Source organism: Ochotona princeps, chromosome 1, assembly GCF_030435755.1.
Source record: "Ochotona princeps isolate mOchPri1 chromosome 1, mOchPri1.hap1, whole genome shotgun sequence".
Classification (NCBI taxonomy): Eukaryota; Metazoa; Chordata; class Mammalia; order Lagomorpha; family Ochotonidae; genus Ochotona; species Ochotona princeps.
In genome coordinates this window covers 118198210-118270298 of record NC_080832.1, presented here as the reverse complement: position 1 = coordinate 118270298, position 72089 = coordinate 118198210, and the positions used below count along the sequence as shown (strand labels likewise).

Sequence of the window (72089 nt, the reverse complement as noted above, 5' to 3'; positions counted from 1 at the left end):
CAGTTTTTGTTTTCCTACCATTCCCAAAACTTTAACTCACTACACAAAATGGCACCCAGTGTGTCACAGAAGAAGATTGGGGCTATGAGATCTACCATATTTTTGCACCATCTGCTTGGAGTGTGCTGCTGTTTTTTGCTGCTGTTTGGATAAAAAAAAATCAGCAGGATGGGCGATTCTTTGCCTGGATCCACCCCTGGTGTCCTGTTGAACTTACCTTCCCACTTGGTTGATGGTGGAGCTCTGGATGCTGGTGGAGATCAATTGTGACTGGTTTTCTACCACTGAGGACCACCCTGTTGTCTCCACGGTCTCCTCATGTCCATCAGTCTGCAGGTGCCCCTCTGCTCTGTGATCGTCCTCTCTTATTTCCTAAAATGTGCCCTCTTTGCATCACTCTGGCTATTGCTTCTCCATTTAATTGTGTCATCAACCTATTTAGCCCTCTTAATTTCCTCTTTATCCTTTTTTATTTTTTTAAAGATTTATTTAGTTTTTACTGGAATGGCAGTTATACAGAGAGGAGGAAAGAAAGAGAGGAAGATCTCCCATCTGAGAATTCACTTGCCAAATGGCTGCAATAGCCAGAGCTGAGCTGATCTGAAACCAGAAGCTAGACTGCTTCTTCCTTGCTCTCACATGTATGCAAAGACCCAAGGCTTTGTGTTGTCCTTGATTGTTTTCATGTGCCACAAGGAGGGAACTGGATGGGAAGCAGTGCCTCTGGGACACAGAATGGAGCCCATATGGATTCCAGTGTATGCAAGGCAAGAGCTTTAGCCGTTAGGCTAAAGCCAAGCACTCTCATCATACATTTTTGAAAAGATTTTTAAAAATTTAATTGGCAGTTAAATGAAGTATGACAGAATATAGTCAGAGGGAGAAACAGATCTTCCATTTGCAGGTTCACTCATTCAAATAGCCAAAATGGCCAGAGCTCAACTGGTCTGAAGCCATGAGTCAGTCTTAAAGTTTTCCCATGTGGGTGCAGTGATGCAGGAACTTGAGCCATCCTTTGCTGCTTTCCCAAGCCATAATCAGGGAGCAGAATTGAAAGTGAAGTAGCTGGGACATAAACCATATTGAATACTGGTGAGTAAACCAGAGGATTAGCTTGCTGTACCATCACAGCACTTCCCAGTATACTTGTTAAAAAGATTTATTTATTTATTTTAAATCTAGAGTTGCAGAGAACAGTGAGAGGAAGAGGCAAACAGAAATATCTGTCATTTGCTAGTACATTCCCCAAATGGCCACAGTGGGCAGAGATGAGCTAGTCTGAAGCCAGGAGCCAGGAGCTTCTTCTGCATTTCCCATGTGCATTTAGGAGCCCATGGATTTGAGTCATCCTCTACTGATTTTCCAGATCATAAGCAGCTCTGTCACAGCTCTGCCAGCACCCCTGCCAAAATCATTTTTCAAATTTTACATATGAGAGAGAATATATGTATGTATATATATATATATATTAGAAATTTATTCTCCATTATTATTATTTTTATTATTATTTCTTCATGTTGCATTTCACAGTTGCATAGACTCTGGGATTTCCCTTATCCTCTTCCCAAATCTCTGCTTTCCATATACCGGGATCCCCTATATTTTTACAAGAGTATAGTTCTTCATAAATAGTCATAAGTCCATCACTGCAAGCATGGGTACTGGCAGGATGTCAGATATTCTATTGTCAAGATGTACTTAACAGTTTCATAGGGAGTCTATCTTTGATATGGAAGTAGATCTGCCTACTGAATTCCATCCTTATATCTGCATATGATAATCTACATTGCAGTTACTATACATCCCTTTAAATGAAAAGCTTCAAAACATAATCAACAGCAGGAAGAGAAGGAGAAATTTACAATGCCATGAAGTTAGATAACATGTTACTGAATGACCAATGTGTCGCTGAAGAAATGAAAAAGATTATCAAGAATTCTCCTGAAGAAATGGTGCTACTGTATGACTTATGAGTCAGTGAAGAATTGAATGAGAAAAAAACTGGAAGAACTGAAACCAACAACAATCAAAACCAATGAGATAGCTTTTGCAGATCTTTGTTGGTGAGATATGTATCCTATAGGCAACAAAGAGTTTTTTTTTTATTACTCAGTCTACTAAGCTCTGACATTTGATTGCTGAATTTAAGCCATTTATATTCATGGTTAATAAAACTAGGTGGCAATTTGATCCTAATCACTGTAGCAATGGATTGTTCATTAACTTAATCGTCTGTTATTTTATATGTTTATGGGATGTTCTCATATTTGCCTTTGTTTGGTGTGTGCCATTCCTCTTTGTCAAGAAAACATGTTTAGGTATCCTGTGTAGGTCCACTGTTCTTAACTGTGGACAATTTTTATTTAATTTCAAAGACAAAGGAAAGTTTTGCTGGATATGTTGTCCGGAGCCAAAATTTTTTTATTTTTAAAATCGGGAATATGTCGCTCCATTCTCTTCTGGCCTATAGAATTTCCTGTGAATGTCAGCTGTAAGTCTGATTGCCATTCCTTTATAGGTCAAAAGCTGTTTTTCATTTGTGCTCTTAAGGATCTTTTCCTTATCTTCAGTTTAAGTGAGCTTGATTATCATGTGTTGTAGTGGATATTGCGTTTGGTCAACCCTGTTAGAAGTTCTGTGTCCCTGCTAAATGTTGCTTCCCAAATCCTTCACCAGATTAGATAAATTTTACTTTATTATTTAATTAAATATATTTTTAAATCCAGATTATCTTCCTGCACCTTTTGGAACTCCCATAACTTTTGTATTGGACCTTTTTTTAAAAAAAGATTTATTCATTTTTATAACAAAGTCAGATATACAGAGAGGAGGAGAGATAGAGAGGAAGATCTTCCATCTGATGAATCACTCCCCAAGTGACCGCAACGGGCCGTGCGTGCCGATCCAATGCCGGGAACCAGGAACCTCTTCCGGGTTTCCCACACGCGTGTTGGGTCCCAAATCTTTGGGCCGTCCTCGACTGCTTTCCCAGGCCACAAGCAGGGAGCTGGATGGGAAGTGGAGCTGCCGGGATTAGAACCGGCACCCATATGGTATCCCCGTGAGTTCAAGATGAGGACTTAGGCCACTAGGCGACGGCACCAGGCCCTATTTGGCCTTTTCCTAGTGTCCACTAATTCTTGAATACTTTTCTTAGTTTGACTCATTTCTTCCAGCTTTTTGATCATTTCCCTATTGTGGTAATAAACATCTTACAGTTCTCAGATTCTTTCTTCTGCCTTCTTCATTCTGTTATTGAGATTTGCCAGTGAATTTTTACCTTGTTCTATTGTGCCTTTCATTTCTAGTAATTCCACTTGATTTTGCTTCAGTGTTGCTATTTCTTGTGTGACATGTTTAAAAAATTCCTGTGTGTGCTTCTTGTCTATTAAAGAAACTTTATAGCAAGGTTTTAAAGTTTGTTATCCCCTATTGTCTCAGTGTATTCCTCAGTTAACCCAGATGGGACAAGACTTCTGCCCCTTTGCAGGGGAGTTTTCAATAATATTCACAGTGACTGTCTTTTCTTTTGCTCTTGATTATTGTACTTCTGGTTATCAGGTTCTTTTCGTAGGGCAGGTTTCTTTTTCTTTTTCTTTTTTTTTTTTTTTTAAAGATTTATTTATTTTATTACAAAGTCAGATATACAGAGAGGAGAGACAGAGAGGAAGATCTTCCATCCAATGAGTCACTCCCCAAGTGAGTCACAACGGCTGGTGCGCACTGATCCAAAGCTGGGAACCAGGAACCTCCTCCAGGTCTCCCACACGGGTGCAGGGTCCCAATGCATTGGGCCGTCCTCGACTGCTTTCCCAGGCCACAAGCAGGGAGCTGGATGGGAAGTGGAGCTGCCGGGATTAGAACTGGCGCCCATATGGGATCCCGGGGTGTTGAAGGCGAGGACTTCAGCCGCTAGGCCACGCCGCCAGGTCCAGGGCAGGTTTCTTACCTGTGCCACCCACAGCTCTACACTTCAATTTTACTTATTGCACTTGGTACCCAGCTCTTCTTTTGTAGTCGCTTGTGCCACTCCCCGCAGTGAGCTTCTGCTCTGGAATGTTGCGTTAGGCTTTCCCCACAGTCTCCATAGCCCCCAGATCCTGACTTTTTTACTCTCCACCTCTTATAATCTCTTGCTGTTCCTGCAACATTGTCTACAAACTTTCTCTGACTTCCAGTTCTGGAAGTTCCCAGGATTAGAGATATACCAGGTGTCCTAAATAACAGGGTTGATGTTGGTGTTACTCTTGTTGGGCCCTACTGGCTCTTAGATCTGAGAGCCACTTGGACATATGTTGACCTATAGGATCTCTTCTAATTGAGCGCCATTGGGCTATCTGGTCTTTGCAAATTCACACTCTTGTCTCCACTGTTTTCTCACAACCGTGAATTTCTACATGCCCTTCTGCCCTCGGCCTTTCCTCTGCTATTTTCTGGAGTTTGCCCTCTCTGCTTCACCCTGTCTAATGATTCTCGGTCTGTTTAAACGTGTCCATACCCTTTTCCACCATCTTAATTCTAGGCTACATCATATCATATTAAATTCTTATAGTAGCAGTTCAACTCCAAAAAACTGTGTAATTCATTGATTTGTTTTCAAAAACATGTTTAATGACAAAGTTTTAAGTTTTCAGTGCAAATTCTACACTATTAGAACTTTCAACTTTTTGTAATTTATTTTTATTTGAGAGTGTTATATAATAGGAAGAAGAGAATGAGAGAGAGCTTCTACCTTACTTATTTTAGAAGCAGAGAGACCCAGACACAGAGATAAAAATAGAGAGATAGAGTGAGCCAGCAAGAGACACTCCCATCAACTGAATCACTCTTCAAATGCCTGCAATGTCCCCAGGCTGAGGACAAAGATAGGAGATGGACAGTCAATCCAAGTGTCCCATCTGGGTGTTGTAGTAACCCAACTACTTGTACCATCACTCTCCCTACCAGAGTCTGGGTAAATTTGAAGAGAGAGTCATAGTCAGAGGCAGGAATTGAACCCAAGCACCCTGTTATGGGCTGTAACTGTCTGAATGGGCATCAATGCGGCTAATCCTAAAAAGGTTTTTCCAAAGAAATGATAGCATCTGTATGAATTGAGGATGATAACTACATTATTCTTCAAAAACATACTGGGCTTCATCCTGAGTTTACAGTGAAATTAGGATAATTACTGAGGTACAGGGCAAGTTGAAGAATGAGATAACGTTTCACAGATGACACGCTGTAGTTATGCTGTTGTATGCTGAAAAATTTGAATTCATATCATGTATTTGCCACTTAATGTGTTTTCTGTTTCAGTGTTGGCCAAAAAAAGAAGTATTTTAATGTGCTTTTAAAAATCAGTGATCATTTTGGTGAATATTAACTGATACAATCCTTGCCTAACATGACTACAAGGGAAAAATAAGCATGAACTATTTTGCAAGAAGGACATGTAGCATGAAATTTGATTGTAAATCAAGAATGATTTATTAGAGAAACCTATCCAAAGGTTCTCTATGGGTCAAATAATTTCATTTGATGTTTAAGAAGCATGACTTGGAACTGAAAATACTTCTCATTAGGTGTCCTGATGCTTCTTTTACATCCTTGTTCCTCAGGGTGTAGATGAAGGGATTTAGCGTTGGAGTCACTACTCCATAGAAGAGAGCCATGAACTTGGGCTGGTCCCTTGAGATGGTGGAAGGTGGTTGAATGTACATGCTAATGCCTGGTCCATAAAATAAGACAACAACAATGAGATGAGAGGAGCATGTCCCAAAGGCTTTTTTTCGTCCTTCAGACTTAATCTTAAATATAGCACGTCCAATGTGAGCATAGGAAACAATGATGAAGCATATAGGAATAGCTGCCATAAAACTGCACGCCACAGTGAGTATCAGCTCATTAGCCCTCTTGTCACCACAGGCTGTTTTTATCAGAAATGGGATCTCACACAGCAAGTGATCTAGTGTATTGACACCACACAGGGGCAACTGTAGTGTGAGAGTGGCCTCTGAGACTGCATAGGTGATTCCACTGAGCCACACAATGGACGCTAACAGGATGCACATACGCCGATTCATGATGAGGGTGTAGTGCAGAGGTCTACAGATGGCCACGTAGCGATCAAAGGACATAAGAGCCAAGAGCAGACACTCAGTGCCTCCCATTAGGCTGAAGATGTAAAGCTGACTCGCACAGCCCACATAGCTGATTGTCTTCTTAGAGGTTCCCAGGTTGAACAGCATCTGAGGGACAATGCTGGTGGTGTAACACATGTCCAAGAAGGAGAGGTTGGTGAGGAAGAAATACATGGGGCTGTGGAGCCGGGGGTCTAACCTGGACGCCAGGATGATGGCGATGTTTCCCAGCAAGGCCATGGGGTATGTGATGAGCAGAACAATGAAGATTAGGAGCTGGAGCCAAGGTTGGTCAGCAAAGCCGAGTAGAATGAACTCTTCAGGGTGGCTTTCATTCATTAGTGCCATTGTGTTCAATTTTTCTCCCTATGGAACATAGTGGTAAAATGATGGAGTAATGAGGAGTAATAAAACAGTCATTGGTTGGTCATTAACAATGTTATTGAGTAATTTTGTTAAGTAATGTGAAGGAGCTGGTATCAGATGGTTATGGTTTCCTTGATAGAACTACAAATTAAAGCCTATTGACTTTAGCAATTATTTCTGAGTCTGAATTTCCTATTCAAAAGAATAAACCTGATGATAAGTATCTGCCTGTCCTAGTGATTATTAAATAAAAAGTAGATGTGATTGCATCTTCAAAACTGTAACATTAAACTGAGTTTAATGTCTGTTAACCTTCATCCTGTATTGAAGTGTGCTAAGGAGGCTGCAAGGAGGCTGTTAATGAAAATCTGTTGTTTATTTGTTTGACATCTTTATATACATATTTTATACTTGTTTATTATAATTTACTCAGTTTTTTTTAGTTTTATTTGATGCTCCATGAGTTCTCCCATAACTAATTATATCTAATTCTAAGACAGCAATCTCTCCATTATGTGTTCAGTAATTTTGTTAAATTTATATAATTTGTAATTTTGTTTATATTTTCACCTCCTTGGGTCTAGCTTTGTTTGTGAATGTAGATCACCACAAAGTCTCTTATTTCTTTGGATTTTCTGTTGGAGAATTAATCCATGTGATTCAGTCTAAATGATTTACCCTTGAAATGCATTTAATCTATTAAATTTAATCTATCAGATTGCTCATCCTTTCCCTGTAATTTTCATATTTCTATTTTTTTGTGGTTCTTGGAGTCCCTCTGTCTTTTGGATCTTCTCCTTTCTGTATTTTTCCATCACTCTTTCACTGCAAAGGGAGCTATTTACACGCAAAATTTTAAACTCACTTTGATAGTGTGCAACATTTTATTCCTGTTGATCTCTGCTTTGTAGCTACACTTTCTCATTCTAGCTCATCTTATCCTCACTTCACTTTATTCATACACAGTCTTTAGTTACTTTGTAAGTACGTCCTTTTTAGAGTTAGCAATAATAAAAGAACAAAAACTGAAAGATTATTTTTATCTGATACCAAGCTTCTTGGAAGAAAACATATGAAGGATTGAATCTGTGCAATTTTGACTATATGCTATGAAATAATTCATGTGATATATTCCATGATTTGATGAAAATTTCACATGTAGCTCTAATTTTTGTTGGATATTGTTTTAATTAAAATTTAAGTTTTTGAAATTTTGGTGTAAGCGAATGAGAAAAAGATTAATTGCAATGAGAAACCAAGTTGTTTGTTGAACAATTGAATTAGATGTTTTGACAGATTTGAAAGGTTACTTGAAATGACATTTCCTGCTTTTCATATGCGTAACAGCTAGTAAGATCTAAAAATTTTATGTTGCAGATGACATATGAAATAAGTATAAGATTTGATTAAAAATGTATTCTGCAAGGCTTCCATGTACTCATATTCAAACAATTGAATTATTGAAATTCTATTGTTTATTTGTTTGCATCTTTAGGTTAAGACTTATGACAAGTCTTTCCTGAGAATATCAAATCTTGAAACACAAACATCTTTTTGCTCACCTTATTTTGACCAATATCCTTCAACAGAAAGGAATCCTGATGAAATATGACTGAATCCTTCAAACATTCAGAGAAGAAAAGTGCAACCGCATTACAGAGATGAGTGTAGTATTCATGAATTAGCATCAGAATTCTTAGTTTTTCATTTTACATGGAGTGGACAGTTTCAGGATTCCAAAGCAAAAATCAACCCACAGAGCAGGAAAACAGCAATAGAAATGTAAAAGAGATGTCACATATATTTGTATGCTGCTGTTAGAAAAAAAATCCCTTGGGCATTGTTTTCAAATAAGTCATTAATTCTTATCCTAGAGAAATTTCCTTGGGGGCATACATAACTCTCTATGGAAATGCTTCCAATGTGTAATCAGTTACCTACTAAAATGAATGTGGAGCAATACTCTTGGTGTGCTCAATATAAACTCATTTAAATTCCCAATATGGGCCCGGCGGCATGGCCTAGCGGCTAAAGTCCTCGCCTTGAAAGCCCTGGGATCCCATATGGGCGCTGGTTCTAATCCCGGCAGCTCCACTTCACATCCAGCTCCCTGCTTGTGGCCTGGGAAAGCAGTTGAGGATGGCCCAACGTATTGGGACACTGCGCCTGCGTGGGAGACCCAGAGGAAGTTCCTGGTTCCCGGCTTCGGATCGACACGCACTGGCCATTGCGTCTCACTTGGGGAGTGAATCATCGGACAGAGGATCTTCCTCTCTGCCTCTCCTCCTCTCTGTATATCTGGCTGTAATAAAATGAATAAATTTAAAAAAAAAATAAATTCCCAATACATTAAACAGTAATTTTTTTTGTAGATATTACACATTATGTTTGTTGGGTGGTTATAGTAACTAGAATATATTTTATGAAGAAAAGGGAGTTCTAAGCTTCCAATTATAAAGTAATGTTAAAGGAAAGCCAATCTTGATTATCGAGGTTTAGTCAGTGCACATCAATATATGTATTGAAAGTAATACTACAACTCCTAAATATGTACAATTATTAATTGAAGATTTAAAAATGTTAAAGTCACATATAATTTAGCCTATTTATGACAAGTTGAGATGTTACAATTCATCATGTAATGTCATACTAGGATAAAAATATGTGTCTCTTTTTTCATAAGAATTAATATTTTAATAGCATAGTATCATTCTGAATCATAACTTGAGCAGCCAGCTTTAAACATCATTTTCTTTTTAGACAGTCTGATTTATTTATATGTACAATTCAACAAACTTTGAATATTTACATGGGATCCTATGGGAATGGAGAGATAGTAAATGTTTACTGGCTACAAAAGCCAAATCAATTCACACAGCTATGTATGCAAGCATACACCATTTGAACCAAGGATGTGTTTCCAGATACTATTAAGATGCCTGTATACAGAGGCCACTACATTTTAATAAAGATAAACCATTATATGATACCAAGATTTTCAAATCTATTTGAATATAATTGCACTAACTCAAATTCTGAATTTCCATTGCCGATATGTGATTATTAAAAAAACCAAAAATTCTAATGCTTAAAATCTTAGCCTACAGAATAAAAAAATTACTATAATGCTATCAGTATTTTTCTTTTATCTCATAGAGCAAGTATTTCAGTACGTGTGTGTGTGTGTGTGTGTGTGTGTGTGTGTGTGTGTGTGTTGTAGGATGTTAAGATGGTGTTGTTTTTCTTGTGGGACCAGTGCAACGAATGCCAGAAATGAGCTTGCTTCTAGCTGAGTGCACGCACAGTTAACTTCTGTCCCTCCAGGTCCACAGCCTTTACCTCAGCACACAAAATGGTGCCAGATGTAGCACTGGTGGGGGTGTAAGCTATGAACTCCACCCTGTTCCTGCACCCACCTGATTGGAATCTGCCACTCTGCCTCTGTTCATGGTCAAGTCAAGCATATCAACATGATGGGCAATTGTACACCTGGGTTCACCTCCTGAGGTCCCTGTGAGCTCCCCTTCCCATCTGGACACTACTTGAGCTCCAATTGTCAATTGCTGACCACAGTTGGAGTATCTGGTCACTGCCACACTACTCTATTGTCTTTGCTGCTTCCCCATGTCCATTTGTCTCCAGCTGTCTCTCTTCCATTGGCCTATCCTCTCCCATTTCCTGAGATTGTGCCCTCTCTGCTTTACCCTCAAAACTTATTATTATTATCATGCTCACTGTAATAAGCCAATCCCAAAAGGACAAATATCATATATCCTCTCTGATATAAGGCAACTGTCATGCAAAATACAAGATCAACAGATATATAGGTAAACATGCATATACATATCTGCACCAAGAGAACTTTATAATTGGACAAGCATACCAAGAAGTGAAGATACAGTGCAATATGCACCTCTAGTCCTGAATAAAAGATGGACTCCCAATGAAACTGTTAAGTATACCTTGACAATGGGTTGTTACACTTTCTACCATTGTTTTTATCTACAATGTCATGATACACTTAAATAGCAGAATGATGGACTTGTGACTGTTGCTGAAGGAGTATACTATTGTAATAATATAGGGGAATACATTGGAGGAATGAGAAGGATGAAAGGGGAAATCTTTGAGCCTATGGAACTGTATTATGAAAAATAAAAATTAAAAAAGGAAGCTACTGGATAGAAAGTGTGGAACTAGAAGTGGGTGTAGCTGTTAGAGTGTAGCATCAATGATCCTGCTTGTGATGGGAATGTTCTTCACTGCATTAAGTTGAATATTGTGATAGTCTGCTTTTGTACTGGAACAAAGTTTTGACAAATGTTACTATTGGAGGAAGTGAGATTAAAAAGGACATAAAGAACTTGCCTCCTTTAATATTTAACATTTCTTTGTGGGGCAAACATTCTAATTCATCTCTTCTAGTTTATTTTTATTATTTAACTTTTATTTTATTAAAAATTTTGATTAAAAAGGGAGATTTACAGAGAGAAGGAGAGACAGAAAGATCTTCCGTCTACTGGTTCAGTCTTAAAGTGGCCACATGGGTAGGGTTGAGTCTATCTGAAGCCAGGATCCAGAGGTTCTTCAAAGTCTCCCACATGGGTACAGGGTCCCAAGCCTTTTGGCCATCCTCTACTGATTTCCCAGGCCACAGGCAGGGAGCTGGATTGGAAGTGGGGCATCTCGGACATGAACTGGCTCCCCTATGGGATGCTGCCACATGCAAGGTGAGTATTTTGGCCACTGAGCCATAGCACTGGGCTCATGTTTTATTTTTGATAGTTCACAAAAATGACAAGATTACAGGCCAAGGAGGACCATCAAATAGGATGGGGAGGGTCAAGTATGAGGGAGAGTGGGTGGGCAGATACTTCTGATTTTCCTTTTTCTTCCCTTTTCTCCTGTGTCACCAGCTCCCAGCTACCAAACTACATCATCAAAAACTAGGGATGAGTATGTCCACTTGATGTCACCTTAGAAACCCAAATGTGTAGGAGAATGCTCAGAGAATATTGCTTGAATAGTTTTGAGGGTTCATAAATATTGTTGGTTTTCTTGCTTCAAGGTGAGAATCCTTCCAAGTTCCATTGTGTGAGGATCCACAGTAGTGTTCAACTCATTCACCTGGGCATGAGGTCTACTGCAAAAACATGACAATAGGAAGCCTAGTCCCAAACATAAAAATCCCAAGGCTGGACCACAATTGCTATGATTCTCCCTGTGGCTAGAATTTTCAGTCCAGTGATGCATTTGGAGATTTTCCCAAAAAACCCACCTGCGGCGACCTCAGATCTGAGTGTTGAACGTGCCAGCAAGTACAGAGTCTGGTTCAGTCTGTCACCTGTACTAGCCTACACACATGCTAGTGATTGTAGTTGCCTGGTCAGTTCTGTCCACAGCCCCACATCCCATGCATACTGGGGAGTGTTGCCATCCTGTTCAGCCCAACATGCCACAGATCTGGCCCTTGTGCACACCAGAGAGAACTGAAGCCTAGTTTGGATGACCTCAAATAAACCCCACTAGGCATAGCCCGAGTCATGGTTCCTGCTCATTCACACCAATATGTACTGCAGAAAAGTCCAGTTAGTGCCATCTCTCTATTGGATTCTCATATGCACTCATTTGTGTTTCAGCTTGGCTCAGCTCACTCATCTCAGGAACCAGTCCAAACATATGCCAATGGATGTTGTCAACTTGTTCATCCCAGTCCACCCTCAGCCTTGGCTCTCATGCACTCCAGCAGGAGATACAGCCCAGCAGAAGAGTTCTCATAGTTTTCCTACTAGTCCCGGCCCAGTCGTGGATCTTACTCTTTCCAGAGAGTATTGTGCTTCAGTATGACATGACTTGCACGCTGTATTAGCTCAGGCTAGCAGATGCTATAGCAAAGGCAGATCAGTTGGCAGATATCCTGGCCCTTGCATGTACCAGTAGATTAATGGCCTGGCTGAGCCCAGTCCTCCAAAAAATCCAGCTCAGACTCATGCCAAATGTTGTTGCAACCCTGTCCAGAGTTGTTGCACTCAATCTGCCCCCTGTGCCAGTACTCATGCTCCTCAGTGGGAACAATGCCCCAGCTGGGGAGACTCTGCACCCACTCTCTACAAGATTTTTTCCTGTTCTGAGACCATGCATGTGCTGGTAGATGCTATGGCTTTTACTGGCATGGCCCATCTCACCTGGTTATTCTTGGAGGAGTGTTTCAGCCTGGCCCAGATTGGCCAGCTCCCAGTCCTGACCTTAATGTAAAATTGTGGGTGTTGTTCTAAAGACAGCCTGGCCTGCACATCATCCTGACTTTTGTACTTGTCAGTGGTTGTTCCAGTGTAGCCCAACCTTGGCCACCTCAACACCTTGCTATCACACCGATACCCACACCGATGCTATCAGGTCTTATAGCCCAGCCTGGGATGGACCACCCCAAGCTTTGGTTCTTGCATTCATCTGCTGGGGCTGTATTTTACAAGGAGAGTCTTCCAAACCCCCTGTCAGATGAGCTCCCCATCGTGGATCTTGTGCACATTGGTAGGTAGCTGGCTCAGACTGATTTGGCCCTCTCCACTGTGGACCTTCACCAGTGGGTACTGTGGCCTTGAAAAGCATTCCACACCCATTTTGGTTCTACCTGGTGGGTGTTATAGCTCAGACCCAGTTCCCATGTGGCTGATCAGATGAAGACACCTAGTTCAGCCCATCCTAAAGACACTCTGGCTCTCACAAGTGCCAGTTGGTACTGGAGCCTACCCCCATCTGACACATTCCCAGACCAGCCCACACACATGCTGAGGTAAGTTGTAGCCATGTTCAGCTTGGACTTCCCCCATTCCTGGTTCTTGAGTTCACCAGTTGGAACTGCAGTGCAGCAGGGACATCCTCTTAGCTCTCCTACCATGCCACAGTTCTTGTGCATGCTGGTGGTTGGTGCAACTCAGCTTGGCATGACTTAACCCTCATCTTGGTCCTTGCCATTGGATGTTACAGCATGGACCAGTAAACTGGTCCACAGTTTCAACTTACTGTAGGTTACTACAACTTAATCCTGCCCAGTCTGGTCGAATTTCCAGCTGTCATCCAAACTGGTTTTGTGATATATAGCCTATCATGACCTGTATCCTGTCCTGGCTCCTTTGCATTCCAGTGCTATAGAATGGCCCAGACTTGCATGGACCACAGCCCACAACTGCTACCCCCCACTCCCAGCTCTCAGAAGCCAGTCAACACACCTTTCAACAAGTGGAGCAGCCTTGCCTGGTCTGGCCCACATGCAGCCCTGACTCTTGTGCTCACCAGAGGGAGCTACTGCCCAGAAGGGGAGTTCCCCATGTTCCCTACCAGGCCCACTCTTAGACCAGATCTCACGAATGTCAGTGGGTGCTAGTCCTCTGCCAGGCATTGTCCACCAGCCACTCTCAGCCTTTGTGTTTGCTGTTGGATTTTGTGAGCCAGTCTGCCACACACCCAATTCTTGGGTCCACCTGCAGGTGCCTCAGCCTGGAGTAGCCTGGCCTGATCTCAATGCATGTTCCCACAGGTGTCAATTCCATCGTCATGCCTAGCTCAGCCTGCCACCACCCTCAGCTTTTGAGGAAATCAGTGGATATTGCAGTTTCTCAGGGGTAAGCCCATAGTCGGCTCCACAGAATCTGTCCTCACATCTTTACTCTCACTTGCTGGTTAGTGTCAGCCCCAGCCTAGCAAGGTCCACCCCCTGCCCTGGCACTCCTTGATGGATGCTGTGGTCTAGCCCTGCCTGGCAGGCTGCCTAGCTCTAGTTTATTGTGCATTGGTGGGTAGTGATTAATACCAAATACCCGGCTCAGGTCTCCTACATGGGTGGGTACATTGGTCTTACCCAGAAAGGTGCTCTGGTTTCCTTCCTCCAAGCCACCTTGCCCCAGCCCCTTGGTTATCTGCAAGTGCAGTAACCTGGTTGGTGGAATTCCCCCAGAAGTCATTCCTCACCTGTAACATACTCCCTCAGTGGTCCTCCATCCCACACATCCCCATTTTCCCTTGCCTGAGCAATACACAGCCCCCATGTCTGCAAGTATGCAGGTCTCCAAGCCCGATCATCTGGTTGTGTGGTGTTCAAGCCTGAGGCCCTCCCACCTGTCCAGGACCCATATACACTGTGTGTCTATTTTAAAAGGTGTCTAGTTTATAAAAGATGGAAAGCTGGAAATTACTTATTAGTGCAATAGATAAATAAGCAAACAAAAGTGGCAAATAAAGAAAAGTGTAGGAAATGTAGATGCTTTTGTATGTATGTGTTAGTGTTGTATGGCAGGAATTTTTTAAAGATATATTTATTATTCTTAGTCAACATTATTCTCTGGGATTCCTTCAAGGAATTGGAATTTTGTGTATCACAGTTTAAAAATTGGATATTTGTTAGTCATGAAGGTATTTATAGAATTGCAATCCAGAAATTGAACTATTTAGTTGTCTTTTTCAGAAAAAGATGCACTTTTTAGTATTCAGTTGTTAGAATATACAGGTCTGAGAACACCTCTAGTGTGGACAAAGCCATTGCTGAAACACTGTTTTTTTTTTTTTCTTTAAATTGTCTCTTAAATGTGTATCTAACTTCTTTTCATTTCTTTTAAACTATTTATTATTTTTAATTATTAAATCTTGTGGTTTTCCAATTATTTTTCAGCTATCCCACTCCTAGGAATATACCCAAAAGAAGTGAAATCTGCATGTGAGAAGGGGATCTGTAATCCTATATTTGCAGCAGCACAATCTACAATAGCAAAGACATGGAAACAAACCAGATGTGTGTCCAAGGAAGAGTGGTTAAAGAAACTGTGGCTCATCTACTCCATGGAATATTATTCAGCTATTAAGAAGAATGAAATCATTCCATTTAAAGAATAGGTGGTCCCACCTAGAAACCATTATGCTCAGTGAAATGACTCAATCACAAATGAACAAATACCATATACTCTTTCTCATATAAGGAAGCCAACATGGAAAGTGTAACTCCAATAGTCCAATCCGTACTGGTTTTGATTGGTTGTTTGCTTTTTTGACTGTATCCCATGTGTTTTGATGTTTTTATTTCAGTTTGGTTCCTTCCAAATAATCTCTTTTCTCCAGTCGAATTCATCACGTGCTCATGAATTATATGATGGAATAATTTTTCCCAAAAAGACTTCTGTGTTTCCTTTTTGTCACTCATGTGTTGGCTACTCAGTGGCGCATTATTTTTTTCAAGGTGCTACAATTTGTTTTAGATGTTGATGCTGTTGATGTGGCTGTCCTAACTCATACTGGTTGTTGACCTTGTTTCATAGTCTCTCACTTATGGTAATGTAGAGTGATGGAGTACTAGGGTTTATTATATCCAGACATGGGGATACAATGGAACATACATTCCTGCATCCAAACGAAAGATGAGTGCCTTTCTGTCTAGCCACCCCAGCCCATGTTTTGGTTTTATTGTCCTCCAGTGGAAGTGGTAACCCAAGAAGGAGCAGCCCACTATTTCCCTTCCAGGCCACACCCACTCCCAGATTATGCACTCTCCAGGTGGTTCTGTGGCTTGACTTGACAGAATTAGCCCAGTGCCAGCTTCTGCCAGCTGATGCTGTGGCTAAGCACAAACAACCCTCACTCACTCTAATTTTTGTTTGCACCAGTAGGAACAATCAGCCCAGCCTGGCTTTTCCCTGATCTAGTCCACATGAGGCACACAGGTGCTGTGTTCTTCCCCCATCCCAACTCATGCTCTCCAGTGGGAGTAGCTATGCAGCAGGGGAGAACCTCCATATCCCCCTGCTGGCTCCGCCCCTCCCTTCCTGGTTCTCATGTGTGCTGACTGGGTGCTGCGGTCACACCCGGTACAGGCAACCTCACTTTGGCATTCCGTATTTTGCACTGGTTTTTGTCGCGACTGAACCTGGCTCAACCCACACTCTGTTTTGGTGCTCGGATTTGCCAGTGGATGATGTGAACTGATTCAGCCTGGTCTGCCCCCAACCCTTGCCAAGTGTATGCCAGTGGGTAACTTTCCATGGCCTGTTCTGGGCTGTTTCCTACCATATTTCTTGCGCTTACCTGCTGGGTCTGTGTCTTGCCAGAGGAATTGCCCAGGCTTCTCCATCAGAACCTCTCTCAATGCCAGATTTTGCGCATACCAGTGGGTCCATGAGCCAGCCCAGCCACGGCTCGTCCATACCCACATACAGCTCACACATGGCTCAGTAGGGGCTGAGACCTAGCCTAGTCCATCCCACATCTACCCTGGTCCTCCAGAGCACCAAATGGTGTTGGAGTCTAGTCCAGTTTGGTGTGCCCAGTCCTAGTCCACACTTGTGCTAAGTGAGACTACAACTGTATCCTGATCAGAACACAGCCCCCATTCCAGCCCAAGCACCCCTTGGTGGGAACCTCAACCCAGCCAGGGTCTCCCCCCAACTCCCCAACTGGGCCTGTTCCTAGCCAGTGTTAAGCATACCAGTGGTTGCTCTGGCTCAGCTCGGCACAGCCCCTCACCTGTCCCTGCCACTGCCTTAGACTCTGTGGCTTAGCATCCCTGGCTCACGCAGACCAGTAGGTGCAACAGCCTAGCTCGGCATGACCTGTGCTCCATGCTCGTTTCTAGTTTTGCTTGTGGGCTAAGGTTTGCTCAGTCCTGCCGGGTCTACCCCGTTCCATTACCAATTCACACATTGGCCAGCCATTGGAGCTACTTTGCTCAGCTTGCCCAACCCCCACGCCTAGACCATGTGTTCACCAGCGGGAGCTATGACCCACCAGGGGAGTTTCCCAAGTTTCTCCACTTGATTCACTCCCAGACCCAGTTCTCATACATGCCGTTGGGTTTTAGGCCAGTGGATGGCACAGTCTGGCCTTCCATTTGGCCTTGTATGAACTGGCGAACGTTGCAGCCTGGCCCACCCCACACCCTGTTCAGGATGCGCATTCGGGTGCTGCTTTGACCAGTCCAGACTGTTGCTGGTTCCTTTAATCTGTGATTGATGGCAGGCTCTTTGGTCACACCTAGCTTAATCCATCACCACCCCAACTCTTGACCTAACCAGTGGGGCTAGTATTTCCATGGGGTTTGGCCCACACATCCCCCACAGAATTTACCCCCGGATATGGTTCTTTTGAGTGCTAGTTAATGTCATGGCCCTGCCTAATGTGACCCGTTTGCTGATCCATCATCACGTCAGGTAATAGGATATGATCCTGCTAGACAAGCCACAAGACTTAGGTTTTGCATGGACTGGTGTTTGGTGGTCAGCATTGTTCAGTGATTACAAGTACTGTTCAGGATTTAAAGGAGATTGGTGTATCAGTCTTATCCATCAAGGTCATGTGGTCCCTCTCCTGCCACCTACGAGGTCTCATTACTCTCACTTACCTTCAAAGGAAAAGTTACTCTGTTGCTTGGAGTCTTTAGGATTGATTGACATCCCAGAAGTAGAGTGGGCTTAACATGGAGCTACCTAAGCAACAATTCAAAACCCCAAAACCCCAGAGCTGGCAGGTGGATAGCCAGCAGGTTCAGCCTGGCACAGAATGCTCACTGGCTGCCCAGGGACAGGTCACCACGTGTACACGGTGGCTGGAATTGGGGCTCTGAGCATTGAGACAATCCCGGCTTGGCATCCATCAGCAGCCAACAGGCTGCAAGAAGTTTTTTTCCCCAGGCCCCAAGTTTGCCCCTTCCCCAAGCCCATCCACCACACAATGATCAGCAGCTTTTCTTTCAATGGAACTTCTCAACTTTAGTCAAGATGATGCTCATTTTTTTTTTTAAGATTTATTTTTATTACAAAATCAGATATACAGAGAGGAGGAGAGACAGAGAGGAAGATCTTCCATCCGATGATTCACTCCCCAAGTGAGCCACAATGGGCCAGTGCACGCCGATCTGAAGCCGAGAACCAGGAACCTCTTCCAGGTCTCCCACGCGGGTGCAGGATCCCAAAGCTTTGGGCCGTCCTCGACTGCTTTCCCAGGCCACAAGCAGGGAGCTGGATGTGAAGTGGAGCTGCCGGGATTAGAACCGGCACCCATATGGGATCCCAGGGCTTTCAAGGCGAGGACTTTAGCTGCTAGGCCATGCCGCCGGGCCCGATGCTCATGTTTTTATATCCTCAATGTTCACACCCTAGAAAGGAGACTAGTACACATTTTTATAAGTACTAATAAAACATTTCTGCTCTACTAGTTAGTTTTCTTCCTGTTGGTAATTCTGCATGTAGTTCTCAGGAATTCTGGGTTTCTCACATAGTCTGCCTGCATAATCTTGGTAGACCCAATAGGTAGAATACGCATTACCTAGCTCATGGCAGAGGATCGTCTCAGAAAATAATCAGGACAATTATTGCTAGTCTCCACAGCTACTTCCTGGACAGAAATCCTGCTGTGAAGGATCTCCAAATGTAAATGCATTTCTTATTCAGTATATAAGATTGAGTTAGAAAAATGACACCTTAACTAATAAAAGTGATAACAGACGCTTCCTAACAAGCCAAATTTTTATTTTCTCTGTGTGTGCAAACTTTAAAAACACACTCTGGCAATCTGCCCAGCCTTCAGTCATACATTTGCAGTATTTGAAGATATTTCCTAACTGAATATGCCAAAATGTATGAGCCTCAGGAACTGGAACAGCACTGTTATTATTTCAGGTGGATCTGGGTTGTAATTGTTCAAATTAGCATGCAGATGTCCTCTCAGTGTCTTGGTCAGGTCTTGATCCTAGCCAGAGGACATTTCTTTTGCCTTTTTTCATTTAAAAAAATACTCATTTACTTTTATTTGGGAGACAGATTTCATATAGAGAAGGAGAGATGGAGAGTTCTTTCATTTGCTGGTTCATTCCCTAAATGGCTGCAAATGCTTAGCCAGGACCCAGGACTTCTACTGGGTCTCCTACACAGGGTAGGGTTCTAATAACTTGAACCATTCTCCATTGCCTTTCCAAGTGATTAGCAAAGCATTGCATCTAATGTGGAGCAGCAAGGGCACAAACCAGGTTGCTTGCAGCAGCAGGCACAAGACTGGCCTTCTAGGCCACCACACAGGCTGACTCTTGCCTTTCTTGAAGTGCCTGTTTCTTCACTAATACAGCACTGTGTTTAATTCTCAATGTATGAATTCCACACCAACCAGCAGAGATGTCCTTAGTTGCTACCCATAAATTGACATTTTTATCATAATAGTTTTAGTTTGCTCCTGGTCTGTTTGCGGTACTGGAGCAAAATACCTGAGACTGAGTAATTCATGAACAATAGGAATTTAATTCTGAGAGTTCTAAACTGGGAATTCTAGATCAAGGCATTATGGATGTTTGGTTTCTGGTAATTTCCTGGTCTCAGCTTCCAAGATGGTACTCTACTCTGCATTCTCCAGTGTTTAATGTTGTGCCTTCATGTAAAGGCTCAAGTATAGAAAGGACACATTCTCGAACAGCCACTTTACAATGACCTTCTTGTCATTCACAAGGCATAAAGTTTTATGAGTCGATCAACGTAAGGATTCTAACTAGAATGTAACACTTTTAAGATATTTCCACCGTGTGCTTATGTGGTTTGCTGCCAGAGACCAGCTCCAGCCAAGTTAAGAGCTCAAGGAAGGGTTTGTGGAGTTAGCAAGAAAAGAGAGTGGACAATAGTTACTTGGTACTCAGAATGAACAGCTTAATCATCTGTCTTATTTACACAAAAATCACAAGTTTTGTACAAACATTTGATTGTTCTATTTCTTTTTTTTTTTTTTTACTTCTTGACTAAATGGGCAAGCAGGCACAGACACATGATTATTCTAATTTTTGCTTCATAGTTATGTAGGTGTTTTTAAAGATAATTTGCAAATCATTTTTCTTCAGAGCAAGCCATTAAGCGTTCTTCAGTAGTAACCATTCAATGACAGCCAGGAACTCAAGACCAGGACACACATGCTTTTATCAATCTGTAGTACATTCCTACTACATTTATATTTCTACAAATTATTAACATTTAATGGGAGCAATATGTCAAAATGCAAATCACTTTATTTTTACAATTTATCAGCAACTTAATGAAAAAAACACTAAGAAAAAAAAATAAAGATCCAAAATAAAAGTTTGAAACATTAAATGTCCAAACAACTATATGATTTACAACCCCATAAGCAAATAATCCTTAAAAGCGTGTTTCTATAAATTTAATGCAATCATCCATTATCCCTCAAGCCAGAGTCATAAAAGCGTGTGAAGCAGATACATTATCTATGTTCCAAAGAAATTACAAAGACACACTAGCTCTCAAGTTTACAGTAACTGTATTTATCACCATAGCAGTTTTAGCTTATGCTCCTTTCATTTTCGCCAATCTTTAGGGTGCTTATCAAGCCATTTCCCAGAAGGCATGCTATGTGTCTGGGCCAGGTTATGAGGCAATTGCTAGGTACACAAAAGGAGTCTAGGAATGGCATGGGCTTAATTGTACTCCTGTGTGCATAAATTCTCATAAATTGTTAGAGATCCACCTGCCAAGGTGTTATCAATAAGACTGGTTCCTAAGTCCACATCAGTTGCAGAAATCATCACAGAAGGGCAAATAGCAATGCCTCAATAGATTTCAGAATTCTTTATGGGTTGCTTCAGTCTCCATGCAAAGGAAATGAAACTGCATTGAAGTGGTTGGAGAGGCATCCACCAGGCATTGCCATACAGCTGGAAGCTCCTAGCGGCCTTGCCACAGGGGAACTGTTCTCTTTACACCTTTGTGTCATCCACTCCCAATAGCATGTTCCCCAGTAGATGACTATTAGCTGAATTTATTCCTTTTGTATCTTTTGTGTTTTGTATCTTTTTAAAGGGTGTGAGAAATATGACATATTTTGCAACTGCATGTAATATGCTAATGAGGAACAAGAATAACTTTTAGAGAAATTAGCTTTAATCTACTCTAATTGGTAAAACATTTCACTTGATGTCTACTGTCATTTAGAGTTTAAAATAATCCTCACCAGGTTTCTCAAAGCCCCCTTTACATCCTTATTCCTCAGGGTGTAGATGAAAGGATTGAGTGTTGGAGTCACCACTCCATAGAAGAGAGCCATGAACTTGGGCTGGTCCCTTGAGATGGAAGAAGGGGGCTGAAGGTACATGCTTATTGCTGGACCATAGAACAAGAAAACAACAATGAGATGAGAGGAACATGTTGCAATGGCCTTTTTCCTTCCCTCGGAAGATTTAATCTTAAATATAGCATGTCCAATGTGAGCATAGGATGCAAGAATTAGGCATAGAGGGACAGCTATTAAAAATATGCACACGATAGAGAGTGTGAGTTCATTAGCTGCCTTGTCACCACAGGCTGTCTTGATCAGAACTGGGATCTCACACAGCAAGTGATCTAGTGTATTGACACCACATAGAGGCAGCTGTAGTGTGAGAGTGGCCTCTGAGACTGCATAGGTGATTCCACCCAGCCACACAATGGACACTAACAGGATGCAGATGTGCAGATTCATGATGAGGGTGTAGTGCAGAGGTCTACAGATGGCCACGTAGCGATCAAAAGACATAAGAGCCAAGAGCAGACACTCAGTGCCTCCCATTATGCTGAAAACGTAAAGCTGAATCACACAACCCAAGTAGCTGATTGTCTTCTTAGAGGTTCCCAGGTTGAACAGCAACTGAGGGACGATGCTGGTGGTGTAACACATGTCCAAGAAGGAGAGGTTGGTGAGGAAGAAATACATGGGGCTGTGGAGCCGCGGGTCTAACCTGGACACCAGGATGATGGCGATGTTTCCCAGCAAGGCCATGGGGTATGTGATGAGCAGAACAATGAAGATTGGGAGCTGGAGCCAAGGCTGGTCAGCAAAGCCGAGTAGAATAAACTCTTCAGGGTGGTGGCTTTCATTCATTGGTGCCATGATTCTGAGTTGTTCCACACATACGAGAATAGTGAGTATTAAGGTACTAAGAGCTAATGAGAATTGATAAAACACGATTATGCATTTGCATCCATTCATGGAAAGTATGGTTAAGTAACTTTCAGGGATAATAGTATAAAGAATCTTCACCAGGTGGTAGTATTTCACTTCAAAATAAAATAAAGATCGATATCTTGAACAAATATGGTAAGTATTAGTATATGGTTTCCTTCTGTACATTTACACTTATTTCCTTGAGTTCTGGTGAATGTTAAATTAAAACGAGAAGGTGCTTTACTTGGAAATCCTCAATGAACTGTTTTGATACTCTGAATTGCATAAAAATCAGCTAAGAAGGCTCTTGGAATAGAGTTTGTTGCTTCCTATCTCCAGGTGCATGATACAGTAGGTGTGGCACAGGTCAGAGAAATTGAGTGATTCATGTTCAAAAGTATTGCTACAAGGCTTTGTTTTGAACTTTAAGAACACATAAGATGGTGACGTAGCAAAAGTGTTGGAAAGAAGAGAAATTATGGATCTACGAGGATGGTCAAAATTGCCCTGTCCAGCGCTAATAAACAGTGAAATAATTACTCCTTGTCTCCCTGAGTCATAAGAAGACTTTTTTGGCACTAGTAAATATGTCATAGTTATTTGTCATTAGGAAAGAAATTTTAATGTTTCTAACATAAATCTCTTCATTGTAAAACCGAGAGAGTAGAGGTGCAATGAAATGAATTTCTTAATGTTCAATTTATGTGTATTTTTCTTGCATAATTATTTTGTTTAAACTCTAGGTGTTAGAGTATTCATAATAAACTTTACAGAAGTTTTCCCTTTTTGAGAGAAGTTACTTTCTTTTTGTCTGAATTTGGACAGTTATGCTACCAATGCTCTCATGAAATTTAGGCAAGTGCTACCTAGAGAAATGTAAACATTCTAATTAAGGCCCAAGAATTACTCAAATCCATCAGTTTTGTTGTATTTTCAGGACATATTTCTTTATCTTTCAGCTAAAAGACACATTGAAATGACAAAATCAACTAATTGAATAAGAAGCATTTTGACAAAGTTAAATCAGGTAGTGAGGGTTTTCACTTGTATTGTTATCTTCCTTTAAGTATAAAGTATATATCATGAAAGCTATAGTTTTCTCTAAGATAGAATATATCCAGATGTAAGACAGTTTCTGCTGGTCAGTTAGTGGTTGTAGGTAACAGATTGTTTTGTAGAGTTACAGAGTATAGCTTTCGTATTCTCTGCTATTAAGATTTAAAACCATTCTGCGATATGTCTCACAAAGTACTAAGAGGTAAACTGTGGACATTAACCTTTCATGACATGCTATCCCAGACCAGAAATGTAGTATTCAGATAATAAAATAATAAAATAATAATCTCTACTCATTCTTAGTAATCTCTGTATGCTAAGCACATCAATAGCTTTTTTAAAAACAATGGAATCAGTTACCAAATACTGGAAATTTTAGTAAGTTTTATTTTAGAACATTGTTAATTTTTCATTCCTGTGATCTGCCTATCATTAGAGAATATCTAAGGTCCAACAAGTTACTAATTCCTTAGGTGAGGTATTGAGATTGAATGTATAGTTTCAGTATTGCAAAGATTGTGTCTTTAATGCAGCAATGTTTCTTGAATGTGTGTGGCTTCTTTAATTTTGTTTATGTTTAATGTTGTTCAAGATTTTATATTAGCATATTGAATTTAGAAACAAATCTTAGTGCAACTTCTTTTCTATGTTAAACATAGAAAATGAAATAGACATGATATAAATTAATTGGTAGTTAAAATAAATATTTTAGAAATCAGAACCGTGGTGTAGTAGCATAATACTTGCCAGTGGAGCTGGCATTTTCTTATGGGCATAAATTCATGTCACAGTTTCTTCACTTGTTATCCAGCTGCCTGCTAGTGGTCTGGGAAAGCAGTTGAGAATGACTCAAAACCTTAGAACCCTGTACCCGCGTGGGAGACCCAGAAGAAGCCACTAGTTCTTGGTTTCAGATCTGCTGAGCTCTGGCCATAGCAGACATTTGGGTTGTGAACTTGTGGATGGAAGACCTTTTTTTCTGTCTTTCCTTCTCTCTGTTAGTCTGCCTTTCTTATAAAAATAAGTCTTTAAGAAATAAATATCCTAAAAAGTTTGACCTGCTCACACTATTAAATAATTATACAAACACCTATTGTTCCCTTAACATTGCATCATGTTATGCTTTCTATCAAAGCTTGCATATTATTGAGTTATTTTTTATTTGATCTCAGATGAATTCTTTGATAATTAATCAAGTAAGCCTTCAAGAATTTCATTAAATTTGTATTATTTGTACTTTTGATTATGTTATTCATTTTATTAATTCTGGCTTCTCTCTCATTAGAAGAAGTTCAGCAAGTTTAGTTATTGCCAAATTGATTTTGCGTGCACTTCCTGACCTGCTGAAGCCTAAGTACTGCAGAATGAGAGATCCCACCGGGTAATGGCAAAACAGTGTGGGAGCCGCAGAATAAGGTGGAAACAAAGAAATACAAAAATGGTTGGTTCACATCAGGTTGCTTCTAGCTACTTCTTTAAAGGAGTTAAATATGGGGAATTTCTTGTTGCCCTGACTCTGGAAGCCTGAAATAGCCTGGTTTTAAGAGGCACTGGTGTGTTTTGGAATCTGTTTTCATTTGATCATGAGGCATGAATCCACTTAGTTTGCTGTTCTGCTGGAGCTGAGGACGGTAACTCTGTTCCAACCTCTGGATGTTTCCTTAAAGAAACAAGTTTAGATGTACCTTTTCAATGTGGCTGACTACAACCTGATTAACCTCTGTAATTCTACCAATAGATGTCCCATCTTTTCCATGTCATTCTCATGATGTTTTATTGTTTTAGCTCTTGGGTTCCAAGCCTGTTGTATCTTTCACTTTCAATGATTTTTGATAACTATGAGGATATGAGACTCTATTTATCCATATATGCTTACTTTACTGAATGCCAGCCTTTATTACAATTGCTGTGTCTTCCTTAGCTGCACTCAGTTCTCATTCTGATGTATCTTATTCATACTGAATTTTCATCAAACAGAGCACTCCATATAATTGTACAGCAATTTTTATTTCTCTGTATAGTGAAAGGGAGCTAAATGAAAGCAGAACAGCCTGGATACAAACTGGTGACCATATAGGATATCAGTGGATGCAAGGCAAGGATTTAAACTCTATGTTATCACACCAGGTACTGACATTTAAATGCTTTAAAGTTGTATTTAATCCAAAGATTGAAATAGGATCTGGTCACAAAAGAAATCTAGTTGTTCCTAAAGTCCACAAATGAGATATTTGCAAAGTTTGGAAAAGAGTTCTTAAAGCAGGTATTCTGTGCCTTTCATGCAGATATTATTCACAATGATCTACACAAATTCCAGAACAGTATATTCAGTTAAACAGAATGATGGACTTGTGACAATTGTTGAAAGACTGTACTATTGTAAGACTATAGGAGATAACAGTGAGGGCTGATGGAGGGTAAACCCTGAGTCTGTGGGACTGAATTGTGGAAAGAAAAACGATGTAAACATGTGAGCTCTAAACCACCAAATAAGCAAATGAAAGTGAGAAATATTCCTCCCTGCTACGGAAAAAAGCATATTATCTTCTTACTTACCTTATGTAGAAATGAATTACTAAGGCATACATTTGAATTTTACAAACTTCAGAGAAAAAGTTGTGATTCACAGAGGAGTATAGCTTTAATAAATTATTTTCAAAACTGTTTTTCTGTTGATTTATGCATGTTTCAAAGAAAAAAATTATGTCTTTGAAGACAATACCAAAAATAATTTGTGGGTGAGTTATTTGTAAGCTCTTCCTGTGATCTCCTGGGCAATGTTTCAAACAGGTCATCCATTTATCATTATCCCTGATGAGTTAGGGAAAGTTCCTTGGGACAAAGTTCTTAATGGCAAGGCTTCTTATGTGCAATTAGTTAGTCATTTCAATGTGGCTGAGAGTTAATCTACTGTTAAATTAGTTTCAGTGTTAAGTGTGTCATGATGTCACTCCATTTCCTGGCACACTGAACACTGGATTTCAGTAGATCAAGTAATCTCTTGGTGTTCAGATGGAATTGGTTACAGAACCCATAGTGGAAACCAAAAGTATGTGGATGTCCAAATCCTTTGCATAAAATGCCCTCTAGGGGCTGGTGTTAGGACATAATGGATAAAAGCCATTGCCTGTAATGCTGGCTTCCCTTGTGAACATCAGTTCATGTCTTAGCTGCTCCGTTTCTGAGCCTACTCTTTTTCAAAGGCTTAGGGAAATCAGCAGAGGATGTCCCAAGTGTTTGATCCCTTGCCACCTGAGTGAAACTACTGGTTCCTGGCTTTGGCCTGGTACAACACTGGCTGCTGAGACTTTTGGGGAGTAAATCAACCAATGGGAGATAACTAACTCCCTGTCATTTTGTTTTGAAAGTAAATAAATAAGATATCTTGCTATACACATATAATCATACAAGACTCCTGTATGCTTTTAATCATTATTTAGATTACTTATACGACCTAATATAACCTAAGTGATATGGAAATAGCTGCTTATCATATTCTTTAGGGAATATTAACCAGAAAAAGATGTCTGTGCAGGTTCTCTCAGTTGCAACCAAAATAAGACTCACTACATTAAAAAAGCTTAATTTATTTACTTGAAAATTAGCTTCATTGGGATTCCATCTTTGTCTGGAAGTAGAATGCATACTACATTGTATCCTCACATCTGGATATGATAGTCTTCATTACACAGTTACTATACATCCCTTTAAATGAAAAGCCACAATACAAAATCAACAACAGGAAAAAAAATAGTAGTTTACAAAGCCACGAAGTAAATAACATGCTGCTAGATATGTAGTCTCCATTACACAGCTACTATGCATCCCCTTAAGTGAATAGCCACAAAACATAACCCACAACAGGTAGAAAAAAAAAGAAATTAATAGCACCATGCAGTTAAATAACATTGTACTGAATGACTAATATGTAGCTGAAGAAATGAAAAAGAAAATCAAGAATCTGCTTGAAGAAAATGATGCTGCTCTATGATCTATGAATCAGTGAAGCATTTAATCAGAAGAAAGTATTTTGAAGAGATGAAACTAACAAAAAATATCAAAATCCATGAGATATGGATTCTGCTGATCTTTGTTGCTGAGCTATGTCTCCTGTAGGCAACAAATAGATGGGTTTTGTTTTTTAATCCAGCCTACTAATCTATGACATTTGATCGATGAGTTTAAGGCGTTTATATTCAGGGCTAACACATATAGGTGGTACTTTGGTCCTGTCATTTTAGGAATGGGTTGTTCATTGGTTTAGTCTTCTATTGTTATTTTACTGGGATGTGCTTCACTTTTGCCTTTGGTTTTGGTGGGCGCTATTCCTTCAGCTGCCGGTGGAGTTCAGATCACCATTTACTGAATGCCACTGGGGTTTCAGTCACTGCAACACCACCCCATTGTGCCCGCTGCTTTCCTGTGTCTGTCAGTCTTCAGGTCCTCCTCTCTGTTGTTCTTTCCTCTTTTATTTCCTGGAATATGCCCTCTCTGCTTCACACTGGCTAATATTTCTCCATCTGTTTAAATGTGTCTTTATCCTATTCTCCAAATAAATAAAATTAAAGGAAGGAAGGAAGAAAGAAAGAAAGAAAGAAAGAGAGAAAGAAAGAAAGAATGAACGAACCTGGCACGATAGCGTAGTGGTTAAAGTCCTCTCCTTGAATGCACTGGGATCTCATATGGGCACCAGTTCTAATCTTTACGGCCCGGCTTTCCATCCAGCTCCCTGCTTGTGGCCTGGGAAAGCAGTTGAGGATGGCCCAAAGCCTTGGGATCCTGCACCCGTGTGGTAGACCCAGAAGAAGCTCCTGGCTCCTGGTTTCGGATTGGTTCAGCTCCAGCCATTAGGCTCACTTGGGGAGTGAACCATGACAGAAGATCTTCCTTTCTGTCTCTCCTCCTCTCTGTATAATCACCTTTCTAATAAAAATAAAAACTCTTTAAAAAAAAGAGAAAAAGAAAAAAAATACTAAATTGTATGATGTTTATGGCAGAAAATGCAAAGTAATCTAGGAAATTGAAGCATTTCAAAAAACAAATTTTAACTTTCACTATCATCTGCCCCTTGTTTCTTCAATTTCTCCAATGTTAACTGAATACTGGGATGTACTAAACATAACATTCCAGAAAAAAGACAAGCTACAGCAAAATAAAATATTTCTATGTATTTTCCCTGTCTCTGTTTTTAGAAACTTTTTATTTGTAATTTTTTCTGTATAATTTTTAGGAAATCTTTGTGGAATAAATAATCATACAGGCCTAGTAGGCAACATGTATGAGGAGATGGAAGGAGTTGTAGTTAGGAAGGCAGGTAGGGTTCTGCCCCCTTTTCAGAGAAAGAACAGCCGAGTATGATTCTGTTTCTTTTTTTTTTCTTTTTTCTTTTAATTATTTATTATTTTTACTTCATTAATTACATTGTATTATGTGACACAGTTACATAGGTACTTGGGTTCTCCCCTCCCCTCCCCAAATCCTCCCACCATGGTGGATTCCTCCACCTTGTTGCATAACCACAGCTCAAGTTCAGTTGAGATTCCCCCATTGCAAGCGTATACCAAACATAGAGTCAAGCATCTTATTGTCCAGTGAAGTTCAACGGCTTCTTAGGTATACCCTCTCTGGTCTGAAGACAGAGCCAGCAGAGTATCATCCCAGTCAATTGAAAGCTCCAACATACCATCAGCAAAAATTTACATCATTATGGAATTAATTGACATAGTAATGAGTAACCAATATGTTAAAAGTAAATGCGAGTTCCCAGCCACCTTCTGTGACCACCTCACCTACACTTCAATTTTAGTTTATAAACAACATATAACATTCATAACATAACATGTTATACATAACATCATATCATCTTAAATTAAGGCAAACATGTGGTATTTAACCTTTTGGGATTGGCTCATTTCCCTTAGCATTATGGTTTCCAGTTTGGCCCATTTGGCCACAAAGAACTGCATTTTGTTTTTTTTAATAGCTGAGTAGTATTCCATGGTGTAGACGAACCATAGCTTTCTTATCCAATCCTCTGTTGATGGGCATTTTGGTTGCTTCCATGTTTTTGCAATTACTGATTGTGCTGCTATGAACATAGGAGTGCATGTTGGTTTCTCATAAAACAAGTGTTCTGGATATATTCCTAGGAGTGCTATTGCTGGATCATACAGTATGTTGAATTTGAGTTGTTTGAATATTCTCCATACTGATTTCCATAGAGGCTGTACCAGCCTGCAGCCCCACCAGCAGTGGAGTAGGGATCCCTTTTCCCCGCAACCTCGCCAACCAGTGTTGTTGGTGCTTTTATTCATGTGGGCCAGTCTTACTGGCGTTAGGTGGTACCTCATTGATGTTTTAATTTGGATTTCCCTTATTGCCAGGGAACTTGAGCATTTTTTCATATGTTTATTTGCCATTTGGGTTTGTTCCTTTGTGAAGTGTTTGCCCATTTCCCGTGCTCATTTCTTGAGCTGCTTGTTTGTTTTGACATTTTGGTTGTTTTGTAGCTCTTTGTATATTCTGGAGATCAGCCCTCTATCACCTATGTCATGTGCGAAGATCTTCTCCCATTCTGTGGGTTGCCTTTTTACTTTGTTGATTGTTTCTCTAGCTGTACAGAAGCTTCTAAGTTTGATGAGGTCCCATTTGTTTATTTTGGTCTTGATTTCTACTGCATTTGGAGTCTTTTTTAGGAAGTGAGGGCTTACTCCTAAGTGTTGCAGTGTGTTTCCAACATTTTCTTCCAAAGTTTGAAGGTTTCTGGATGTAGGTGTAGATCTTTTATCCATTTAGATCTGATCTTAGTGTATGGTGAGAGATGTGGATCTATTTTTTTGTTTCTGCAGGCTATTAACCAGTTGTCCCAACAGCATTTATTGAACAGACCTTCCCACTTGCCTGGATAGTCGTTTGTCTTTTTGTCAAAGATTATTTGGCTGTATGTGTGTGGGTTCCCTTCTGGTGTTTCTATTCTGCTCCATTGATCTTCCTCTCTATCTTTGTGCCAGTACCACGCTGTTTTGATAAACACTGCCCTATAGTATGTCCAGAGGTCCGGAACTGTGATTCCCCCTGCTAACTTCCTGTTCTTCAGGATGGTTCTAGCTATCCGTGGTTTTTTGTGTTTCCAGATGAACTTTTGGATCATTGTTTCCATTTCCATGAAGAATGTTTTGGGCAATTTGATTGGGATTGCGTTGAATGTATATATTGCTTTTGGCAGTATAGACATTTTAATGATATTGATTTTACCTATCCAGAAGCAGGGGATGTTACTCCATCTTTTGACGTCTTGTTCAATTTCTTTTTTAAGTAGTTTGTAGTTTTCTTCAAATAAGTCTCCTACATTTTTGGTTAGATTTATTCCCAGATATTTCATACTTTTCTCTGTTATTTTGAATGGTATCTTGCTGGTTAAGTCTTTTTCCATCTTGGGGCTGTTCGCATATACTATGGCTGTTGATTTTTGTTCATTAATTTTGTACCCTGCCACTCTACCAAACTCTCGTACAAGTTCTAGCAGTCTTTGTATTGAGTCTCTTGGCTCTTCTACATAAAGAATCATATCATCTGCATATTGTGAGAGTTTGACTTCTTCGTTTCCCATTTGGATTCCTCTGATTTCTTTTTCTTGTCTTATGGCCTCAGCGAGTACCTCTAGGACTATGTTGAGTAGTAGTGGAGAAAGTGGACATCCCTGTCTTGTTCCAGATCTCAGTGGGAAGGGTTCCAGCTTTTCTCCATTCAGTATGATGCTGGCGTTGGGTTTTTCATATATGGCTTTAATTATGTTGTGGATTTTTCCATCTATGCCTACCTTGGTTAGGGTTTTTAGTAGGAAGTGGTGTTGGATTTTGTCGAAAGCTTTTTCTGCATCTATTGATACTATCATGTGATTCTTATTTTTCAGTTTTTGGATGTGGTGTATCACATTTATGGATTTCTGAATATTGAACCATCCCTGCATTCCAGGGATGAATCCTACTTGATCTGGATGAATGATCTGTCTGATGTGTTTTTGAATTCTGTTGGCTAGGATTTTGTTGAGAATCTTAGCATCAATGTTCATCGAAGAGATAGGTCTGTAGTTTTCCTTCTCTGTTAGTTCTGTGTCTGGTTTTGGGATTAAGGTAATGTTGGCTTCATAGAATGAGTTTGGAAGAGTTGCCTCTTTTTCTATTGTTTTGAAGAGTTTGTAGAGGATTGGGGTCAGTTCTGTTCGGAATGTTTTGTAGAATTCTGGAGTGAAGCCTTCTGGGCCTGGGCTTTTCTTTGTTGGGAGGTCTTTAATCACTGATTCAATCTCTACTTCAGTTATGGGTTTGTTCAGGTCGTTTGTTGCCTCTGGGCTAACTTTTGGCAGGTGGTAGAAGTCTAAGAACTTTTCCATTTCTTGGTGATCTTCTGATTTGTTGGAGTACAGTGCTTTGTAGTAATTTCCAATTATGGCCTTAATGGATGCGGTGTCTGTTGTTATGTTGCCTTTTTCATCTTTGATGCTGTTAATTCTTGCCTTCTCTTGTTTTTTCTCTGTCAGTCGGGCCAGTGGGGTGTCTATCTTGTTTATCTTCTCAAAAAAGCAGCCTTTTGATTCATTGATTTTGTGTATGGTTTTTTTTTTTTATTTCTATCTGGTTGATTTCCTCCCTTGTTTTGATGATTTCTTGTTTCCTATTGTGTGTGGGGCTCTTCTGCTGTTGTTTTTCCAATTCCTGGAGGTGTGTGTTTAGTTCCTGTATTTGGCGCCTCTCTTGGGCCTTGACATGAGCTCCAATTGCGATGAGTCTACCCCGTAGCACTGCTTTGGCAGTGTCCCACAAATTTTGGAATGTTGTGTCAGAGTTTTCATTTGTTTCCATAAATTTTTTGATCTCATCTTTAATTTCTTCTCTGATCCATTGTTCGTTTAATAGCATATTGTTCAGCCTCGAAGAGTTTCTGTATTTCCTGGGGCATTTAGAATTGCTGATTTCCAGCTTCATTCCGTGGTGGTCTGAGAGGGTACATGGTATGATTCCTATCTTTTTGAAGTTATTTAGGTTTGCTTTGTGTCCTATCATGTGGTAGATCCTGGAGAAGGTGCCATGCACTGCTGAAAAAAATGTATAATCTGTGGCCTTAGGGTAAAAAATTCTATAAATGTCAACCAAGTCCAGTTGTTCTATTGTTTGTATGAGCTTTGTTGTTTCTTTGTTGAGTTTTTGTTTTGTTGATCTGTCTATTGTTGTTAGTGGGGTGTTAAGATCACCCACTATTATTGTGTGCATATCTATGTCTCCCCTTAAGTCCATAGGTAATTGCTTCACATAGCTAGGTGTGTTGGAATTAGGTGCATATATGTTCACAATGGTAATTACTTCCTGATGGATCAGTCCCTTCACCAATATATAATGTCCTTCCCTGTCCTTTTTGATGTGTGTCAGATTGAAGTCCACATCATCTGAAATTAAGACAGCTACCCCAGCCTTTTTTTCTTGTCCATTGGCATGAAATATCTGTTTCCAACCTTTCACTTTCAGCTTCTTCGAATCTCTTCTGCTTAGATGTGTCTCTTGTAGGCAACAGATAGTTGGGTGCTGTTTGATAATCCATTCTGTTAATCTATGCCTTTTGATTGGTGAGTTCAGGCCATTTGTGTTAAGAGTTAAAATTGAGAGGTTGTGATTTTGCCCTGCCATACTTGTTTTTGTGGGTGTTGATATCTGTGTAATTGCCCTTCCTTGTGTGGACTTTAGTGGGGAGACCTTCCTGTTTGCCATCTTTGCTTATGATTCACCGGCTTTTTTTCTGGATTTAGTGCATTTCTAAGGAGATTTTGTAGAGCTGGTTTTGTGCTGGCATATTCTTCTAATTTCTCTTTGCTGTGAAAGTATTTGATTTCGTTCTCAAATACGAATGAGATCTTTGCTGGGTACAATATTCTTGGTTGACAGTTGTTCTGATTCAGGATTTGGAAGATCTTTGTCCATTCTCTTCTTGCTTGTAAAGTCTCTTCAGAGAAGTCAGCAGTGATCCTGATTGGTTTTCCCCGGTATGTGATCTTTTCTCTGCTTCGTACTTGTCTTAGGATTCTTTCTTTGTCTTCGTTGGAGTGGAACTTGAGCACCACATGTCTGGGTGAAGATCGCTTTGGGTCATATCTGCTGGGAGTCCTCTGACCGTCCTGGATTTGGGCTGGATTCATGTTCCAAGTGTTTTGAAAGTTTTCCTGTATAATTTCGTCGAGCACCATTTGCATTCCTGACTCTTTTTCCGCTCCTTCAGGAAGGCCAATAATCCTAATATTCGATTTTCTGAGGTTGTCTTTCATTTCTTATATGGTCTTATTGGCTTTGTTCAGACTTGTCTCCAGCTGTTTAATGAACTGGGTATGTTCGTTTTGTGTGTCTTCCGTTTCAGAGATCCTCTCTTCTGCTGTATTTGTTCTGTTGGTTAGGCTCTCAATTTTGTGCTCTAAGTCAAGGATTTTACTTTTCATTTGCTGTATTTCTGAGGCTATGTGGTTCTTGAATTCCTTGAAGTCCTCCCAATTCTTCTCATTGTCTCTGACATATTTTAACATTATTTTTTTGAATTCCTTGTCTGGTAGATCTTCTATGTCTTCATCTCGCATCTCCGAAATAGACATTGGCTTTTGATCCTTTATTGGTAGGGTGTTGGCTCTCTCATCTGGATCATTACCTTTTCTGGTATTTCTTCCCATTGTGTTAGTGTTTCTTTTTTGAGAGACCTAGGCACCAGTGTGCTGAGGGGTCTCCAAGCACTATCCTGTAGAGATCGGAGTCTGCAGGCGTGGAGTAGCAGGGTGTGGGAATTTTCAAGGCACTTTTGGTGCGTCTCCAGAACACTGGACCTCAGGCCGCCACTTCCAGGGCCCAGCGGATTCAAAGCGCACTCTCAGCTCGTCCCCTACAGGTATGCTACCACAGGGTGTGGGGGAGTAAAGGCACTCTCTGTGTGCGCCCCTGTGCGCGGGATCACAGGGCTCGGAGGATTCTAGGTGGTTTCTCGGTGTGTCCCCAGTGCCAGGGACTGCAGGGCGTGGAGGTTCCAGGTGCTCTCTGGGAACGCCTCCTGCACGCAGGTCCGCAGTGCTCTCCTGGTGCGTCTCCCAAGCATGGGACTATAGGTCGTGGGGTGTTCCAGGTGCTCTCTGAAAGCGCCTCCTGCGCAGGCCCGCCCACCCCAGCACTTGCAGGGGACCGACCGCCCCAGAGCTAGCACGGGACTGCCCAGCCCAGAGGCGTGCTTGGGTTCCTGTGGGATAGCACCGCCCAGCTTAGTGCCAGACCGCAAAGGCACAGGGGAGTATTCAGTGTGCCTTTTGCCTTTCTCCTCAGCGCACAGGACCACTGTGCATCACCTCCCAGACACAGTTTTGACAGTTTCAAGGCACTCGCCCTGTGTCCCTAGATGCTGGAGTCTCGGGGGGGAGGGGCGGGGAGATGAGCACCAAGGGTGTTCAGGCTCTGTGCATGCCCCTGGGGGACCAACTCCTGGAGCCTCCAACCCACCACTGTCCCCACCCAATTGACTCAAACCTCAGGTTCTTGCAGTCTGCCTCTTCCTCTGGTGGGAACCCTAGGTGCGGGTGAGTCTCCTGGCTACTGCGTCCATTGCAGGTCCCGGCGGGTGCAGGCGGATGGAACCTGGAGGCTGCGGCTGGTGCAGGTCCCGGCGGGGCTTGGCGACCAGGGTGGGCGGATGCCGGCGGGTCCCGATGACTCCAGGTCCTGATGTCTGCAGCGGGTGCAGGTCCTGGCAGGTCCTGGCGACCAGGGTGAGCAGGCGCCAGCGGGTCCCGATCACCACCACGCCTGAAGGCCACAGCGCCTGCGGGTCGGTCTGTGGGTCGACCGCGGCTTTCAGCGTGCTTTTGTTGCGTTCTAGCCCTCTCTGTCTGTGAGCTCCCTCACAGTCTTCCTCCTATGTCGGCCATCTTGCGAGTCTCTTATGATTCTGTTTCTTACAAAATCCACTAGGTACTCACAGGAGCTCATTTCTCAAAAGTAGGTGGATGCGAGTATAGATAATGAACCAAGCTCAAAAACCCTCAAGTGACAAAGATGGCACTTTGACCAGCAGCAGGCAACTTGTTATTTTTCCCAGTATATCTGGCTGCAGTTAATTCTTGCTTGAGCTCTCACATACTTATCCTTTCCATGATTGCCATAATAATCTATACAGAAGACATCTTGAAATTCTAAGTAACTTCTTACTTCTCTTTATTTTTCAATCATGTCATATCATTTTAAATTCTTATGGGACCAGTTAAACTCCAGAAAAGTATAAAATGTATTAATTTGTTTCAATAAACTTCACTTAATTTTATGACAAACTTTTAAATTTTAGATGTGAGGTCTACACTAAGTTAGAATTTTCAATTTTTTGTTATTTATTTCATTTTTATTTGAAAGACAGAGTTTCACAGTGAGAAAGAGACTGAAAGAGAGAGATCGAGAGAGCTCTTCCATTTGTTGATCACTCCCCAAATGGTCACAATAGCTAGAGTTCAGCTGATTTGAAGTCAGCAACCAGGAGCTGCTTCTTCTTGATGTTCCACATGGAGGCAGAGACCCAAAGATTTGAACCAGTTCTACTGTTCTCCTAAGTTATTATGAGCGAGGTTGATCAGAAATGGAGCAGCTGGGACTTGAACCGGTGCCCACATGGGATATGCTGCAAGTGGAGAGTGGAGGCTTAGCTTACTATGGCACAGTACTGGCCCCAGAACTTTTAATAATGCAAAGACTGAATTTCTTGTGCCTAGAACATTTGTATCAATGGAAAGGTACAAGTATTGGGTAATTAGATTGCTTTTTTAAAAAATGCGTTTTATTTATTTGAAATGCAGTGTTAAGGGCACAGGGAGAGAGAGCTTTTATCTACTGGTTTGCTTCACAAATGGTCACAATTCCAAGGGCTGGGTCAGGCCAAAGCCAGGAGCTAGATGTTTCATCTGGGTCTGTTACACAAGTGCAGCGATCCAAGAAATTGGATCATCTTGTGATGTTTCCCAGGAACTTTAACAAGGCACACATATGGAATGCCTGCATTGGAGATGGAGGCTTAACCCCTTAGCCACAATGCTGGCGTTTTATTTCAGAAACAAATTATATCTGCCTCATACTGACTTTTAAGTAGATCAATATTTGTATTGAAATGATTGCAGGTTGTGGTTTGTTATTAATATCACTTCATGTTGTTTCACTATTAAAGACTTATGATATTTAAAAACAATATTAAAATACATGATGTTCATCTAATTTATTTATTTTAATTTTTGATTACATCCTTTTAAAATAAAAAATTATAGACAATATTGAACAAATAATTTTACAATGCACTTTGAAAACTTACTTATTGGGCTTTGTGCATAGATGCCTATCAGCTATTTTGATTTGTTTTTTTTTTAAAGATTTATTATTTTTATTGGAAAGGCAGATATATATAGAGGAGGAGAGACAGAGAGGAAGATCTTCCATCCAATGATTCACTCCCCAAGTGAGCACAACGGCCGGTGCGTGCCGATCCAATGCCGGGAACCTGGAACCTCTTCCAGGTCTCCTACACGGGTGCAGGAACCCAAGGCTTTGGGCCATCCTCGACTGCTTTCCCAGGCCACAAGCAGGGAGCTGGATGGGAAGTGGAGCTGCCGGGGATTAGAACTGGTGCCCATATGGGATCCCAGGGCATTCAAGGAGAGGACTTTAGCCGCTAGGCCATGCTACCGGGTCCAGCTATATTGATTTGTATGTGCTAGGATCCCATAGAGGTGCTGGTTCATGTCCCGGCTGCTCTAAGCATCCAACTCCATTCTTACCGCCTGGGAAAGAGGTCATGGATGGCCCAAAATCTTAGGTTCATGCACAAACATGGGGGACTTGGAATAAGATCCAGGCTCCTGGTTATGGATCGCCTGAACTACAGCCATTGCAGCCACTTGGGAAGTAGACCAGCATATGGAAGATATTTCTCTCTGTAAATCCCCTTTCAAATGAAGAAAAAAACTTAAAAAAAAAAAAAAAACACTTTACGTATTACTTTAGAAGCAGAGAGACATAAACCCAGAGTTAGAAACAGAGGGAAAGAGTGAGTCAGCAAGAGACACTCCCATCAACTGAATCACTCCTCAAATGCCTGCAATGTCCCCAGGCTGAGGACAAACCTAACGGTTAGGCACTCTACACAGGTCTCCCACATGGGTGCAGTAGTAACTCAGTTACTTGGACCATCACCTCTACCCTACAGGGTCTGTATAAATATGAAGATAGAGTCATAGTCAGAGGCAGGAATTGAACCCAAGCACCCTGATATGGGCTGTAAGTGCATTAATGGGTATCAAAGAGGCTAATCCTACAAAATGTTTTTCCAAAGAAATGATAGCATCTGTATGAATTGAGGATGATAACTACATTATTCTTCAAAAGCATAGCGGGCTTCACACTGAGTATAGAGTGAAATTAGGATACTTACTGAGGTACAGGGCAAGTTGAAGAACGAGATAATGTTTCTCAGATGACACACTGTAGTTATGTTGTTGTATGCTGACAAATTTGAACTAATCAATTCATATCATGTATTTGCCACTTAATGTGTTTTCTGTTTCAGTGTGTGACAAACAGAAAGAAGCATTTTGATGTGCTTTTAAAAATCAGTGATCTCCAACTGAACTTGAACTATGGTTATGCAGCGGGGTGGAGGAACCCACCATGGGGGGAGGGTAGGGGGGAGAATCCCAGATTCTATGTAATTACAACACAATATAATTAATGAATAAATTTAATGAAAAAAATCAGTGATCATTTTGGTGAATATTAACTGAGTATAATCCTTACCTAACATGACTACAAGGAAAAATAAACATGAAATATTTTGTAAGAAGGATAAGTAGCTTGAAATTTGATCATACGTCAAGAATGATTTACTAGAGGAACCCATTCAAAGGTTCTCTATGGGTCAAATAATTTCATTTGATGTTTAAGAAGCATGACTTGGAACTGAAAATACTTCTCATTAGGTGTCCTAATGCTTCTTCTACATCCTTGTTCCTCAGGGTGTAGATGAAGGGATTTAGCGTTGGAGTCACTACTCCATAGAAGAGAGCCATGAACTTGGGCTGGTCCCTTGAGATGGTGGAGGGTGGTTGAAGGTACATGCTAATGCCTGGACCATAAAATAAGACAACAACAATGAGATGAGAGGAACATGTCCCAAAGGCTTTTTTTCGTCCTTCAGACTTAATCTTAAATATAGCACGTCCAATGTGAGCATAGGAAACAATGATGAAGCATATAGGAATAGCTGCCATAAAACTGCACGCCACAGTGAGTATCAGCTCATTAGCCCTCTTGTCACCACAGGCTGTTTTTATCAGAACTGGGATCTCACACAGCAAATGATCCAATGTATTGACACCACACAGGGGCAACTGTAGTGTGAGAGTGGCCTCTGAGACTGCATAGGTGATTCCACTGAGCCACACAATGGACGCTAACAGGATGCACATACGCCGATTCATGATGAGGGTGTAATGCAGAGGCCTACAGATGGCCACGTAGCGATCAAAGGACATAAGAGCTAAGAGCAGACTCTCAGTGCCTCCCATTATGCTGAAGATGTAAAGCTGAATCGCACAGCCCACGTAGCTGATTGTCTTCTTAGAGGTTCCCAGGTTGAACAGCATCTGAGGGACAAAGCTGGTGGTGTAACACATGTCCAAGAAGGAGAGGTTGGTGAGGAAGAAATACATGGGGCTGTGGAGCCGGGGGTCTAACCTGGACACCAGGATGATGGCGATGTTTCCCATCAAGGCCATGGGGTATGTGATGAGAAGAACAGTGAAGAGAGGGAGCTGGAGCCAAGGCTGGTCAGCAAAGCCGAGTAGAATAAACTCTTCCGGGTGGTGGCTTTCATTCATTGGTGCCATTGTGTTCAATTTTTTTTTCTCCCTATGGAACATAGTGGTAAAATGATGGAGTAATGAGAAGTAATAAAACAGTCCTTCATTGGTCATTAACAATGTCATTCAATAATTGAGTTAAATAATAAATGAGCTTCAAGTTCCCTGGCAATAAGGGAAATCCAAATTAAAACATCAATGAGATACCACCTAACGCCAGTAAGACTGGCCCACATGAAAAACACCAACAACACTGGTTGGCGAGGTTGCGGGGAAAAAGGAACCCTACTCCACTGCTGGTGGGGCTGCAGGCTGGTACAGCCTCTATGGAAATCAGTATGGAGAATATTCAAACAACTCAAAATCGACATACCGTATGACCCAGCTATAGCACTCCTAGGAATATATCCAGAACACTTGTTTTATGAGAAACCAACATGCACTCCTATGTTCATAGCAGCACAATCAGTAATTGCAAAAACATGGAAACAGCCAAAATGCCCATCAGCAGAGGATTGGATAAGAAAGCTATGGTTCATCTACTCCATGGAATACTACTCAGCTATTAAAAAAAACAAAATGCAGTTCTTTGTGGCCAAATGGGCCAAACTGGAAACCATAATGGTAAGGGAAATGAACCAATCCCAAAAGGTTAGATACCACATGTTTGCCTTAATTTAAGATGATATGATGTTAAGCATATCATGTTATGTTATGGATATTATGTCATTTTTAGTATATAAACTAAAATTGAACTGTGAATGGGGGGTCATAGAAAGTGGTTAAGAAATCGTATTTATTTTTAACATGTTGACTGCTCAATATCATGTCAATTAATTCCATAACGATGTTAATTGTTGCAGATGGTATATTAGTGCTTTTATTTGACCGGGAAGATACTCTGCTGACTCTGCCCTCAGACCAGAGAGGGTCTTCCCAATAAGTAGATGGACTTGTCTAGACTATGGGATGTTGGACTCTATGCTTGGCAAATTCTTGCAGGGAGGGAATTTCAACTAAACTTGAACTATGGTTATGCAGCGGGGTGGAGGAACCCACCATGGGGGGAGGGGGGGGAGAATCCCAGATTCTATGTAATTACAACACAATGTAATTAATGAATAAATTTAATAAAAAAAAGATGCATTATGAAATTGAAAAAAAATAATAAATGAGCTGGTATCAGATGATATTATTTTCCTTGATAGCACTACAAATTAAGGCCTGTTGCCTTTAGTAAGTAAATTCTGTGTTTGAATTTCCTATTCAGAATAATAAGCATGACAGTAAGTATCTATTTGTCCTAGTAAGTATTAAATGAAAAATAGAAGTGACTACATCTTAAAAAATCTACCATAATCTAGTTTAAACTTTGGCCTGTATCAAAGTGTGCTAAGGAGTCTGTTAGACTGTGAAACTGAATTCCACCGTGTAGCCTGACAGAGCAGGAGCAACGTAAGCTCTGTTCAGAATCAGTGCAAGCAGACGTCATTGAAATGTTGACAAGAGTTCCAATATTGAGTTGGTAATATTAGCAGAGAACGGCAGAGACAACCTGGATCTATGAGAGTAACGAATTATGAGAATAACTCAACTGCCAGTAGTTAGTGGAAGAAACATATTTGGGACAGTAAGATAATGTGTTGAAATGCATCTTCCTCAGCTATTTGGAACTAAATATGTGAATATTTGATTATAAGTTTGCATAGGTGTAATTGGATAGAGTCCAACTATTGAGGAGTATGTGTGTCTGTGTGCTTTTGAACTTTGACCATACTTCATCCTCGTTAAATTTTATTTAATTTTCCTGTATTGTAGGAATTTTCCTTTAGTAAGCTATTTTATTATCTTGTTCTACTTATTATATAGTTAACAATGACTCACCAATTGCATAGACACAAAAGCTCTTTAACTTCAGGTAGTTGCTGTCAAAAGGAAAGCCCAGAGACATCCTTAAATTCTTTGTTTTCCATCTGAAAGGCACATTAAAAAACAAAATAAAATCAGCTTGTGAAGCAAACAATTTTTGGAGAAAGATAAACAAAAACACTACTCTTTTCTTTTGATAATAAAGTATGTTTTATGAAATTCATAGTGTTTGCCAGATGTTGCATACTCTCATGGAAAGGTAAGATGGCACCCAGTGTGGAAAAATATGAGTTGCTCTGCCAAGCAATTAGTAGTATTAAGGTACCACAGTATGTTCTCAAGGTTACAAAGCCATTATAGTTTGCATATCATCTGTTTCATTGAACTTCAAAATTATTCTGAGAGGCCTGACACCAAGCTACTAAGAATGGGTGTGAAGTTTGGGCTTTAATGTGCTCATCTTACCTTAGGTCAGAATTTTTAATAACAAGAATAAAGTCATAATGTCACCAATCATTAATGAGCTCTGCATCAGATAGTATAAAGGAGTTTTTAAAAATTCATTTAATTGCTTAGTACTCTATTTTAAAGCTTGAAATAAAGGGAATATTACTATGTATATTTTAACATATGTTTAAAAATTTTTTTTAAAAGATGTATTTATTTCCTAGAAAGTCAAGGTCACAGAGAAGAAGTAGGAGATAAAGATCTTTCATGCATGGGTTCACTGCTCTGATGGTCACAACAGTTGAAGCCAGGAGCCAGGAGCTTGTTCCAGGCTCCCCTGATGGATAGTCAGGGGCCAAACCTTCGGACCATCTTCTACTGCTTTCCCAGGCCAGTAGCAAAGAGAAGGATTGAGGGTGGAGCAGCTGGGACACTATGTTACATCACTGTTCATAGATCATTCATTTGTGGAGTTTTCCAATAATGAAGGAGATTCTAAACACCAAAACAGTATTCATTTTCCTGAAGGAATTAGCAAAGTTTTGACAGTGTACACCGGAATTTCATGATTCCAATGAAAGCATCTGTGTTCTAGGAGTGTTTTTGAATGAGCAAAACAGCTTCAAGCCTCGCTGGAGCTTGACATTATTCAAAATGGGTACACTGAATTTAGACTTGTGTTTTTGCAGGTCTTTTTCTGCTGAAAATTCCATGTTGCAGATGACATATGAAATAAGTGTGATAAGATTTCATTGATTAAGATTGAATTCTGCAAAACTTACATCTACTCATGTTGTAATAATTGAATTATTGAAATTCTGTTGTTTGACATCTTTATATACATATTTTATATTTGTTTATTATAATTTACTCAAAATTTTTTTGTGTTTTATTTGAAGCTCCATGAGTTCTCCCATAACTAATTATATCTAATTGTAAGACAGTAATCTCTCCATTATGTGTTCAGTAATTTTATTAAATTTATATAATTTGTAATTTTGTTTATATTTTCACCTCCTTGGGTCTAGCTTTGTTTGTAAATGTAGATGACCACAAAGTCTCTTATTTCTTTGGATTTTCTGTTGGAGACACTGGAGAATTAATCCATGTGATTCAGTCTAAATGATTTACCCTTGAAATGCATTTAATCTATTAAATTTAATCTATCAGATTGCTCATCCTTTCCCTGTAATTCTCATATTTCTATTTTTTTTGTGGTTCTTGGAGTCCATCTGTCTTTTGGATCTTCTGCTTTCAATACTTTTGCATCACTCTTTGACTGCAAAGGGAGCTATTTACACGCAAAATTTTAAACTCACTTTGATAGTGTGCAACATTTTATTCCTGTTGATCTCTGCTTTGTAGCTACACTTTCTCATTCTAGCTCATCTTATCCTCACTTCACTTTATTCATACACAGTCTTTAGTTATTTTGTAATTACGTCTTTTTTAGAGTTAGCAATAATAAAAGAACAAAAACTGAAACATTATTTTTATCTGATACCAAGCTTCTTGGAAGCAAATGAAAACGTGAGCAAATAAATCTGTGTAATTTTGGCCATATGCTATGAAATAATTCATGTGATATATCCCATGATTCAATAAAAATTTCACACTTAACTCTTTAATTTCTCTTGGGTATCATGTTATATTAAAATTTTAATTAAAATTTAATTAAAATGTTTGACATTTTGGTGTAAGCGAATGAGAAAAAGATTAATTGCAATGAGAAACCAAGTTGTTTGTTGAACAATTGAATTAAATGTTTTAACAGATTTGAAAGGTTACTTGAAATGACATTCTCTGCTTTTCATATAACAGCTACCAAGATGTGCACACACACACACAAACACACACGTCTTTCCTGATAATTCTAAATCTTTAAACACAAGTATCTTTTTGCTTACCTTATTTTGCTAAACATGTATCAACAGAAAGGAATCCTGAGTGAATGTGGCTGAATCCTTCAAACATTCAGAGAAGGAAAGTGGAACTGCATTACAGAGATGAGTACAGTACCTATGAATTAGCATCAGAATTCTTAGTTTTTCAGTTGACACTGAATGGACAACTTCAGGATAACAAAAAGACAATCAACCCATGGAACAGGGAAACAGCAGCAGAAATGTGAAGAAGACTGCACATGTATTTGTATGCTGTTGTTAAAAAAAACCTTGGGTATTGTTTTCAAATAAGTCATTAATTTTTATACTAGAGAAATTTCCTTGGGGGCATACATAATTCTCTATGGAAATGCTTCCAGTGTGTAATTAGTTACCTGCTGGACTGAATGTGGAGCAACTCTTTTGTTGTGCTCAAAATGAACTAATTTAATTTAATTATTTTTTGTAGATATTACACATTATGTTTATTGGGTGGTTATAGTAACTAGAATATATTTCATGAAGAAAAAGGGAGTTCTAATCTTCCAATCAAAAAGTAATGTTGAAGCAAAGCAAATATTGATTATTCAGGTTTAGTTATATATGTACTGAAAAGTAATACTACAACCCTTAAATATGTACAATTATTATCAATTGAAAATTTAAAAATGTTAAAGACATATAAAATTGTGCCTATTTATGGCATGTTGAGATGCTACAATACATGTATTCATCATGTAATACCATACTAGTATAGAGATATGTCTCCTTTAATTAACATTTTTTTGTAGTGAAAACATTCTAAATTATATCTCCTAGTTTTTAATATTTGTTTATTTGACCTCTTTAATTGAATTTAATTTTTATTTTTTCTTCTATTTCATTAAAAATTGTATTGAAAAGGGCTATTTACAGAGAGGAGAGACAGAAAGAAAGATATTCCATCTACTGGTTCACTCCTTGATTGGCTGCAATGCCCGGTGCTGAGCTGATCTGAAGCCAGGACCCAGAGGTTCTTCTAGGTCTCCTACATGGGTGCAGGATCCCAAGCCTTTTGGTGATCCGCTACTGCTTTCCTAGGCCACAGGCAGAGAGCTGGATAGGAAGTGGAGCAGCTGGGGCATGGATTGGCTCCCCTATGAGATGCTGGTACATGCAAGGTAAAGATTTTAGCCACTGAACTATAGCACCATTCTCATGTATTACTTAATTTTTGATAGTGCACATATATGACAAGATTGACCGTCAAATAGGGTGAGGAGGTTCAAGGTATGGGGGAAGGTGTGGGACAAATGCTTCTGATTTTTCTTTTGTGTGTGTGTGTGTTTTGATCATCATGCAGCAATTATAATAAATTAAATATTGGTTCAAATACATATAAACAGATGTGTATCAGAAATATAATCCTGAGTGAAAACATAAAAACATCTTCACATTTTAAATTTATTATTTAGTCTTTTTATGTTTCTTTTTTCTGTTTTTTCTTTTTTTTATTGTTTTTTGATACAGTTGTTTGGCACTGTGGTCTCCCCCTCTTCTTCCCCAAGCCTTCTTCTCTCCCCTCTGTTCTCCCCGCCAGTCTCACAAAGGGTATCTTTTGTGAACTTTCCAAAGCTCATCATGCTGCCACTGGAATGTCTCCCAGCCATGTAGGAGACTGTCAGACATTTCGTTATGAGTTCATTCTTATATCCCAGAGCCCTAATGAAGGTAAAATGAGGACTAAATCTTCATTATTTATGGGCAGTACCAATAGCAGTGATAAAACTGACATTGACATCTCAGGTAATTATAAACAAAATCAACCTCTTATGGATGGTTGGGTAATGAATTACATCAAAAGATCTTATTACAGAAGGTACAAGTATAAAGTGACATTGAGTAAGACTGATATATAATATCCCTAGGTTTGACATCATATTATCTTATATTAGAGCAAACATACGGTATCTGACCTTTTGGAATTGGCTCATTTCCCTTAGCATAATGGTCTCTAGTTTGGTCCATTTGGTCACAAACAATTGTATTTCTCTCTCTCTCTTTTTTTAAATAGGTGAGTAGTATTCCATAGTGTAGATGAGCCAGTTTCTTTATCCAGTCCTCTGTTAATGGGCATTTAGGTTGTTTACTTTGTTTTTCTGATTGTTGATTGTGCTGCAGTGAACATTGGGGTGCATGTTGCTTTGCTGTGTAACGAGTCTTTTGGATATATTCCTAGAAGTGATATTGCTGGGTCATATCGTAGGTGGATTTTGAATTGCCTAAATGTTTTCCATACTGACTTTCATAGTGAATGCACCAGCCTGCAATCCCAACAGTAAGTGGAGTAGGGTTCCTTTATCCTTGCAACCAGACCTGTGTACTGGTGAGTAGTGTCCAATACCAACTACCCAGCTCAGGTCTCCTACATGGGTGGGTACACTGGTCTGACCCAAAAGGGTGCTCTGGTTTTCCTCCTCCAAACCATCTGGTCTTAGCCCTTTTGTTTACCTGCAAGTGCAGTAACCTAGTTGGTATAATTTCCCCACAAGTCATTCCTCACCTGTAACATACTTGTTCAGTGGTCTTCCCTCCAACACTTCCCCATATCGCCTTGCTGGAGTAATCCACTGCCCCATGCCTGCAAGCATGCAGGTCTCCAATCCCAATCATCTGGTTGTGTGGTGTGCGGGTCTGAGGCCCTCCCACTTGCCCAGGGCCCATGTATACCTGCATGTGTGTTCCCAGACCCCATTTGTTATAATGTCAGTGTGCCAGAATGCTGGTATCTACCCTCCCCCCAAATATCTAACTTAAAAATATAGAATAGGCAACTCTGCTGGCACACTGGTATAGTTAACACACATTTGGCATTAATCAGGCCCAGAATGCCTGCCAGATATTAACAACTTTTCTCGAAACACTGGATGTTTAACTAGGTACTGGTTAAACCAGGCATTTCCCCTACAGCTGGGGCTTCTAGTTTTTTGAAGGATAAAATATGCTATATTGATGTTATGGCTGTTCACTCTATGTGCAATAGAACACCAGGACTTACTTCTATCTACCTTGAAGAATTTTTGAATGATAAAATAATATTTGAAATATAAAATGTACAAACATTTGCTAGATCATGTTAGCATGACCCCATTCTTATATACATCTCCTTTTTCATGATCTTCCCCAGTCAGTGATACACTCCTATATAATCCTATTAAATGTTATCTTTTAATCACTTGATCCTGGAAAATACCTAAGTCTTCTTTTTTGTGTTCATCATATTATTAGCTTTCTTGGCTTTTGCATAAGTGTTACTGGTCAATCCCAGTGGGTTCTTTCTTCAGCTTAGTGTAGAAATAAAAAGTTGGGAATCAGTTGCAGACAAAGAAGTTTGATTTGTGAAGTGACTAAGTCCATGTGGAAACAAAAGCGAAGGGGACAGCGCTTCCCAAGTGAGAGCTGGTACATGGGGTGCTTCTTGAAAGCGGTAGAGACACCAGGGTTCAGGAAATTACTGTGTGTTAAAGGGTTCCCAGACTCCCCTTTGTTTTGGTGCGAACCTGTGGGGAAGACATTTCTCATGGGTGGTCTCTCAACTCATTACATAGTGGCAGGGCAATTCTTGTGCTGCCTAATTGAAAGAGTGATTTTTTGGCCACCTGGTGAGGCACAAAAAGTGGCCTTTCTGAAAGTTGTCATATATCACTGCCATAGGGCAGCTCCAGCCGAGGTCAGAACTTGGGAAGGGTGCGTGAATCGGAGGGAATGAAGACAAGAGACGTGGACCTCTACGACATGATGCTTATAATGAATAACTTACAAAAAGCTGCCTTCTTTATTTATACAGAAATCATCACAAGCTTTTGCACAACATCCAATCGTTCCATTTTTACTTTGTGGTTAAGAGAATACAACCCTAAAACATTATTATTATTATTATTATTATTATTATTATTATTATTATACTTCAAAGAAAAGATTTTCAACAAACCATTGTTCATTCAAACCTGCAGTCACCCTGCTGAAGCCAGGAACTCCTGGTTGGCAACACATGCAGTTACATAGTGACAAGTGGTTTACTTATACCCAAAACCAATTTTCACTAAACCTAAACTAATGTTACTTAAAATATTAAGAATACATAGTTAAAAAGAAAGTTCATAAGTGAAAGGAATTTATAAAGGCAAAGATCATAGATTGTTAATTAATCTTATAATCAGTCATATACTAATTACAATCACTTTTACTTAGTACTGATTCAGTTGTTTTTTGTGCTTTTGCTAAAGAGCAGTGAAAAGGATAATGGCAACGCAACCTTCTATGAACAGAGGGCCTCTACAAGAAACTTCTTTTTGTCTCTTTAATCTGTGTTTTTTTTCCTCTAAATACAAGTGCCAATGTAAGGTAGATGTTTTAGACAATTTTTCTTTGGGGGTTTACATTTGTCTCCCTTTAGAAGATGCCCCATATACTTTCTGCTTTCCGTGGTGAGAAACCAAATGCATCATTTCATGGTTGCAACATTTTGAGGCTGCACAGTAAACAAACTCTTTGTACCTCCATGATTGCCATCTGTTCCAAGATATTACCAAGCCATCTCTTAGGGAAAACATTACTTATATTAGGGCAAGCTCCAGGACAAACGTGGGCACATAGCAGGATGTTTGGGGACATTGAGGGCTCAGTTTGTACTAGTGTATGCTTTTAGCTGTATATTATTGCATTAAGTTGCTAAAGACGCTTTTATCATAAAGTGGTTGATCAGTTTGAGTGGATATACCGGTTACAGGAATAATTTCACATTTACAGTTAAACAATAACATCCTCAGGATAATTCTATGAAATATTAGAGAGGTGATAGAATGTCCATACAATGGGGTGAGGCAGCAATGAGGTGATTAGAGACATCATGCCTGGCCTTACCACACAGCCAGAAATTTATCGTAGCCTTGCTAACCAAGGGGCTGTGCTCTCTCTACACACCCTCACTCCATCTTTTCCAACTGCTTGTCTTCCCGCATATCACATTCTATGTTATGATTCATTTTAGGGAAGAATTTAAAGAGCTGGAAAGTTGGACATTTGTTTAACAATGTAATCAATCAATCAATAAACAAAAAGGTAAATACAGAAAAGTTAAGGAAATGGAAATATTCCTGTACCAGGTCTTTGAAGGAGTTTATCCTTGCCCAGCCAAGAGACGTTTGTGAGGATGGTCAAAACGGCTCTGACCAGCTCTAACATTTATCTATGAAGTTGTTTTTTTGAAGTTGTTTTTTAGACCTTTTTTTTTTTCCAAAAATTTCTTCATTTATTATTCTCAGTCACCATTACTCCCTGGTATTGCTTCTAGGAATTGGAATTTTATATATCATAGTTTGAAAATTGAATATTTATTAGTCATGAAGGGCATTTATTGAATCACAGTCATGATTCATGGGACTGTGGAGCCAGGGATCTAACCTGGACACCAGGATGATGGCGATGCTTCCCACCAAGGCCATGGGGTATGTGACGAGAACAGTGAAGGGAGATTCATGAATCATCTAAAAATTGTTAAAAATTGTTTGAATATGTGAATGCTTCCTTCACTGTCCTTACCAGTAGAGTTAAGAGGGCTTTCTATCTTTCCTTTTCTTTCTTAAGACTCAGTTGCTTAGAAAAAATGAAAAATTATCTTTGATCACCAAACTTGCAAAAGCAATCAGAATTATTCATGCTTTGAATGAAAAAATAAATATGAAGGAGATAAAATGCAAAGTAATCTAGGAAACTGAAGCATTTCAAAGAACAATGTTTTACTTTCAACCATCATCTGCTGCTTACTTCTTCAGAGTTTCTGCAAAGTTAATTGAATACTGGGATGTACTAAACATAATATTCCAGAAATATGATGAAGTAGATTAAATAAGATATTTCTATGAATTTTCCCTGTCTCTGTTCTAGGTAATTTTTAAGTTGTGATTTTTTTTCTGTATAATTTTTAGGAAACCTTTGTGGAATAAATAATCATACATACCTAGTAGGCAGCATGTATGAGGAGATAGAAGGAGTTGTAGTTAGGAAGGCAGGTAGGGTCTTGGCCACTTTCTGAGAGAAAGAAAAACTGAATGTGAATCTGTTTCTTACAAAATCCACTAGGTACCCACAGGAGCTCATTTCTCCAAAGTAGGTAAATGCCTTTACTAGCATAATGAACCAAGCTCAAACACCCTCAAGTGACAAAGAAGGCACCTGGCTCTGGGCCCAAGTTTTGAAACCCCTTAAAAAAAGTGCTGAATGCCAGCAGCTAACCGTGATGACTGGTGAGATAGAGCAGTGCCCCAGAGCGTGCCCCGCATAATCCTCCCTCAGGAGCACTCTCCTGTGCCGCGCAGTCTCTACTCTGTCTTTCTCACTTCCACTGTTCTCACTCTCCCTGCAGGAGTCTTTCACTCTTCACCATCATGGAAAAAATTCAGTTAGGCTCTAACACCAGAACTGCATTACATACTTTTTCTATTCAAGAACAGAGAATAGTTTAAGAAGAACAATTTTACACAGTTGGTGTAAGCTTTTCCTTTGCTATAAATATGGTGGATTTTTCCACTAAAACAAAAAATTTGTATTTCTCAGTATGTAATACTGTTACACCAATGACATCTCCAATAAAAATAATGGAAATGCTATTTAGTATCATTGAATTTTTATTCCCATAGGGCCATATGGGTATGTCTGCACATTAATATTTTTTTCTAATAATCAGCTAGTACTCAATAGAAAGAAAACTGTTGTTTGGCTTATAATCTTTCCAAACTAAGTCATTCCAAGTTCAGCAGTCTGGACCAGCAGCAGGCAATTTGTTATTTTTCCCAGTGAATCTGATCCCAGTTAATTCTTTGCTTGAGGTCTCATACAATCATCTTTCTGATAATTGCCACAATAATCGTTACAATGGGAGGTGTTTCAAAATTTCAAAGGACTTCTTCTATCTGTTATTTCTTAATCACACCATATTATTTTGGATTATTATAGTATCAGTTCAACTTCAGATATTATAAAATTTGTTATTTTGCTTTCATAAATTTTATTAAATTTTATGACAAAATTTTAAGTTTTAGATATGAATTCTAAATTAAGTTGTAGAGCTTTCAACTTTTTTTGTGTGTAAGACAGAGCTACACAGAGAGAAGGAGAGATTGCAAGAGATTTTCCATTCCCAAATGGCCACAATAGCCAGGTATAACTGATCTGAAGCCAGGGGCCAGGAGCTTGTTCTGATCTCCCACATGAATGCAAAGTCCCAAAGCTGTCTTCCACTCCTTTCCTAGACCACAAGCAGGGAGATGGGAAGAAAAATGGAGCAGCCAGGACACAAACCAGCACCCACATGAGATCCTGGCATATAGAAGGTGAAAATTTTAGCCAGTAGGCTATCATACTTGGCCCAGAACTTCCAACTTCCAACTTTAAACAATACACTCTTTGAACTTCATGCATATCAAAAATTTCTATCAATGAAAAGGTACATATGTGGGGAAATCAAGTTGTTTTTTTCCAAGTTGCATTTTCATTTCTTTTTTTTTTTTTGTTACTGATTTGCAAGGTAGAAATTCTCTCTCCCTCCCTCCCTCTCTCTCTCTCTCTCTCTCTCTCTCTCTCTCTCTCTCTCTCTCTCTCTCTCTCTCTCACACACATACACACACACAGGCAGAGACAAGACATCTTTTAACTATTGGTTTATTTCCCAAATGGCCACAACTATGAGGGCTGGACCAGGCCAAAGCCAGGAGCGGAGCCAGGAGCTTCATCCTGGTCTGCCATACAAGACAGGGAACCAAGTACTTAGACCATCTTTCGATGTTTTCCAGGAACATTAGCAAGGTATCCATATGAATGTCGGAATTGGAGATGGAGGCTTGACCCCTTAGGCAATAATGCTGGCTTTTCATTACAGAAACAAATTATATCTTTCCCATATTGATTTTTGAACAGATCCAATATTTACATAAAAATGATTGCAGGTTGTGGTCATTATTAACATCACTGCCTGTTCTTTCCCTGTTAAAAGACTTAAAATATTTAAAAACAATGTTTAAAGGAATGATTTTTGTCTTTTTAATCTATTTTACTATTTAATGATGTCCTTCAAAAGCAAAAAAACCCCATATAAATATACAAGAAACACTTTTACAATGGACTTTTAAACTTACTGATATTTGAAGCAGAGAGATATAGACACAGAGCAAGCAACAGAGGGAGAGAGCAGGCAGCATGAGATGCTACCAGATCTCCTCAAATGCCTGAAATGTCCCTAGGCTGAGTTCTAAGCTAGGAGTTGGTCACTCAAACCAGGTATCCAATCTGGGTGCAAGAGTAACCCAGCTACTTGGACCATCACCTCTACCCACCAGGGTCTGCATAAATATGAAGATAGAGCCAGAGGCAGAGGCAGGAATTGAACCAGAGCGCCATGATATGGGAAGCCAGTATCTTAATGAGTATTCAAGCTGCTAATCCATTTTCAAAGAAACAATAGCATATGCATGAATTAAGGATGATCAATTCATTATTCTTCAAAAGCTTGGTGGGCTTCATACTGCGTTCACAGTGAAACTAGGATGCTTATACTGAGGTACAGGTTAAGGTAAAGAGCGAGACAGTGTTTCGCAGATGCTGCTAATAGAATCATGCTGTAATGCTGTTGTATGCTGACAAATGTGAATTCATATCATATATGTGCCACTTAATGTAGTTTTATATTAGCAAGAGTCAAACAAAAAGAAGTATTTTAATGTACTTTTAAAACTCATTGATACTTTTGGTGAATATTAACTGAGTATAATCCTTGCCTGACACGACTTAAAGAAAAAAAATATGAAATATTTTCAAACAAGGATAAGTAGCATGAAATTCACTCTAGTAATGAATTACTAGAAAAACTCACCAGAGGCTTCTCTAACACTCAAATAATTTCTTTTCAAATTTAAGAACTATCACGTGAAATTGAAAATACTTCTCATTAGGTTTACTAATGCTTCTTTGACATCCTTATTTCTAAGTGCATAGATGAAGGGATTGAGTGTCGGAGTCACCACTCCATAGAAGAGAGCCATGAACTTGGGCTGATCCCTTGAGATGGAAGAAGGAGGCTGAAGGTACATGCTAATGCCTGGACCATAAAACAGCAGAACGACAATGAGATGAGAGGAACATGTCCCAAAGGCCTTTTTCCTTCCCTCAGAAGATTTAATCTTAAATATAGCATGTGCAATATGAGCATAGGATGCAAGAATTAAGCAGAAAGGAACAGCTACCATAAAAATGCACACGATAGAGAGTGTGAGTTCATTAGCCGCCTTGTCACCACAGGCTGTCTTGATCAGAACTGGGATCTCACACAGCAAGTGATCCAGTACATTGCCACCACAAAGAGGCAGCTGTAATGTAACAGTGACTTCTGAGACTGCATAGGTGATTCCACTGAGCCACACAATGGACACTAACAGGATGCACATACGCCGATTCATGATGAGGGTGTAGTGCAGAGGCCTACAGATGGCCACGTAGCGATCAAAAGACATAAGAGCTAAGAGCAGACACTCGGTGCCTGCCATGGTGTGGAATAAATAAAGCTGAATAACACAGCCCACATAGCTGATTGTCTTCTTAGAGGTTCCCAGGTTGAACAGCATCTGAGGGACAATGCTGGTGGTGTAACACATGTCCAAGAAGGAGAGGTTGGTGAGGAAGAAATACATGGGGCTGTGGAGCCGCGGGTCTAACCTGGACACCAGGATGATGGCGATGTTTCCCAGCAAGGCCATGGGGTATGTGATGAGAAGAACAGTGAAGAGAGGGAGCTGGAGCCAAGGTCGGTCAGCAAAGCCGAGTAGAATGAACTCTTGAGGGAGGCTTTCATTCATTGGTGCCATTATGCTCAATTTTTTTGCCTTAATCAAAGAAAGTCACAAAATGATGTAGTGGTCTTGCTTTGTAGTCTAGATGCCAAAGTCCTGGCCTAGAATGTGCTGGGATCCCATATTGATACTGGAATAATGCTAGTGGTCCTGTCTCCCCTCCAGCTCCTGCTGGTGGCCTGGGAAAGCAGTTGAGGAAGGCCCAAAGATGTGTGATCCTGCACTTGCTTGGGAGACCTGGAAAAGGCTCTTGGCTTCCTGCTTCAAATTTGTTCAGCTCCAGTCATTGCACCCAGCTGGGGAGTGAATCAGCAGACAGAAGATCTTCCTCTATGTTTCTCCTCTCTATGTATCTGACTTTGCAAGAAAAAATAAGAAAAGTGAAAAAAAAACATGATGGGTTTGTACTGCAATAAAGTATAATTAGGCACTAGCCATTGATAGTGCCATTCAGAACTGAGTTAAATAATATAAAGTATCTGGTATTCGATGATTATATTTTCTGAGTTGACTCTGTAAATGAAAGCCTTCCACAAGGAAAATCTGAATCTGAATTTCCTCTTCAAAAGAGAAAGTATGACCACAACTATCTGTCTCACTTCTAATGATTACTAAAGGCAAAGTAGAAGTGGCTATGCTTGGAAAACACTGAAGTAGCATTGTTTTAACCTTATCTTGTGTAAAAAATTTCTAGGTAGGCTGTTGTGTTTCCTGACAGAGTAGGGGCAGCATTGGTCTCTGGAGTTGGATGTTTCCTTGTGAGAATCATTGCCAAGCAGACATTACTCAATGGCTAGCAAGAGTTCAAATATGAGACGGTGAGATACTAGAACACGTCAGAGAAGACCTGCATATATGGAGAACCGTCATTAACTCCTAGTGGGTGAATGGTCATTTCTGGATAGTAAGAAAATGGGTTTAGATAAACATTTCTTAGCTATTTGTGATTCAATAAAACATGTGACTATTTAGCATCAATTTCAGTAGGTATAAATGGAAAGAGTTCAGCTACTGACAAGTTTCTCATTGTTCCAAGCTGTTGTTGTTGTGTGTCTGAGTACTTTTGAACTTTGATCACCTGTTCTTTGTTAAATTCTGTTTGACTTTGCCTATATCGTAGGTATTTTCCTTTTGCAAACTACTTTATCATCCTGTTCTGTTGTAAGATACTGAATAGTTAAGAAAGACTCACTGGTTGCATAGGCACAAATATATTTTTACCTTCATGGAATTGCTGTCGGGAGGAAAGCCAAGAGACAACCACAAATACTTTTTTTTTTTTTAAATGTGAAAGGCACATACAAACAAAAGCAAATCGACTGGTGAAGTAAAGCACTGTTTGAGAAAGTGAACAAATAACTCTTATCCTTAGATAGTGAGGTATGTTGAATGAAATCCACAGTCTTTGCAAGACGGTGCATATTCATATGGAAAGGTCAGATGGCATCCCAGTGGGGGAAAATATGAGTTTCTCTGCCAAACAACTAGTAGTATAAAAGCACTACGTTGTATTTTTAAGGCTACAAAGCAAGCATAGTTTTCACATTGACAGCTTAATTAAAACCTCAAAGTCATTCTGTGAGGTTGTGACACAAAGCTACAAAAAAGGAGAACTTGAATATTGTCCTTCAGTTATAGTGATCTTTGCTCAGAAATTTGTAATAACAAGAATAAAGTAATACTGAGTTCTGTGTCAGGTAATATAAAGGATTTTTAAATGTTTTGAAACACTTAGTATTCTATTGGGAACATTATTGAAAAGGAAATGGTTGATATTTTACATATATATTTGAAGGTCAGGGTCACAGAGATGTAGGAGGAAACAAAGGTCTTTCCATGCCCTGATGGTCACAACAGTTGAAGTCTGGAGCAAGGGGCTTCTCCCAGGTGTCCCAGGTGTGTGGTAGGGACCCAAGCATTCGGGCTATCTGCTGCTGTTTTCCAAAGCCATTAGCAAGAAGCTAGATCAGAAGTGGAGCAGCTGGGACACAACGCCACAGCACCATTCCAAGATCATTCATTTCTGGAGTTTTCCAATAGTGAAGGGGATTCTATACACCATAACGTAATTGATTTTCCTGAAGGAATTCGCAAAGTTTTGAGAGTATACACCAGAATTTCATGATTCCAATGAAAGCATCTGAGTGCTAGGAGTGTTTTCTGAATGAGCAGAACAACTCTAAGCCTCACTGGAGCTTGACAGTATTCAAAATGGGTACACTGAATTTAGACTTGTGTTTTTGCAGGTCATTTTCTGCTGAAAATTCCATGTTGCAGATGACATATGAAATAAGTGTGAGTTAAATTAATCAATTAAAATTGTATTCTGCAAAACTTCCACGTACTCATGTTCAAACAATTGAATTAATGAAATTTTGTTGTTTATTTGTTTGATGTCTTTATGTTTCCATTTTATATTGGTCTATTCTAAAGTATTCAGTTTTTTTCAGGTTTAATTGATGCTCCATGAGTGCTCCCATAACTATTTCTAAGACACTAATCTCTCCATTATTTGTACAGTAATTTTTTTATAATGCCACCTTACTAATTATAGTTTGTCAATGTTGATCAACTTAGTCTCTTTATTTCTTTGGATTTCCCTTGGGACTATTGGAGAATTAATCAATGTGTTTCAATCTTTGTGATTTACCCTGGAATTGTAATTAATCTGTTTAATAATATCCTTAGATGGCTCATCCTTTCCCCGTAACTTTCTTTTCTTTTCTTTCCTTTTCTTTTCTTTTCTTTTCTTTTCTTTTCTTTTCTTTTCTTTTCTTTTCTTTTCTTTCTTTCTTTCTTTCTCTCTCTCTCTTTCTCTTTCTCTCTCTCTCTCTTTCTTTCTTTTTTTTTGGTCATTGGACTCCATCTGTCTTTTGGATTTTCTAATTACAATACTTTCACTGTCACTGTTTCACTGCAAAGGAATCTACTTACACACAAAATTTCAAACTCACTTTAATGGTGTGCAACATTTTATTCTTCTTGACATATCCTTTGTAGCTATACCTTCTCATTCTAATTCATCTTATGCACACTTCCTTTTCATCATACAGAATCTTTTAGGTATATCTAACTATCTATCTATCTATCTATCTACCTATCTATCTATCTATCTATAGATTTAGCGATCATAAAAGAACAAACTAGGTTTTTGAATGAAAACACATGAGCACATTAATCTGTGTCATTTTAACCATATGCTTCATGTAATGTATCCATATGATTCAAGGAAAATATCACAGTTAACTATTTAGTATCTGTTGAACATAGTTTTAATTGACATCTAAATGTCTGATTTAAGCCAATGAGAAGAAGGTAAATGCCATGAGAAACCTAGTTTCCTGTTGAACAATTGAATTAGATGTTTTGACAGATTTGAAAGGTTATTTGAAATGACATTCTCTGCTTTTCATACGTGTAACAGCTACCAAAATCTCTGTGCATGTGCACACAACACACACACCAGACACCACACACACACAGAGGCACACACACACACAGGCACACCACACACACACAAAGTGTCCACTACGACCACCACTCCTCTTTTCTGATAATTCTAAATCTTTAAACACAAGTATCTTTTTGCTTACCTTATTTTGATAAACATGTATCAACAGAAAGGAATCCTGAGTGAATGTGGCTGAATCCTTCAAACATTCAGAGAAGGAAAGTGGAACTGCATTACAGAGATGAGTACAGTACCTATGAATTAGCATCAGAATTCTTAGTTTTTCAGTTGACACTGAATGGACAACTTCAGGATAACAAAAAGACAATCAACCCAGGGTATAGGAAAACAGCAGTAGAAATGTGAAGAAAACTGCACATATATTTGTATGCTGTTGTTAGGAAAAAAAACCCCTTGGGTATTGTTTTCAAATAAGTCATTAATTTTTATACTAGAGAAATTTCCTTGGGGGCATACATAACTCTCTATGGAAATACTGCCACTGTATGTGCAGCAACCTACCAAACTGAATGTGGAGCAAGACTTTTTTAAAAAATATTTTATTATATTTTTGACTATCTTTACATAGTTAATTAAAGTTAAAAGGTTCAAGGGCTATAGGGAAGTGGGTAAGACTATTATTTCCGTATTGTTTCCTTCATGTTTAAAGGGGGGTATTAAAGGAGAAGGCCCACCCAATTTCCCACCCTCCCCAGGTCCCTAATGTAGGACATTCTCCAAGGTTCTTACTCAAGTGGTTTTGATAGTTCACCAGTTATGAATCGCTGCCATTCTTGCCACTCAAGTACTATGAGGTCTTTGAAGAATCCACTGGTTGACACAGCCCATCATAGAGTCTCTGTTTGCGCCGTATTTCGCTGCCAACATATAGCTGAGGTGGTTGATTGACCTGTTCTGTCTTCTGTCTTTTCTTGGTTAGGGTTCTGAGTCCAGCATTTCGATTGGGGAGATCTCCAAAGAAACTGTCTGAGGTGTTCTCCGACCAGATTCTTGTATGTACTAGCAAGTACAGGCCTGGCACAGTCCATGACCACAATCAGCTGGTGGTTGCAATTGCTGGGTTGGTTCTGTTTTCAGCCCCGACTTCCACTGGAACCAATGGTTCTTCACAGCACATACTTGGCCCTCGCATAAACCAGTGGGAGCTGCAACCCAGTTAGAGAGACCCACAATAACCCACACCAAGCCCGCCCCTACCCTGGTTTGCCAGTATATGTAGCAGTAGTCCAGTCTGTCCCACACCACATTCGGTTCTCATACATGTCAATGTGTATTAAAGCTTTGTTCCCTCTAACCAGTTCCACTATGCAGCCCACACAGATGCTGTTGGATGTCTGTCTAGCCACCCCAGCCCCTTTCCTAGTTTTCATGCCCTCCCATGGAAGTGGTAACCCAAGAGGGAGGAGCCCACTCTTTCCCTCCCAGGCATCTCCCACTCCCAGATTGTGCACTCTCCAGGTGGTTCTGTGGTTTAACTTGACAGAAATAGACCCCAGTGCCAGCTTCTGCCAGCTGATGCTGTGGCCAAGTCCAAACAACCCTCACCCACTCTAATTTTGTTTGCACCAGTAGGAATAATCAGCCCAGCCTAGCTTTTCCCTGATCTAGTCCACATGAGGCACAACGTGTTGTCGTCCTACTTAGTGTGGTCTGCCCCCATCCCAGCTCATGCTCTCCAGTGGGAGTAGCTGTCCAGCAAGAAAATCCCCCATATTCCCCCTGCTGGCTCCGCCCCCTCCATTCCTGGTTCTCACACATGCTGGATGGGCGCTGTGGTCACATCTAGTACAGGTAACCTCACCTTGGCATTCCGTATTGTGCACTAGTTTTGTTGCAACCGAACCCGGCTCGACCCACACTCTGTTCTGGTGCTTGGATTTGCCAGTGGATGATGTGAACTGATTCAGCCTGGTCTTCCCCTTATCCATGCCAAGTGTATGCCAGTGGGTAACTTTCCATGGCCTCTTCTGGGCTGTTTCCTATCATGTTTCTTCTGCGTACCTGCTGAGTCTGTGTCCTGCCAGAGGAGTTGCCCAGGTTCCTCCATCAGAACCTCTCCCAGTCCCAGATTTTGTGCATTCCAGGGGTTGCATGAGCCAGCCCTACTCAGTTCACCTCCAGTCCTAGCAGGAACAGTGGCTTTTCCTGACTGGGCTTCAACCCAAACTGGTCCTTGCTGTTGGATGTTTCAGCCTAGCCATGGCTCGGCCATACCCACATATGGCTCACACATGGCTCAGTAGGGGTTGAGACGTAGTCTAGTCCATCCCACATCTACCCTTGTCCTCCAGGATACCAGAGGGTGTTGGAGTCTGGCCTGGCTCGGTGCATCCAATCCCAGTCCACACTTGTGCCAAGGGAGACTACAACTGTTTCCTGATCAGATTGCCGCCACCATTCCAGCCCACATGCCCCTTGGTGGGAACCTCAACCCAGCTAGGGTTGTCCCGTTAGCTCCCCAACCAGGCCTGTTCCCAGCTGTAGATCATGCGCATGCCAGTGGTTGCTCTGACTCAGCTTGGCTCAGCCTCTCACCTGTCCCGACCTCTGCCTTAGACACTGTGGCTTAGCGTTCTTGGCTCACGCAGACCAATAGGTACATGAGCCTAGCTCGGCATGACCTGTGCTCCATCCTGGTCTCTAGTTTTGCATGTGGGCTAAGGTTAGCTCAGTCCGGAGCAAGACTTTTCTGATGCATTCAAAATAAACTCATTTAAATTCCCAATGCCTGAAGTAATAATTTATTTTTGTAGATATTATACATTATGTTTATTGGGTGATTATAATAACTAGAACATATTTAAAAAGTAAAAGGGAGCTCTAAGATTCCAGTTATAAAGTCATATTAAAACAAAGCAAAGATTGATTATCCAAGCTTAGTCAGTACATATCAATATATGTAATGAAAGGTAATAGTACAAACTTAAATAAGTACAACCACTGTTCATTGAAACATTTACAATGTCACAGACACTTAAAATTGTGCCTATTTCTGGCTTGCTGATATACTACAATACATGCATTCATCATGTAATGTCATACTAGGATAAAAATATATGTCTGCCCTAATAATTACCATTTCTTTGTATTGAAAGCATTTAAATCCTATCTTCTAGTTTTGAAGGTACTTCTTTACTTATTTAAAATTTATATTTATGTATTTTATTTTTCTTTTTGCCTTTTTTGTTTGGAAAGTTATATTTGCAGAGAGAAGCAGACACAGAAAGAAAGATCTTGTGTCTACTGGTTCACTTCCCAAGTGGCTGCCATGACCGGAGCTGAGTTGATCCAGAATAAGGAGCTAGGAACTACCTCCCAGCCTGTCTTGTGGGTGCAGGGTTCCAAGGCTTTTTTTCAGCCTCTACTATTTTCCTAGGCCAAAAGGAACGAGCTGAAAGGAAGTGGAGCAGCTGGGACACAAACAGGTGCCCATCCCACCTGCGACATGGGTGGTGATTCTGTGAGCACCAGAGGTGGGGGATGTGGCCTGGTCGTGTGTCTCCTGGTCCACCTCTTTGGGCCCACCTACGTAGAGGGCGTTGGGTTCATGAGTTGTGGGGCTAAAGGTTCCAGTGGGACTTGGGTCTCCTGGCCCAGGAGCTTGGGCTTGCCTGTGTGGTGGGTGCTCGATCCATGAGTGCCTGGAGGGACCTTGGCCTCTGGGTCGAGGTCTCTGTGCCCGCCTAAATGGAAGGGGCCAAGTTCATTATCATCAGGAGTGGTGGGTTCAGTGGGTCTTGGGTCACATGACCTAGAGCCTTGGGCCTGCCTGTGAGGAGGGTGCTGAACACATGAACCTCAGGGTAGTGTGGTCTGGCCTCATACTGGGTCTTCTGGCCAAGCTCCTATGGCCCACCAATGTTGTGTTGCTTAGGTCTGTGAACCCAGGGAGTGAGGTTCTAGTGGGACTCTTCCTGGTAGTGCTACAACCTAAGCCCTGTCCAGCTTCTTCACATCCTCAGCTCTCATGCATTCTGGTGGATGTAATAGCTGAGTGTTGTATGGCCTAAAATCTGTCCCAGCTCCATTGATAGCAGTGTACTCTGATTTGGTCTAGACTTACATGACCCACAGCCTCCAACTGCCATTCTCAACCCCCTGACTCTCAGATGGCAGCCCACGTGCCTTTCTACAAGTGGAGCAGCCTTGCCTGGTCTGGCCCAAACCCAGCCTTGACTTGTGCTGCAGCCCACAAGTGGAATTCCCCAAGTTTCCCCTACCAGGTCCACTCTTAGACCCAGATCTCATGAGTGTCAGTGGGTGCTAGGATTCTGCCAGGCATTGTCCACCACCCAGTCTTAGTCTTTAAATGTGCTTGTGGATATGGCCCAGCCTGCCCCCTCACTAATTCTTGGGTACACCAGTAAGTGTTGCAACCTGGAGTAGCCTGGTCTCATTCCAACCCCTGTTACCACCAGTGTCAGTTAGTTCTGTTGTCATGCCTAGCTCAGTTGGTCACCACCCCCAGCTTTCGGGAAAACCAGCGGGTATTGCAGTTTCACAGGGATAAGGCAGCAAATCTTCCATGGCTTTTGCCCACAGACCTGGTACTCTTACTTACAGGTTAGTATCATGGCCCAGCTTAGCAAGGTCCATCCCCTTACTCCCAACACTACTGGATGGGTACTGCAATCTAGCCCTGCCAAGCAATCCCCCCTCCCAACCCCTAGCTTTAGCTTATTTGCACTAGTGGGCCCTGGTCCATACCAAGTAACCCAGCTCAGGTCTCCTCCATGAGTGGGTACATTGGTCTGACACAGAAAGGTGCTCTTGTTTGCCTCCTATAAACCATGTGGTCTTAGCACCATGTTTACTTGCAAGTACATTAACCTCTCAGGTATAATTCCCCCAGAAGTCTTTCCTCACCTGTAACATACTCCCTCAATGATTCTTTATCCCACACTACCCCATATCACTTTGCCTGTGTAATCCTCAGCCCCCAAGCCTACAAGTATGCAGGTCTCCAAGTCTGATCATCTGGTTGTGTGGTGTGTGTGTGTCTGAGGTCTTTTCACCTGCCCAGAGCTCATGTACAGTTGTGTGCAAGTCCCCAGGCCCCGTCTATAAGCATACTGGTGTGCCAGCATTCAGGCATCTGAACCCATAAGTCTATAAAAACAATAGCATAAGCAACTATGCTGGCACACTGGTATAGTTAGCTTAGATTTGCATTAACCTGGCCCAGGATTCCTGCCAGATAGAAACAGCTTCTCTCCAAACACTGGATACTTAAGTAGGTACTGGTCAAAATAGACATTTGCTCTACAGCTGGGACTTCCAGCTTTTTTTAAGGGATAAAATATGCTATATTAATGTTATAGTTATTTACTGTATTGTGCAAGCTAATCCAGAAATTAACACTATTTCCATTGAGGGATTTGTGAATGGTGAAATAATATATATCAATATAAATGTATAATATGTTGCTACATCATGGTAGCATGACCGCAGTATTATATACACATTTCCCTTATTATGATCTTCCCCAGTGAGTAATACATTCCTACATGATCCTACTAAATCTTACTTTTAATCACTTGGTCCTAGGAAACACCTAAGTCTTCATTTTTGGGTTCATCATAGTATTAGTCTTCTTGCCTTGTTCGTAATTGTTCCTGGTCAACGCCAGTTGGTTCTTTCTTCAGTTTAACATAGGAACAAGAACTTGGGAATCAGATGCAGACAGATAAATTTTATTTGTGAAGTAATTAGGTGAGCGTGGGAAGAAGAAGAATGGGGAAAGTACTTCCCAGGAGAGAACTAGGAGATGGCGTGCTTTTGAAAAGAGGGGAAGACGCCAGGAAGTGTCTGTGTGTTTAAGGGTTCCCAGCTCCTCTTTTTCTGGGTGGGAACCTGTGAGGAAGATATTTCACATGGGTGGTCTCTCAAACCAAGAGGAAGTGGCTGGACAATTCCTGTGCTGCCTTCTTGGAAACTGTGATTTCCTGGCCACCCAAATAGTGATCTTCCCAGCAAATGGCAGGTTTCCCTTCTCATTGAGGTGTCAGGACTCTCAGGGTTTAAATGCTATCCTGTTTGCCAATACGTAAAGTACATGCAAACATGGGACTTGAGGTGGTGGCTGAAGGAGAATGGCCTCGTAGGGCTTGCTCCTGGACCTGTTACAAGATTTTAGCAGGCTTGGGCCCGGCGGTGTGGCCTAGCGGCTAAAGTCCTCACCTTGAAAGCCCCGGGATCCCATATGGGCTCCGGTTCTAATCCCGGCAGCTCCACTTCCCGTCCAGCTCCCTGCTTGTGGCCTGGGAAAGCAGTTGAGGACGGCCCAATGCATTGGGACACTGCACCCGCGTGGGAGACCCAGAAGAGGTTCCTGGTTCCTGGCTTCGGATTGGCGCGCACCGGCCCGTTGCGGCTCACTTGGGGAGTGAATCTTCGGACGGAAGATCTTCCTCTCTGTCTCTCCTCCTCTGTGTATATCTGGCTGTAATAAAATGAATAAATCTTTAAAAAAAAAAAAAGATTTTAGCAGGCTTGTAGAGTCTCAGTAAGAATATGCTTGAAGTTGCCCTTTTATTGTATATCCCATTCTTTATTATGATTCATTTTATGAGAGAATTGAAAGAAGTAGAAAATTAGAAACTTATTTATGAGTACAATGAATAAATACATGTGCAAAAGAGACAAATGTAGAAAGTGTATGAAATGGAAATATTTCTGTATATGTATTATGGTTGTATGGGAGGGAGTTTTAATTAAAAGATTTATTTATTTTTATTAGAGAGTAAGATGTACAGACAGAGGAGAAACAGAGAGAGAGATCTTCCTTCCACTGGTTCACTCCCCAAGTGGCCACAGTGGTCCTAGCTGAGCTGATCTGAAGCAAGCAGCCAGGAGCCTCCTCCAGGTCTGCCATGAGTGCACAGGGTCCAAAGGCTTACAGCATCCTGTACTGCTTTCTCATGCCACAGCAGAGAGCTGGATGAAAAGGGAGCAGCTGGGATACAAAGAAGTGCAGCTATGGAATCCTAGCTCATGCGTCTACAACTTTAGCCACTAGAGTACTGTGCCAGTCCTGAGACTTTTTTTTAATTTGCAAATTATTTAATTGAAAGTCAGAGTTACACAGCAGAAAGTGACAGGAAAAAAAAAAAAAAAAAACGAGTAAAGTGTTTTCCATGTGCTGGTTTTCTCTGCAGTGACTGCAGTGATTGAAGCTGGGCCACCTAGAGCCAGGAGCCAGTCTCATACATGGGTGTCAGGAGTCCAAGTCTTGGCCATCTCCTGCTGTTTTCCAAGGCACAGTAGCAGAGAGCTGGATTGACAGTGGAAGCAGCTGGGACTCTAAGTGGAACCCAAGTGAGAAGCTAGTATTACAGAGGGCTACAACACTTGCTGTGCCATAACATCAGCCAAACCATATATTCTTGGGCCTGGCGGCGTGGCCTAGCGGCTAAAGTCCTCACCTTGAATGCGCAAGGATCCCATATGGGTGCCAGTTCTAATCCCGGCAGATCCACTTCCCATCCAGCACCATGCTTATGACCTGGGAAAGCAGTTGAGGATGGCCCAAAGCCTTGGCATCCTGCACCCGTGAGGGAGACCAGGAAGAAGTTTCTAGTTCCTGGCTTTGGATCGACGCAGCACCGGCTGTTGTGCTCACTTGGGGAGTGAATCATCAGATGGAAGATCTTCCTCTCTGTCTCTCCTCCTCTCTGTATATCTGACTTTGTAATAAAAATAAATAAATCTTTTTAAAAAAATTGCATATTCATTTGGGAACATGAAAATACGGTGAGATAGCTTCTTCTTGCAGTGGACTAGGGCACTGGTTGTCACTGTTTTGGTGTTGTCTTTTCTTCACACATGATCTGACTTGGAGTTCCCTGCTCCACCACACCCAGCGCATCCTCACTTGCCATTATTCTCTGGGATTCCTTCAAGGAGTTGGAATTTTGTATATCACAGTTTGAAAACTGGATATTTATTAGTCATGCAGGTTTTTGTTGAATCACAATCCAGGCATAGATCTGTTTAGTTGTCTTTTTTAGAGAAAGATGCACATCCAACTATTCAGGCTTTAGACTATACACGTCTGAGAGCACTTTCAGGTGGACAAATCCATTACTGAAACACTTTGTTATTTTCCTGTAAATCGCCTCTTAAATATATGTCAGCCTTCTGTTTATTATTTCTAATTGTTCAACTTTGTGATCTTCCCTTAGTTTTTGAGGAAGGAATTGCTTGCTTGGGAAGCAGGAAAATTTTTCATCATCTTCCTTGAAAATGTTGCTTTGAGATTCGTCAGGCTTCACTCTCAAAGTAAAACCCACTTTTTACCTTCAGATGTAAAAGGGGCCTTTCTTTCAACGGAACTTGTCAGTATTAGTGAAGGTGTTGTTCATGTTTTTAAAGTTTTTTATTTATTTTATTGAAAAGACAGATATACAGAGAGGGCTAGAGACAGATAGGAAGATATTTTGTCCGATGACTGACTCCCCAAGTGGCCGCAATGGCCGGTGTTGTGCCGGTCTGAAGCCAGGAGTCAGATTCTTCTTTCCGGGTTTCCCACGCGGGTGCTGGGTCCCAAGGCTTTCGGCCGTCCTCAACTGCTTTCCCATGCCATAAGCAGGGAGCCGGATGGGAAATGGAGCGGCCAGGATTAGAACTGGTGCCCATATGAGAGCCTGGCGTATTCACGGCGAGAACCTTAACCATTATGATATCGTGCAGGGCCTTTTTTTTTTTTTTTTTAAAGATTTTTGTTTATGTTATTGGAAAAGCAGATATGCTGAGAGGAGGAGAGACAGAGAGGAAGAGTTCTTCATGCTTTTATATCCTCAATATTCTTAACCCAGAAAGGAGAGTAGTACACATTTTTGTAAGTACTAATAAAACATTTCTGCTCTGCTAGTTAGGTTTCTTCCTGTTGGTAATTTTATATGTAGTTCTGAGAATTTTCTTGGTTTCCTCACATGATCTTTCAGAATAATCTTGGTAGACCCAACTGGCAGAATACATACTACCTAGCTCATGGCAGAGGATCATCTCAGAAAGTAATTAGGACAATTGTTGCTAGTCTCCACAGCTACTTCCTGGACAGAAATCCTGCTGTGAAGGGCTTCCAATCTAAACGCATTTCTTATTCAGTATGTAAGATTGAGCTAGAAAAATGACACCTTAACTAATACAAGTGATAACAGATGCTTCCTAACAAGACAAGACAGATTTATATTTTCTCTGTGTGTGCAAACTTTAAAAACACACTCTGGCAATCAGCCCAGCCTTCAGTCATACATTTGCAGTATTTGAAGATATTTCCTAACTGAATATGCCAAAATGTATGAGCCTCAGGAACTGGAACAGCACTGTTATTATTCCAGGTGGATCTGGGTTGTAATTGTTCAAATTAGCATGCAGATGTCCTCTCAGTGTCTTGGTCAGGTCTTGATCCTGGCCAGAGGACATGGCTCTTGCCTTTCTTCCTTCCTTTTGAAAAGTTTATTTTATTTGGAAGACTGATATCATATAGAGAAGGAGAGATGGAGAGAGATCTTTCACCAGCTGGTTCACTCCCTAAACTGCTGCAAAGGCTATTGCTGAGCTGACCTGAAGCCAGCAGCCAGAAGCCAGGAGTCAGGAGCCAGGAGTCAGGAGCCAGAAGACTCTTCTGAGTCTCCTACACAGGTGTAAGTTTCTAAGTACTTGAACCATTCTCCATTGCCTTTCCAAGCCATTAGCAAAGTGTTGCATCTAATGTAGACTAGCAAGGACACAAACCGGGATGCTTGCAGCAGCAGGCACAAGACTGGCCTTCTAGGCCACCACATAGGCTGACTCTTGCCTTTCTTGAAGTGCCCGTTTCTTCACTAATACAGCACTGTGTTTAATTCTCAATGTATGAATTCCACACCAACCAGCAGAGAAGTCCTTAGTTGCCACCCATAAATAAGCTATTTAAAGGATTTATTTTTATGGGAAATTCAGATATATGAGAAGAGGATATACGGAGAGGAAGATCTTCCATCTGCGGATTCACCCCCCAAGTGACATTAATGGCCAGAGTTGATCCAATCCAGACACAAGAATCTCCTCGGGGTCTCCCACATGCATGCAGGGTTCCAAGGCTTTAGGATGTCCTTGTGCGCTTTCCCAGGCCACAAGGAGGGAGCTAAAAGGGACTTGGAGAAGCCACTACATGAATCAGCACCCAACCACATGGGATCCTAGCAGATGCAAGGGGAGGACTTTAGTCACTAGGCTTCTGCAACAGGCCCATAAATTGCAATTTTTATCACAATATTTTAAGTTTTGTCCATGTGTATTTGTGCTACGAGAGCAAAATATCTGAGACAGAGTAAGTTGTAAACATTAGCAATTTAATTCTCAGAATTCTTAACTGGGAATCCCAGATCAAGGTATCAGGGCTGTTTGTCTTCTGGAAATTTTCTAGTCTCAGCTTCCAAGATGGCGCCCTACTGATGCATCCTGTGTCGTGTTTAATGCTGTGTCTTCATTTGAAGGGTCAAGTACAAAAGACACATTCTACTCAGAGCCACTTCATCACGATCTTAGTGCCATGCACATGGGAGAAGGCTTCATGACTGGACCAACCTTTAAAAATCCTGTCTCTCAGGATAATCACATTGGACATCATATTTCAATGTGTTAATCTTGGAGGATACATATTAAGTCACTGCATGTTGAATGTTCACAGCACGTGTGATTCCTAGAACAAAGTTTAAGTTCTTTTAAGAAAGTTTGAGTTTCACTTGTATTCAAAAGTTCCAATCTAAAAAGATTCTCACATTGTTTTCCTGAGTCTGCTGACTTTCTCTTTCCAGATTCTTACACCATTTCAAAAGGCATTTTGCATTGTTCTGGTTTATGCACAGGAATGTTGGCACAGCAGACTGATACATCTTTATTTGAACTCTGGTTCAGAAAATTCAAAGCTATGGTATGTAAGATAAGGCTTAGGAATTTATTCCACAACTTTTCTCTCTTTATCTAATCCACTTAATAAGGAATTATATTCTCTAAAGAAAATGATAAAGCACTGAGTGCAATAATTTAGTTACTATTTTAATATATAAAGCTATGGCATCAAAATAACTTAAGTTGACATGATCAGAAAACACATGGTTTGTTGAAAGTTTGTTCTGGTCCACATAGAAAGTTCAGTGTTTGGTGTTGGGACAAACATGCTTGTGACAAACTTGAAGAGCAAGATGATCAATTCTCAAGTGACACTGATAGGAACATACTGATAAACACTTATGATATACTATGGAGGATAACTTGAGGTAATAAATTTATATAATAATTTATATTGTTGGGTTTTAACTACATAGCACAATTGCTTTTTATATGTACCAACTAGAATGTAACAGTTTTAAGATATCTCCACAGGGTTTTAAGCAGTGGATGTTAACTGAATTTATTGTCTGCTTTGTATGTTTCCAAAGGGTATTAGAAAAATGACATATTTTCAAGAACATGTAATATGATAATGAGGAAGAAAGTCAGATATATTAGAGTAGTTCACATTAACCTAGTATAATTGGTAAACCATTTCACTTGGTGTCTACTTCACTTAGAATTGAAAATGCTGCTCACCAGGTTTCTCAAAGCCCCCTTTACATCCTTGTTCCTCAGGGTGTAGATGAAGGGATTGATTGTTGGAGTCACCACTCCATAGAAGAGAGCCATGAACTTGGGTTGATCTCTTGAGATGGAAGAAGGAGGCTGAAGGTACATGCTTATTGCTGGACCATAAAATAGCAAAACGACAATGAGATGAGAGGAACATGTCCCAATGGCCTTTTTCCTTCCCTCAGAAGATTTAATCTTAAATATAGCATGTGCAATATGAGCATAGGATGCAAGAATTAAACATAGGGGAACAGCTATTATGAAAATGCACACGATAGAGAGTGTGAGTTCATTAGCCGCCTTGTCACCACAGGCTGTCTTGATCAGAACTGGGATCTCACACAGCAAGTGATCCAATGTATTGGCACCACATAGAGGCAGCTGTAATGTAACAGTGGCTTCTGAGACTGCATAGGTGATTCCACTGAGCCACACAATGGACACTAACAGGATGCAGATGCGCTGATTCATGATGAGGGTGTAGTGCAGAGGTCTACAGATGGCCGCATAGCGATCAAAGGACATAACAGCCAAGAGCAGACACTCTGTGCTTCCCATTAGGCTGAAGATGTAAAGCTGAATCGCACAGCCCACGTAGCTGATTGTCTTCTTAGAGGTTCCCAGGTTGAACAGCATCTGAGGGACAATGCTGGTGGTGTAACACATGTCCAAGAAGGAGAGGTTGGTGAGGAAGAAATACATGGGGCTGTGGAGCCGCGGGTCTAACCTGGACACCAGGATGATGGCGATGTTTCCCAGCAAGGCCATGGGATATGTGATGAGAAGAACAATGAAGATTGGGAGCTGGAGCCAAGGCTGGTCAGCAAAGCCGAGTAGAATGAACTCTTCAGGGTGGCTTTCATTCATTGGTTCCATGATTCCTCACTGTATTTCACCTGCAGGTGGGAAGCGGAATAAAGGTAGAAAACTGTGAGGAATGATCAACCATGCTCTTGCACTGACTGTCCACTCCCTGAATGTGGGATTTTGAGGAACATTACCAGGATATAACACTGAGTGAATATTTGCTGATATTTGCATCCATAATTAAGTTAACCATCTGAATCTCAAAGTTCCTTCTCTACATAACAGAGATGACGATAAGTATCCATTCGAGGGCCTGGTGTTCTGGCATGGTGGATTAAGCCACTACGCAATGCCATTTTCACAGATGAGCACCAATTTGAGTTTGCTGCTGCTTCACTTGTAGTCCGGTTCCATGTTGATCTTCCTGAGAAAGCAGTGGCAGATAGTGCTTGTGCACCTGCCACACACATAGGTGATTTGGATGAAATTCTTGGATCTGACTTCAGCCTCACCAAGTCCCATCAGTATGTCCATTTGTGTTTTTGGGTTGGGGGCATGAACAATAGAAAAGAGATCTCTCTCTCTTCTGTAATGCTGCCTTTCAAATTAATAAATAGATCTTTTTATATATGTGTATAAAAATATATGAATATATTTATTATAGTTATAGTTATTACATATAATATGTATCTATTACATTTCATATTATGCACTCATTCATACATTTAGTTATTTATATTTATTTGTGTATATAATATATAATATATACTATATATAGAATGTGTTATATATAAACATATATATGTTTACTTGAGTTTTCTTGAGAGTTAAATGGAAATTAGAAGGGACTATGATTTTGAAATTCTAGAGTTACAAGTTTTAAACTTTTGTTTGCATAAAATTCAGCTGCAGAGTTTGCTAAAATGTTTACTGGTTTATATCTCCAGGCATGTTGTAGAACAGTGTGACATTAACCAGAGAAATCAGAGGGCTCATTTTCAGAAACACTGTGGCAAGGCATTGTGAAAGTTCAAGAAGAGTAGAAGTACAATGATAGAAAAGAAAAAAGAAGGCTTAAAATTATGAAGCCATTAACCTAGTCGTGTCCAGTCTTCTGCGTGAGATAAATAATTACATCATTCACTGTGAGTGAGAAGTACATTATCTCCATGGGAGTATGAGCATTTGGTTTTAAAGAAATCTCCCTTAAGTTTTAAATATTGAACAGGAGAATTAAATACTTTAAAATTAAGAATATGCTTTTTAAAAAATATTTATAATACCCCCCCTTTTTTTAAAAAAAGATTTATTTGTAAATGAAAGGCAGATTTTACAAAGAGATCATGAGAGATAGAGAAAGATCTTCCATCCTGTGGTTCACGCCCCAAATGGCCACAATGGCTGGAGCTCAGCCAGTATTAAGCCAGACTCCAGGAACTTCTTTTCAGATGTCCCACACGCATTCAAAGGCCCAAGGACTTGGGCCAGTTTTTACTGCCTTCCCTGGTCCTAAGTGTGGAACTGAATCAGAAGGAGAGCAGCTGGGACACCTTTGTGTACTTATATGAGATTGGCCTGATACACTACCACACCAACCCCAGGATAATTAAGCACTTTTAGTGTCAATTTTCTGAAACATAGGTTCAGAGCACTGAGCTGTAATGACATGTTTCTGCATGCTCAACGATCTGTGTGTAGTAAATGTTTTGTTTAAAATTTGGCGACTTGATCTTTCATGCTAAAATTTGTAAATTTGCTTATCTCATTTGTAGTTAGCTTTATCTGTGAGATGGTATTTTGGATGGCTGGGGCTGGTGCAGTGGTGTAGCAAGCTAATCCTCTGTGGCACCAGCATCCTACCCAGGCTCCAGTGTTTGTCGTGGCTGCTCCATACGCTCCCTGCTAATGCTCTGGGAAAGCAGTGAAGGATGACTCAAGTCCTTGGGTCCCTGCACCCACATGGGAGACCCAGAAGAAAGTCCTGGTTCCCAGTTTTGGACTAGCCCTGCTCTGGCCATAGCAGCCATTTGGGAGAGTGAGCCAACAGCTAGATATTTCTGTTTTTTACTCTTTCTCTGTTTTTCCTCCTTGCACACCTGTATTTCTGACTTTCAAGTAAAATAAATAAATCTTAAAAAAAGAAAAAAATTTGTAATGTTGATAGTGACTCAGTAATTGTATATACTGTAAATACATCTTTGAAGTTCAGGCAACTGATAATAGGACAAAGATAATGTCCCAATTCAAACCAAAAAGTTATTCAAATTCAGAAATAATTTAATATTTTCAGGATAGATTCCTCTGTTTTTCAGGTACAAATTACAGTGAAGCAGCACATTCAAGATATGGAATAAAACAGCATATGAAAAATATAAATTTGAATAATGAGGGTTTTTGTTTATTTTGCTCTTATCCTGTAGTAGTAATATATGCTTCATATAATCCATATTTCCGTCTAATATTTTCAAGTGGCAAGTTAAGATGGCATCGCAGTGACAAAAATTTGAGTTTATACCAATCAACTGTGGTTCAAGAGTATTATAAAATATTCCTCTTTACATAGATTATTTTTTATCCCTTTAAGTACTGGAAGTGATCCAGAATTGTAACTCAAGGCTGCTCACCTCACATGTGAATGTTGTCCTATATTTATACACTATTCCCATCCAGAAGTGTGCTAGTAAAATGAAATAACAATAACTTCAATATTTCTTTAGGCATCCC

The 72089-nt window shown here is 40.4% G+C and overlaps 5 protein-coding genes across 5 annotated transcripts; all 5 read right to left on the bottom strand.

Moving 5' to 3' along the window:
* Positions 1-5513: 5513 nt before the first annotated feature.
* Positions 5514-6470, bottom strand: LOC131481402 (olfactory receptor 2B6-like). Its single transcript, XM_058670175.1, has one exon. It carries the CDS (start codon positions 6468-6470, stop codon positions 5514-5516), a length of 957 nt encoding a protein of 318 aa, XP_058526158.1.
* A 14970-nt stretch (positions 6471-21440) lies between these two features.
* Positions 21441-22382, bottom strand: LOC131481857 (olfactory receptor 2B11-like). The gene has a single exon (XM_058672283.1). It carries the CDS (start codon positions 22380-22382, stop codon positions 21441-21443), a length of 942 nt encoding a protein of 313 aa, XP_058528266.1.
* Positions 22383-38463: 16081 nt separating this feature from the next.
* Positions 38464-39423, bottom strand: LOC131481401 (olfactory receptor 2B6-like). The gene has a single exon (XM_058670163.1). The coding sequence runs from the start codon at positions 39421-39423 to the stop codon at positions 38464-38466; it is 960 nt and encodes a 319-aa protein (XP_058526146.1).
* A 13126-nt stretch (positions 39424-52549) lies between these two features.
* LOC101524596 (olfactory receptor 2B11-like) lies at positions 52550-53501 on the bottom strand. The gene has a single exon (XM_058670151.1). It carries the CDS (start codon positions 53486-53488, stop codon positions 52550-52552), a length of 939 nt encoding a protein of 312 aa, XP_058526134.1. The 5' UTR covers positions 53489-53501.
* Positions 53502-68495: 14994 nt separating this feature from the next.
* Positions 68496-69434, bottom strand: LOC101525075 (olfactory receptor 2B11-like). Its single transcript, XM_004598440.2, has one exon. The coding sequence runs from the start codon at positions 69432-69434 to the stop codon at positions 68496-68498; it is 939 nt and encodes a 312-aa protein (XP_004598497.2).
* Positions 69435-72089: the final 2655 nt, after the last annotated feature.

What these genes read in the sequence shown, in the direction of transcription:
- LOC101524596 (XM_058670151.1), bottom strand. Translation starts at nt 53,488, where the DNA reads ATGGCACCAATGAATGAAAGCCTCCCTCAAGAGTTCATTCTACTCGGC.
- LOC131481402 (XM_058670175.1), bottom strand. Translation starts at nt 6,470, where the DNA reads ATGGCACTAATGAATGAAAGCCACCCTGAAGAGTTCATTCTACTCGGC.
- LOC131481857 (XM_058672283.1), bottom strand. Translation starts at nt 22,382, where the DNA reads ATGGCACCAATGAATGAAAGCCACCACCCTGAAGAGTTTATTCTACTC.
- LOC101525075 (XM_004598440.2), bottom strand. Translation starts at nt 69,434, where the DNA reads ATGGAACCAATGAATGAAAGCCACCCTGAAGAGTTCATTCTACTCGGC.
- LOC131481401 (XM_058670163.1), bottom strand. Translation starts at nt 39,423, where the DNA reads ATGGCACCAATGAATGAAAGCCACCACCCGGAAGAGTTTATTCTACTC.